This window comes from Nicotiana sylvestris, chromosome 3, assembly GCF_000393655.2.
Source record: "Nicotiana sylvestris chromosome 3, ASM39365v2, whole genome shotgun sequence".
NCBI classification, from domain to species: domain Eukaryota; kingdom Viridiplantae; phylum Streptophyta; class Magnoliopsida; order Solanales; family Solanaceae; genus Nicotiana; species Nicotiana sylvestris.
In genome coordinates, this window is record NC_091059.1 from 196,825,483 (window position 1) to 196,897,571 (window position 72,089).

At 39.6% G+C, this 72,089-nt stretch overlaps 1 long non-coding RNA gene across 2 annotated transcripts; it reads right to left on the bottom strand.

Moving 5' to 3' along the window:
* Window positions 1-10,522: 10,522 nt before the first annotated feature.
* Window positions 10,523-32,193, bottom strand: LOC138886958 (uncharacterized). Of its 2 annotated transcripts, XR_011405925.1 has the most exons (4): window positions 31,840-32,193; window positions 28,113-28,180; window positions 17,441-17,504; window positions 10,523-10,593 (listed from the first exon to the last, which is right to left on the bottom strand). It is a non-coding gene; the product is annotated as an uncharacterized lncRNA (long non-coding RNA). The 2 variants fall into 2 exon arrangements; XR_011405924.1 differs by lacking the exon at window positions 10,523-10,593 and having other exon boundaries at window positions 17,283-17,504.
* Between the last annotated feature and the right edge of the window lie 39,896 nt (window positions 32,194-72,089).

Here is a 72,089-nt window from a genome sequence, read left to right on the forward strand (position 1 = left end):
GAGTAAGAACTGCTTGATCAACCGGTTTGATTCCCGAAGTGGAGGCAATATCGGTTGGTCCCTTGTTAGTACTCATCTTCTTTATTAAAGCAGTCAAATCATCCAATTTTTTATCAAGAGAACCTATATGTTCTCCTAAATTTTTTACATATAAACCCAAATAATTGTTTTGAGAAATCAATTTATTAATTTCTGCGATACTAACAACTGCAACATTATCGTCAACCAATTTTTGAAAAGCAGTGGAGGCAATACCAAAATTATTAGGTAAAATAAAGGGGGCTTGAGGAGGGTAAATGGCTTTAGTAATATTATCACTCCCATCTTTATAAGATTTTTCTAACACCTTTATATAAAAGACAAATAAGTTGTTATAAACCAAGGAACAAAATACATAATTTGATTATGCAAAGCACAATTTTCGTAAAATTATTGAGAAATACTATTTAAATCTTCTTTGCTATAAGCATCAAAAAACCAAGTTTTAAACTGGCTCCATTTATCACTAAAAAATTCCTTCTGAATATATTTTCTTGTTTGTGAACCTGGGCTAAAATCAATTTGGTGTGGAATCATTAAGTATCATTGGGGTCGGAATCCATTTCGGATACAAAAGGAATATCCTTATCAGAAATATTGTCATTGTCTTGAACAATATTTCACCTGTTGACAATTGAGAAATCAAGCTACGAATCCAACTATATCTTTCTTCATCCACCGCCACCAATAGTGCTATCTCAAAACCTGATACATCTTCGCGACACCCGGATGAATGGAATACCGCGAGCTATGGGCCTCCTCTAGAATCAACTCTCGAAGCCTATCGACATTGGGTATACAAATCCGACCCTGCATCCTCAATACCCCATCATCACCAATAGTCACATCCCTAGCATCACTGTGCTGAACCTTGTCCTTGAGGACAAGGAAATGAGGGTCATCATACTACCGCTCCCTGATACGATCAAATAAGGAAAACCGAGAAACCACGCAAGCTAGAACCCGATTGGGCTCCGAAAGATCCAATCTCACAAACTGTCTGGCTAAGGCCTGAACATCCATTGCGAGAGGCCTCTCTGATGCTGGTAAATAAGCCAAACTTCCCAAACTCTCTGCCCGGCAAATCAAAGAATCGGCCACCAAATTGGCCTTGCCCGGGTGATACAAAATAGTGATATCATAGTCCTTTAGCAACTCCAACCACCTCTTCTGGCACAAATTTAGATCCTTTTGCTTGAACCAAGTGCTTCAAGCTCTGATGGTCAGTATAAATCTCACTAGGAACCCCGTATAAATAATGGCGCCAAATCTTTAGGGCGTGAACAATGGCAGCTAACTTAAGGTCATGAACATGGTAGTTCTTCTCATGTATCTTCAATTGTCTAGATGCGTAGGCAATCACCCTTCCGTCCTGCATCAACACCGCTCCGAGGCCAACCCTCGAGGCATCACAATAGACCGTATAAGACCCCGAACTTGTAGGCAGCATCAAAATTGGGGTTGTGGTTGCTCGCCTCATACTCCTCCATCCAATAAAACGGAGAACCCTTCTGGGTCAACCTGGTCATAGGGGCTGCAATCGATGAAAACCCCTCTATAAAACGACGGTAGTAGCCAGCCAAACCAAGGAAACTGCGAATCTTAGTAGCTGATGATGGTATGGGCTAACTTTGCACGCCCTCTATCTTCTTCGGATCCACCTAAATGCCCTCACTCGATACCATGTGGCCTAAGAATGCCACTGAATCCAACCAAAACTCACATTTTGAGAATTTAGCATGTAACTTCTTCTCTCTCTGAGTCTGAAGCACACTCCTCGGGTACTGCTCATGATCTTCCTGACTCCGGGAATACACCAGAATATCATTAATAAAGACAATGACAAACGAGTCAAGATACGGTCGAAACACACTGTGCATCAAATGCATAAAGGCTGTTGGGGCATTGGTCAGCCCAAATGACATAACAAGGAACTGGTAATGACCATACCGAGTCCTGAAAGCAGTCTTCAGGATATCTGGCTCCCGAATCTTCAACTAATGATAACCTGAGGGCAAGTCAATCTTAGAAAACACCCGTGCACCCTAAAGCTGGTCAAACAGATCATTAATATGAGGCAAAGGATAACGGTTCTTCACTGTAACCTTGTTCAACTGGCGATAATCAATACACATATGCATAGAACCATCCTTTTTCTTCACCAACAAAACAGGAGCACCCCAAAGTGATACACTGAGTCGTATAAAACCCTTATCAAGAAATTCCTATCACTGATCATTCAACTCCTTCAATTCATAAGGAGCCATACGATACGGAGGAATAGAAATGGGCTAAGTGCTCGGCAACAGATCAATGCCAAAATCAATATCTCTATTAGGCGGCATGCCTAGAAGATTAGCTGGAAACACATCGGAAAAATCCTGTACTACTGGAACTGAATCAACTGAAGGGGTGTCAATACTGACGTCTCTCACATAAGCTAAATATGCGTCATACCCTTCTCAACAATACGCTGAGCTTTAAGAAAAGAAATAACTCTACTGGGAGTGTAGTCTAAAACACTCCTCCACTCAACACACGGTAAACTTGGCATAGCCAGCATCATAGTTTTGGCGTGACAATCAAGAATAGCATAATGGGAAGACAACCAGTCCATGCCCAAAATAATATCGAAATCAACCATTCTGAGTAATAATAGGTCGGCTCTGGTCTCAAAACAACTAACAGCAACCAAACACGACCGATAGATGTAATCCACAACTAGAGAATCTCCCACAGGAGTAGAAACATAAATAGGGGAACTCAAAGAATCTAGAGATACACCCAAATGCGGAGAGAAATAAGAAGACACGTAAGAGTAAGTAGAGCCTGGATCGAATAGAACCGATGCATCTCTGTGGCAAACCAATATAATACCTGTGATGACAGAATCGGAGGCAACAACCTCGGTATGGGAAGGAAGGGCATAATATCTGGATTGGCCTCCCCCTCTAGGACGACATCTACCTCCCCGACCTCCACCTCTAGCTAGCTGAGCAGGTGGGGTAGCAACTAGAGTTGTAACCATAGCTTGAGAACTCTGCGGGACATGCTGTGGCTGAGAAGTCTGTTGAGGTGCACCCCTTCAATGTCTGGGGCAATCCCTCACCATATGACGTGTGTCACCACACTCAAAACAAGCTCTGGGAGGATGTGGTAGCTGTGACTGGCTTGGTCCAGGTTTGCTGGAATGACCTCTAAAAGCACCCTGCGCAGGAGGCACGTTAGAAATCGGAGGTGCATAATAAGGCTCCTGAGATCTGGGAGGAACTGGAGCACTACTAGTTGCTGGAAGGGCTGAATGAATAGGGCGGCTCATATAACCCCTACAATGATGACCTGCAGCTGGAGCACAAGCGCCGGAATAATGGCCTGACTCTCGAGAACTCTTGGCCTCCCTCTCCTCTCTTTCCCTAGCATGCATACCCTCAATCCTCCTAGCAATGCTCACCACCTGTTGATAAGAAATCTCCATCTCCAACTCACGAGCCATGCCAGATCTGATGTTGGGAATAAAGCCCTCAATAAACCGGCAAACCCTTTTGCGAACAGTAGAAACCAAGGCTGGTGCATGCCTAGATAAACTAGTGTAACGGAGAGCATACTCTAAAACAGTCATAGCATCCTGGTGCAAATGCTCAAACTCTGTGTGCCAAGCGTCCCTGAGGCTCTGAGGACCAAACGTCCCTAAGGCTCTAAGGAATATACGCGCTCAGGAACATATCTGAAAACTGAGCCCAAGTTAGTGAAGTAGCCTCACCTGGACTGTCTAACTCATAGGTGTGCCACCACTCATAGGCAGCCCCTCGAATCTAGAAAGTAGTGAAAGAAACCCCTCTCGATCCTGAGATACCCATGGTACGGAGAATGCGGTGACACTCATCGAGAAATCCCAGAGCATCCTCTGATGCTAGTCCACTGAATACAAGAGGTTTGTACCTCTTGAACCTCTCAAGTCTCAGCTTCTCCTCCTCGGAAGCTACCGCCCTGACTTGGGGCTGAACTGGCACTGCAGGCGGTACAGGAAAAATCTCAAGGACCTGCTCCACATGCACTCGCTGCTCGGGAGTGCAGGCGACAGGAGTCTGTGCTCCTCCCCAGGCCTAGGATGTGGCTACAGCAAGGGGAAGCAACCCTGCCTAAGCCAAAGTGGTGTACATGTTCATAAATTGTGCCAGAGTCTCCTGAAGTGCTGGAATAGTAGGAGGAGGAGGAGGAGGAGTATTAGGAACCTGGACTCCGGCTGGAACTGCTGGTGGTACCTCGGTGGCAGCTCGCGCAGGTGCTCTGGCTACACCATGTACATGTCCTCGGCCTCTACCCCGGCCCCAGCCTCTGACGGCTACAGTAGGGGGCACGGGTGCCTGATCATCTCGGGTAGCACGTGTCCTCACCAACTGTGAGAGAATAGAAGACAAAATTTTAGAATTTTAATGTCAAAATATCGCACAACAAGGAAATCAAATGAAGTGGAAATTTTCCTAATAGTTACATAGCCTCTCGGATATAAGTACAGACGTCTCCGTACCGATCAGCGAGCTATTAAACCGGCTTGTGATCCATGACTCCTATGAATCTAGAGCTCTGATACCAACTTGTCACGACCCCGGTTCGCCCTCCGTGAACCTTCGTGATGGCACCTAGTCTCTACGACTAGGTAAGCCTAATTTGCGGAAGAAAAACCAAAATTTTGCGGAAGTAAATAATTTAAAATAGAAATAAAGTAGTAACAGTGTTTAAATGTGCCGCTCGGCATACACCATATATAAATTTCAAAACAAATATCCAAATCCAAGACCCGAAAACCCATGAATCACAAGCTCAGAAGTACTACATAGCTCTAACTCCGGAATGTCTAAATAGAACAGAAAATGCATAAGGGCTAAAAACTAAAGTAGGAAAAGAAAGGGATTCCTCGCTCTACGGACGCGATAGATGTACCTCGAAGTCTATATAGCAGTCGCCTCCCTCAATAATGGTAGGCCTGATTAGCGGTACCTGGATGTGCACATGAAAAACATCCGCAGAAAATGGCATGAGTACACCACATCGGTACTCAGTAAGTGCCAAGCCTAACCTCGGTTGGGTAGTGACGAGGAAGGTCAGGGCCCTATTGAGGATAAATAAAATAAAAAGATCAACAGTATAGAATAGAACGGTATAAATGAGTATAGCAGTAAAAATTAACATAGGATGCACCGAGCAACAACAACTATGTAGCAGCAAGGTAAACACGGGAAAGGAAATACAACTTAGCACCAATAATAACAATCGAGGATCTCCTAGGATACCGTCCTGTAGTCCCATATGTACATATCCGATGGATCTCCCGGGATCCCGTCCCATAGTCCAACTCATAGTGCGCGGGGATCTATAGGGAATCTAACCCGTAGTTCCAAAGTAAATGTGTAGGGGGATCTCCCAGGAATCTAACCAGTAGTCCCAAAGTAAACACACAAAAACAACACTAAGGGTACACAATTAAATACAAATTCCATATCAAGGTAAAGCATGTATTTCTAACCTAGCATGTTGCATATAATCCAAATAAGACATCTTGAGCAAGTAAATCAATTAAGTCAATTAGACATGCTTCTCTAGACTAACATCAGGCTTAAATTCCAAGTAGTGTAAACAAGAAAGGAAAAATACAATTAAGGCTATTTTTAATAAAAATAGGATTTTCAATAATTAGCACAAGTACGCGCTCGTCACCTCACGTACAAGGCATTTCTTACCACAATATCAATCCTAAGGGGAGAGTCCCCCACACAAGGTTAGACAAGCCACTTATCTCAAACCGGTTCAAAATCAACCCAACACACGTCTTTACCACGAGTACTCGACTCCAAATGGCCCAAATCTATTCAATTCAATTGCATAATGTAAATAACACTTCAAGTAACTGATTCTACAATTAAATTTCAAGCTAATACGCAAAATTATGTAAAACAACCAAAACGCCCCTCGGGCCCACGTCTCGGAATCGGGTAAAATTTACATTTTTAGAATCCTCATACCCTCATGAGTCTAGCCATACCAAAATTATCCAATTCCGATACCATTGGTCCTTCAAATCATCATTTTATATTATTGAAAAAATTCACAAGTTTCTTTCCAAATTCCATCCCAAATTATGAATTAAATGATGAATTCAATGATGGATTCATGTACTCTAGACAAATCTGAGTTAGATCACTTAACCCGATGAATTTCTTGAAAAACCTTCGAAAAATCGCCAAAATCCGAGCTCTCTAGGTCAAAATATGAAATAAAATCCAAAACCTCGTATTTATAGAGCACCCCCCCCCGGATTTTCACCTCTGCGGACCGCACAAAAACGAATGTGGTCCACACAAAACCAGTGCGGTCCGCACAAAAACAACTGCGGCCGCTCAGTTTTTGATTGCAGTGATAGGCTTTAGTATTTTCGCCATAACGTTTGCTGCAGATGTCCAAATTGTGATTTCTAAACCTTTCTGGAAACTAGATACGAAGGGCTACAAATTATGTTTTTGAATCATTCCAAAATTCCTTTTAGATCAAAAGATATGAGCTTCCGAAGTAGGACCAGTGAAATTTTCCTCACCAGAGACCGCACTGCATTTTGTGCGGCCGTACAGCCCACACCGCGGATGCACTGGACTTTGTGCGGACCGCATTGGTGGGTTCTGAGGCCTGCAACTCTTCTAGACCTGCAAAAGCTATGATGTTTGGCCTAAAACATCCCAGAACCTACTCGGAACTCACCTGAGTCCCCGGGACTTCAAACTAGTTATACCAATACATCCCATGACATCATTAAAGCTTGTTCAAAACATTGGAACGCTCACAACAACATCAAACCACCAATTTAACATAGGATTCAAGCCTAAGAATTCCAAGAACTCTTAACTTATGCTTTCGATCAAAAAGTCTATCAAATCTTGTCCAAATGACCTGAAATTTTGCAAGCACGTCACATTCAACACTACGGAGCTGCTCCAATTTTTGGAATTCCATTCCGACCGTTAGATCAAAATCTCACTATCGGACTGGAAACGTCAAAAATTCGGCTCTCGCCATTTCAAGCCTAAATTAGCTACGGACCTCCAAAACACAATCTGATCATGCTCCTAAGCCCGAAATCACCCAACAGAGCTAATGAAATAGTCGGATTTCCATTCCGAGGCCGTCTTCACGCTGTTCTGACTACGGTCAACTTTCCAACACCTAACCTCTCATCTAGGGACTAAGTGTCCCAAAACTCTCTGAACTAAAAATCGAACATCCCGGCAATCAAAATAGCATAATTAAACTTGGGAAAAGCAGTTAATAAGGGACCGAGACATTAATTCTTAGGAAGATCGGCCGGGTCGTCACAGTTCGCATGGTAATAAAAGGTAATGTAATAAGATAACCAATCACACCTATAAGCAAGTAAAAATTAACAAGGTCAAGTACAATTTGGCCAGATAGGGTATCCTTTCTCTCAATTTGAATCTGATAAGCTTAATACAAATTTTCAACTGTACAAGATTCTTACATAAAAGTGGCAACTATTAATGGATCTCATAATATCTCTAAATATTTTTGATTTTTAGATCTTCAACTCATATTAAAATTCATACTAAAAGATATTCTAATCTCAATCTTCTTATGTGAGTTCTCGCACGCCTATCATGTCCATATTTTCAATCTTTCTAGTAAATGCAACTGCTAAAGAATAGATTCAAGTCATCACATATGCAGTTACTATCTTATTTAAACAATTAACCAACCTTTCAACAAGCCTCTAAACATAAGATGTTGCTTGGGTATCCAGCTGAGCAAATTTGGTGTTATATGTAAGTATATCCAACGGCTAAATCAATTTCTTAAATGATCTAGCAGGCAACTTCTCATCACAAACTGTCAAGAAGGAAGTGATCCATAAACACTTTAGTGAAATTATTCCTAAATTAGTTGTTTTACTCTTGTTAGCATCTCTAAGAGTATAGTAGCATTTCATGTATTCGCCATGTTTTCTAGTCTAAAAGTTGCCTATTCTATAGACATCTTTATGAAATATACTATAGCTTATAACGTGGTAAGTATTCTACTAAAACCTTTAAGGATCTTTGAACTATCAGAAATAGTAAACTTAGTAGTTTCAACTTAGGAACTTTAATAAGAATATTTTGTTGTTCCCCATAATCTTCTAGGTGCATGAGGACTTTAGAGCCCCTATTCTGTTGCTCATTCTTCTCATGTTTATCTATTATATCCATAAACATCTCTTTCTTTTTGTGATAGCACTCCTTTATCGCTGTAGTAGTGGACTGGTATAAATTTTCGAAATGAACCCTATTATGCATCTTATCATAAAGCACCTCATACGGTACAATGAACCTTTCACTGGTCTTGTATACTACTTATATAGTATTTCTTTTCTTGGAGATGGCTGCATGTCCATTGGCAAAGTTTGACGTCTTTGAAGTTTGAACCTCTAGACAAATTCTATTATAGGGTAATTGGTCCGAGCCATACACGAATATGATAAGTAATGATAGATTCAGTTATCTGACCCTAATCGCCACACACGTACGGAGGAATAAGAAAGAAAGACAAGACACATCCTATCACGCCCTCACAGAATAACGATTATGGGAATTGCCGGCTACATAACCATAATTGAGATTCTACTACTGATGTGTGCTCCATTAGTCACAAGAATAACCTAGTGCTCTGATACCAACTTTGTCACGACCCAATTTAGGATCATGACCGGCGCTTAGGAGCAAGTGCCCCCAAGTAAGCCTCATTGATATTTTACAAAAAAACGGACATTGTTTCCCCTATTTTTTGGACTATCCAAAAATAATTCTTGTCGCAAAATCAACAACCAAACATCCTAATATCAATCCAACCAACAATACCTTTTATCCATTAACCAAAACAAGTCTCAACCATTATAATCCACCCACTAAAAGACACAAATACTGATTTATCTCCGAATTTGATAAGAAAGTGCAATACTCATCATATATCTATAATAACAAAAGGATAGTCATGATACTAAAAGAATGACCATAGAGAGACCCTATTAGTTAATAAAAAAAGACGATAACAAATAAATAAACTCTTCGCTCACGTGAACAAGTGCAGGGCTTACTAGGAACTATCAACTTGTATACTCTAATTAACGAAATCCTCGTTCGCATCAACTGCTGTCTCTGTAAAAAAAAATGGGGAGTGAGTTGCTAGCTCAGTGAGTAATAACACTTAACCACAACCATTTTTAATTGGGGACAAGTCAGAAAACATGCTTCTATATTAATGACAAAATAAAATGCCCTTTTTAATATTGTAATAATAATCAGTCTCATCATGTATTTCATGTAATAAAATCAATTTAATAATTTAGTAATAAACTCGGTAAATACTGTGTCATAGCAAATCTTTATATTTGGGAGGTTTCCAAGAAAGGATAATGTAATCTATATCACTGTGTGGACCCTTCATAAAAGGAGTCAAATATAATTGTAGGTCCCTGCTCGAGGGAAAACTGTAATTGTATGCTAGTTCTACCTTCTCACTAGCGAGGGCTATAACTGTAATCGGTATTCTGTAAATACGAGGTGCACCAGGTCTAATGAACCCGCCGTTAGTTACGGGATCCTTCAAAGTCTCCTCCCATTTGTATTCTTTCTTGTAAACAGTAAATACACGTACATAAGCATTTTCAAAATAATAAAGGGCATATCATTTCCTATCAAATCTTGTAATTTTATTTCGGTAACAGTAATCATGTCTCAAGTAATAGTAAAACATGTCTAGTAACAGCGAGAATAATTCAAATAACTATAACATCTCAAGTAACGGTAAAACATGTCTAGTAACGGTAAAAACGTTTAGATTAACTGGTAAATATCTCAAGTAAAATGTTCGCTACCATATCAAGTAAAGGACTTGTCCCACATGCAATTTCGAAGCTTTGGTAACACATTTTTTTTCAAAATCATATATAAATCATGCAGGTTATGAAAACACAAATTGTGGTAAGATTACAACTCACAGTACTCGTGCCGAAACACCAACTGCATCACCTCGTGCAATCCGTACGATTTCCTTCAATCAATCTATAATCACATCATATCGATCCCGTATCAATTTTGTTGTTTAGGCTAATCCGTAACTAATTTACAATTGTCACGACGCAATTCCCGAACCTGGTCGTAATGGCGCCTCTCATGAAGACAAAGCCAGCCATTCAACCCAATTCATCCTTTTAAGATAATTAATTAACATAATTATAGTATAAACATGGTTTAATAATATCCAATAGTGGAAAGTATAGATAAAATACGGAAATCCAACCCAACTCAGCCCTAACCGGGGTGTCACAAGTCATGAGCTACTACATAGTTTACAAAAATTCTACAAAGTATGGAATTACGAACAAAGTCTGAAGATATCATAAATAACAGAAGATAAGGGAGAAAACGGGTCTGTGAACGCCATGCAGCTACCTCGATAACTCCGATGAAAACTGAACAACAGAAAACTCGCTCTATGCCTCAGGAATACTTGTACCTGCACACATGGTGCAGAGAGTAATGTGAGTACTCCGACCCAGTGAGTAATAAATATAAATAATTACTGAAGGTAAGAAAACACGTTAAGGCACACAACATTCTATACAGAAGCAATGAAATCATTTAAAACAACAATTCAATGAAACATCATGTGAAATTTCTTTTAAACCAGTAAAACAGGTAATTTGGCAGTAAAATGACGAGTAGAAATCTGCCCCTCAGGCTCAATATCAAAACAACAAGTAGAAATCTGCCTCTCGGGCTCAGTATCAAAATAATAACTAGAAATCTGCCCCTCGAGCTCAGTATCAAAATAATATGTAGAAATCTGCCCCTCGGGCTCAGTATCAAAATAATAATTAGAAATCTGCCCCTCGGGCTCAGTATCAAAATAATAAATAGAAATATGCCCCTCGGGCTCAGTATCTCAGAACAGTATCAGCCCATCAGGCTCAGAACAGTATAAAGCAACCAGTCAATGAAATAAGAGCACATAATTATTATGGCAGATAATGCAAATAAAGAATAAATGCATGAGTGCAATGCAATACATATGACGGTACCCTCTGGTATCCATTGCGGCGTGCAGCCCGAGCCATCTATATTTATTTATCGTTGACGGCACTCACTGGGGGTGTGTACAGACTCCGGAGGGGCTCCTACAGCCCAAGAACAATATCAAGCCATCTCGTAGCATCAAATCTAGGCCCTCGGCCTCATATCAATCTCAGTATAATCACCCAGGCTCTCAGCCTCAATATCAATGTAATCAACCAAGCTCTCGGCCTCAATATCAATGTAATCAACTAGGCTCTCGGCCTCAATATCAATATAACACTGTTGCGGCGCGCAACCCGATCCATGCTCAGTCCAGAAATCATCATAAGCCCCTTGGGCATTTGTAAAACAGTAGTTCTCAGCCCAAAATATCCTTTAGAAATATCCTTTAAGTTTTCAAATCTTAGAAAGATGGCTGAGTTTGCAAAACAGTATTTAAAACCTTGGACTGAGGTCAAATGATATGCAAAATATGCGAAAACAGTGATATCAATCCCTGAAGGATTCAAATAATTGGCAAGAAGCCTACAATTGGAAACATGACTGAGGATATAAATTCTTTAACAAAATAAGTGAGGAAAACCAGTCAAAAATCCCCTAAGGGTTCTACAGGTCGGCACAAGGCCCCAAGCATGGCAACAAGCCCAATTCACAATAATAAAGTATACGTCTCAACCAAAAATGTAGTAAAATATCTCTCGGGACGGACCAAGTCACAATCCCCAACGGCGTTCTACCCCAAGCCCGTTATCCGGCGTGCAAGTCACCTCAATATAGTGTTACGATGTGAATTTCCGTGGTTTCAAACCCTCAGGACATCATTTACATCTATTACTCACCTCTAGCCGGCCAAATACTACTCCGTGATGCCCTTTCCTTTCGTATCGACCTCCTCGCGCGTCAAATATGGCCAAAACCACAACGAATACATCACAATAGGCTAAGGGAATATAACCCAATCGAAAAGACTCGAAAAATATAAAAAATCACGAAATTTGCAAAGCCCGAGCCCCGGGCCCACATCTTGAAATCTAGAAATGTTTACATCAAAATGTTCCTTATCACGCCACGAGTCTATATATACCAAATTCACATGAATCGGAGTCCATTTAACCCCTCAAATCCCAAATTTAGAATTTCAATCTCAAGCCCTAATTTCTTATAATTTGGCTATGTTTTCATGGATTTCTAGGATGATTCTTCAATAAAATCATGTATTTAACTCATAAAACTTACCTCCAATCGATCTTAGTTGAAACTCTCTTCAATCCCCGTCCAAAAGCTCTCAAAATGACTAAAACTGGTGGAGAATTGGGGTGTTTTTCGCGAATGAAAGGTAAACATTCTGCCCAGAATTTTTCTAAAATACTGTTCACCCCGTGTTACTGTTCTCCTGTGTACTGTTCACGGGTACTGTTACGGGTACTGTTCACGGATATTGTTACGGGACTGTTCATGGCACTATTCACGGATACTGTTTACGGGGTACTGTTCACGACACTATTCACGGATACTGTTATGGGGGCACTGTTCATGGGTATTGTTCATAACTACTGTTCATAGTGCTGTAAAAAATGTCGCAACTTTATTTTTTTCCTGCCTAAATCGATCCGTTAACCTTCCGAAATACACCCGAGGCCCCCGAGACCTCAACTAAAAGCACCAACATGTCTTAAAACATTATCCGAACTTGCTTCAATCGTCAAAACACCTCAACTAATGCCAAAATCATCAAATTATATTGAATTCAAGCCTAAGTTCTTTTAAAACTTCTAAAACACACATTCGATCAAAAACCTGACCAAACAATGTCTGAATGACCTGAAATTTTGCACACATATCCCAAATGACACAATGAAGCTACAGCAACTCTCGGAATTTCATTCTGACACCTGGATCAAAATCTCACCTATCAACCGGAATTCGCCGAAATACTAACTTTGCCAATTGAAGCCTAATTCAACACCGGACCTCCAAAATTACTTTCGGTCCTACTCCTAAGTCACAAATCACCTCCCGAAACTAACCGAACCGTCGAAATTCACATCCAAGCCCTCTTACTCATAAGTCAACGTCCGGTTAACTTTTCCAACTTAAACCTTATTAAAAGAGACTAAATGTCTCATTTCTTATCAAAATTGCTCCAAATAAATTCTAATGCACCCAATACCGATAATGAAACATGAGGAAGCAGAAAATGGGACGAACAAGACAGTAACTCATGAGACGACGGGCCGGGTCGTCACATTCTCCCCAACTTAAACAAACGCTCATCCTCGAGCGTACCAAGAGTTGTCCTGGAAGCCAACCAAAAGTTGAATGACCTTATCAAGCATAAACCCGGGATGATCCCACGTCACCCTATCACACATGGGTCCGATAACACGTTGTAACTAAGATCACACAATCTAGTCTAGCCCATAAATCATAGAGCCACATTTCACCTTTTCGGAATCATACACAAGATCAGAACCTTTTCGGAATCATACCTACATTCAGAATAAGTTTGAACCAGCTGTAATAGACCATGCCTGCAACCTTAGGTGCAATTGTATGATACCAATAACTCAAACAAATGCAACAATAACTTCCATTCACAACAGCTGGCCACAACAACCAAATACCGATAGAAATCTCTTATTAGCCAATGTCTCATTCCAACACTCTCATATACTGCCAATGATAATTGAAACACGCAATAAATCATAACCATTGCTCAAATCAACCATTCATGAGGCCATTTCTCCTCTACCAATTATAGTAACATTTTTTTTTAAAACCGAACCTCGATATTTACCCATCAAACATGCTGAAATCAAATCCGTTCGTATTCATCAATGACCCCAATGATCATCTCGAATCCAACACACCACTCTGGTGATATGACACCTCAATACAGGCCTAAGACACAACTTTCATAATACGCGCACCAATAAGAAACGACCTAAACATACTCAAGTCATGAAAAATGACTCAAACGAAAGAGTTGTACCTCAAGCTCATCAGTACCATCAGCGGACCCAACAAGAACATGCCGCAATACTACCGAAATATCATTATTTTAATAACATTACCTTTTTATGAGACATATACTTTCGCCAAGTCACTTTCAATTAGCAATACTATTTCCCCAATCATCCGAAGATCATTCACCCTAATCATGTGAAGCTTTTTTCTCTAATCACCTAGAAGAAAATCGCTACACATCTCATGTTCTACATGATGTACATAGGTATTGTTATAACTCTTACAATATTGACATGACGGATGAGGTATGCATAAATTCATGACCACTGTCGAGACAACGATTCATTGGTTCTATACTCCTGGCAAGAACTATCACCTCATTTTGAGCAAAATCATAGTCTTAGCTCCTTAATTTACTTCATATACTCAGATTGCACTAATCTCAATTTCAATGATCTCGTCTCACCCAGTACGAACTGCTCAGGCAATAAGCCACCCCAGACATAATCAAAAGTCGCATATGATGCCTCAATATGCCAATAAGCTACCAATTCGAACGCGGTACAAAAGGAAAACAAACTCTGGAAGGAATTACCAATCTCACACACTAATACAGACTTTCCTTAGAAAACAGGAAGCAAGGCATACAAAATAGCATATAGAAAACTATACTCAACATCACACTGTTGCGGCGTGCAACCCGATCCAGATAACATACCCATGGCGGCGTGCCACCCGATCCACACATAGATCTCACATAAGGAGATGCACATCGAGCCAAATTTACTCATTACAACAAAATACCGAGTATCGGTCGTAAGCATGCTAAGTGCATAATAATATCTCTGAGGGACATATAGCGTTATAAGCTACAAAACTCAAGCACAACTGAGGTGCGATGTACAATCTGAATTTCAAGAGCCAAGATGCTCATATAACGTCATTCCTACACAGATTCTCAACACATAGCAATTTCTCAAGTCGTCTCACAACTCACACGGCGCAATGTATCACTACGCAAAATATCTGACAATGAAACATCAACCTAACTACTCCTCCATGAGGACCGCGTTACTAAAATGCACACATCTGGCCTGATATAGAGCCATTATTCACATTAAATCTATCCATCGACTTCAAGCCGATTCTGATTCACACTGAACTAGTTTGATAACCTTTCAAAGGTCCATAATAACTCCCATTTTTCTCATAACACACAAGAACAACCATCACAATCGGGGTAATCCTCCCCAGTTCACAACCCAATATGCCAAGTGCCCTCCAGGCATGAATCTTTAATTTAACGACACCATCACAAACTTCATACTTGGTTTACATCTTTAATCAATCAAGTGATCACATGCCACACTTATATAATCTTCCCGTGGGACACACTCCCACAACCTACCACAACAATATCTGGAGCGTACCTCCAAACCATCGATCGCACTAACGCTGAAGAGCGATCAAGAGTCATTAACCGGGACGCAAAACCCTTTTTACAAAACACTGATCTTAGGTGACGCTGAAGACAATTCCAACTTACCATAAACATCGAAACTTATCTCCTGCTCATCCGAGCTCATGACATCTTGTCAAAAAAAATTCCTTCACTCGTGCCATTCTCGGCCTAATTTCCACAACCAGAACTGATTCACCAGTATGCATCAAATCTGAACTAACATAGTACATAACCGTACAATCCTTTAACAAATAGCAAGCTCCCCAACTTGTCTCGAAGACATAGATCACAACACATATACTCTATTGCTCCTTCATAAGCTTGTGGAAACACGAATCATCAGAAATTTTAATTCTTCTGCAATTTTTGCATTCACTCACACAACAATTAAGCCCACTCTTTAGGCGACAAATTTTTTTACTAAGTCCCAAATTTTTCAAAAATTTCGGCAGAGTTTCCTTTGTAAGTGGGCCTATCTACCTGCCAGAGAATCACCAAGACCATCCTAACAACATGTCCACAACTTGACAAAGCATCACAATGTATATCAACAACATTAATCTCAATATTACATGTATTATATTATCAAATTGATACATGGACATGCGTTGCACCTATTTGAATCATAACACATAGAAAATACCTTTCAATCCTTCATTATTGGGCTATTCAACCGAGTAAGAACATATTCTTTCTTTAATGTTTTCGACCCTCAAGGTGGTCTCCTTGACTCAACGATTTCATCATAATACATTTACAAAAGTGATCTCAGCTCCCAGACTTATCTAACTAGTATGACAAATAGATTCCCCTTATAAGCCAATTACCCACTAGCTTTACCTTTAGTTAATATTTTTTGTATAGCTTCCACTGCCATACACATTACACAATCACTTAATCTTCCTGAGTCTAAACTCATACTGTAACATGAAATTTACTTCACTCCAAATAGGAGACATAAAAAGATTCTTCACGCACCCATAACTTGGGACTACACATCCTATCACAATGGAAATCATACACTCAATAGTTCATCTATCATCCAGTAGACCTTCCTCGTCACTTCCAAGTCATATAGATACATCTCGCAGTACTATCATACTCCTCACGTAGCTATCCAGCCATGATTCCCACTAATACGGACAATACCGAACATAAAAGTTCAAAACACTTGCTCGCACAATCAGCACCTTAGTGCTCAAGCCATAGGCAAGATCCGGTCTCAAGTCCTCCAGACTGGCCTAACATCAAACTCACCGAGATCACGTCTCGCCCTTCTATCGGGGAATTACAAGCCATCAAGGTAAATCAAATACTGAGTGCTCGTTCGCGCATACGAACATATGGAAGGAATCGTAAGAGTTACTTTTCAAGCTGAATCAAGGATGCACGATAAGAATTCAAGAATGTGAAGTTTTCCTAAAGGTTCTGCAGCCTCTCGAGGATAAATACAGACGTCTCCGTACCGATCCGCGAGACTCTACTAAACCGGCTCATGACTCGCGAGACCAATTAACCTAGGCTCTGATACCAACTTGTCACGACCCAATTCCCGAACCTGGTCGTGATGGTGCCTCTCATGAAGACAAAGCCAACCATTCAACCCAATTCATCCTTTTAAGACAATTAATTAACACAATTATAGTATAAACATGGTTTAATAATATCCAATAGCGGAAAGTATAGATAAAATACGGAAATCCAACCCAACTCAGCCCTAACCGGGGTGTCACAAGTCATGAGCTACTACAGAGTTTACTAAAATTCTACAAAGTATGGAATTAGGAACAAAGTCTGAAGATATCATAAGTAATAGAAGATAAGGGAGAAAATGAGCCTTCGAACGCCATGCAGCTACCTCGATAACTCCGATGAAAACTGAACAGCAAAAAACTTGCTCTATGCCTCAAGAATACCTGTACCTGCACATATGGTTCAGGGAGTAATGTGAGTACTCCGACCTAGTGAGTAATAAATATAAATAATGACTGAAGGTAAGAAAACATCTTAAGGCACACAACATTCTATACAGAAGCAGTGAAATCATTTAAAATAACAATTCAGTGAAACATCATGTGAAATTTCTTTTAAACCAGTAAAACAGGTAATTTGGCAGTAATATGACGAGTAGAAATCTGCCCCTCGGGCTCAATATCAAAACAACAAGTAGAAATCTTCCCCTCGGGCTCAGTATCAAAATAATAACTAGAAATTTTCCCCTCGAGCTCAGTATCAAAATAATAAGTAGAAATCTGCCCCTCGGGCTCAGTATCAAAATAATAATTAGAAATCTGCCCCTCGGGCTCAATATCAAAATAATAAGTAGAAATTTGCCCCTCGGGCTCAGTATCTCAGAACACTATCAACCCCTCAGGCTCAGAACAGTATAAAGCGACCAGTCAATGAAATAAGAGCACATAATTATTATGGCAGATAATGCAGATAAAGAATAAATACATGAGTGTAATGCAATGCATATGACGGTACCCTCTGGTATCCATTGCGGTGTGCAGCCCAAGCCATCTATATTTATTTATCGTCGACGGCGCTCACTAGGGGTGTGTACAGACTCCGGAGGGGCTCCTACAGCCCAAGCATAATATCAAGCCATCTCGTGGCATCAAATCTAGGCCCTCGGCCTCATATCAATCTCAGTATAATCACCCAGGCTCTCAGCCTCAATATCAATGTAATCAACCAGGCTCTCGGCCTCAATATCAATGTAATCAACCAGGCTCTCAGCCTCAATATCAATATAACACTACTGCGGCGCGCAGCCGATCCATGCTCAGTCCAAAAATCATCATAAGCCCCTTGGGCATTTGTAAAATAGTAGTTCTCAGCCCGAAATATCATTTGGAAATATCATTTAAGTTTTCAAATATTAGAAAGATGGCTGAGTTTGCAAAACGCTATTTAAAACCTTGGACTAGGTTCAAATGATATGCAAAATATGCGAAAGCAGTGATATCAATCCCTGAAGGATTCAAATAATTGGCAAGAAGCCTACAATTGGAAACATGACTGAGGATTAAATTCTTTAACAAAATAAGTGAGGAAAACCAGTCAAAAATCCCCTAAGAGTTCTACAGGTCGGCACAAGGCCCCAAGCATGGCAACAAGCCCAATTCACTACAATAAAGTATACGTGTCAACCAAAAATGTAGTAAAATATCTCTCGGGACAGACCAAGTCACAATCTCCAATGGTTCTCTACCTCACGCCCATTATCCGGCGTGCAAGTCACCTCAATATAGCGTTACGATGTGAATTTCCGGGGTTTCAAACCCTCAGGACATCATTTACATCTATTACTCACCTCTAGCCGGCCAAATACTACTCTGTGATGCCCTTTCCTTTCGTATCGACCTCCTCGCGCGTCGAATCTAGCCAAAACTACAACGAATACATCACAATAGGCTAAGGGAATATAACCCAATCGAAAAGACTCGAAAAATATCAAAAATCACGAAATTTGCAAAACCCGAGCCCCGTGCCCACGTATTGAAATCCAGAAATTTTTACATCAAAATGTTCCTTATCTTGCCACGAGTCTATACATACCAAATTCACAAAAATCGGAGTCCATTTGACCCCTCAAATCCCAAATTTAGAATTTCAATCTCAAGCCCTAATTTCTTATAATTTGGCTATGTTTTCATGGATTTCTAGGATTGATTCTTCAATAAAATCATGTATTTAACTCATAAAACTTACCTCCAATCGATCTTAGTTGAAACTCCCTTCAATCCCCGTCCAAAAGCTCTCAAAATGACTAAAAATGGTGGAGAAATGGGGTGTTTTTCGCGAATGAAATGTAAACATTCTGCCCAATTTTTTTCGGAATTACTGCACACCCGCGTGTACTGTTCACCAGTGTTACTATTCACGGGGGTACTGTTCACCGATACTGTTACGGGGTAGTGTTCATGACACTATTCACGGATACTGTTACGGGGTACTGTTCATAACTACTGTTCACAGTGCTGTAAAAAAATGCAATAGCTTTATTTTTTTCGTGCCTAGATCGATCTGTTAACCTTCCGAAATACACCCGAGGCCCCCGAGACCTCAACTAAAAGCACCAACATGTCTTAAAACATTATCCAAACTTGCTCCAATCGTCAAAACACCTCAACTAACGCCAAAATCATCAAATTATATCGAATTCAAGCCTAAGTTCTTTTAAAACTTCTAAAACACACATTCGATCAAAAACCCGACCAAACGATGTCCGAATGACCTGAAATTTTGTACACATATCCCAAATGACACAATTAAGCTATAATAACTCTCGGAATTTCATTCCGACACCCGGATCAAAATCTCACCTATCAACCGGAATTCGCCAAAATACTAACTTCGCCAATTCAAGCCTAATTCAACACCGGACCTCCAAAATTACTTCCGGTCCTGCTCCTAAGTCACAAATCACCTCCCGGAACTAACCGAACCGTCGAAATTCACATCCGAGCCCTCTAACTCATAAGTCAACGTCCGGTTGACTTTTCCAACTTAAACCTTCTTAAAAGAGACTAAATGTCTCATTTCTTATCAAAATCGCTCCAAATAAATTCTAATGCACCCAATACCGATAATGAAATATGAGGAAGCAGAAAATGGGACGAACGAGACAATAACTCATGAGACGACGGGTCGGATCGTCACAACAATATCCAACTCTTAGAGTTTCACGTTGATTCTCAATTATTTTTCTTAAGTTGGATTTGTCCAGACCATGGAATAATTATTTTATATCTTAATCATGCTCGTTAAGCCGTATGTAAACTTGTGAGATTTTACTATAGAAAACGTAATTCCATATTGCTTTTAAAAACTTCTAAACTTGCTTAAGTTAAATAATTGCACTATGTCATCATTGAAGCAACTTTCTGTAAGGAGTTGTTCACTCAAATTCATCTATAATCTATCAATTCCAATCGTTTCATAGAATATATTAAATCTGATTCTGAACCCGATAGGCGCATAACTCTAAACCAAATAGAACTACTATCCGTAGAAAAAACAATTCCCAGCACCCTATAAAGTTTCATAAATCAAAGAATATGGGAAACAAAACTATAGAGAAGAACTTACCATTATTTAGTTGAAAGAGACCTGCCACAATTTACTTAATCTTGAAAACTTTTTTGTTATTTGGTTTCGATTATTTGATGAATCTAAGACCTTTGCCGATAGGTTTAGTTGCGGCAGAAGCTTTGACTTCATTCCTTAATCCCCTTTTCTTTTTTTGTTTAATCTTTTCTATTGGGCTTTTATCCTTATTATTATTTTGTTTAAACAATTAAATTACTAATATGCCCTAACATAAATGTGGGGTATTACATCGGTTCCGCTTCTGCGGTCCTTGATCCACATTTGCGACCCACTGTCTTATGCCTCAGACAGCATCTGCGGTTGCCTAACCGCTTCTGCGGCGTCGCACCTGCGGTCCAAATTCTGCAAGTGTGAAACCAATAGGTTCAGCAAAGTTCAGCAATTCCTAAGTCCATTTCAACTTCTGTTAAGCATCCAAAACTCACTTGAGGCCCCGAGGACCTCAACCAAACATGCTAACCAATCCTAAAACATCATACGAACTTAATCCAACCCTCGGATCACATCAAACAACTCTAAAACCACGATTCACCGTCCAATCCAAGCCTAATGAACTTGAAATCTCAAGAATTCTACAACCACTACCGAAACCAACCAAACCATGTTCGATTGATCCCAAATTTTGCACACAAGTCATATTCAACACTATGGGGCTATCCAACTTTCGGAATCGGATTCCGACCCCGATATCAAAATCTCACTATCGATCCAGAAACTTCAAAAATTCAACTTTCGGAATTTCAAGCCTAAATAAGCTAGGGACTTCCAAAACACAATTCGAACACGCCCCTAAGCCCGAAATCATTCAACAAAGCTAACAGATTCGATGAAATTCCATTTCGAAGTTGTCTTCACACTGTTCCGACTACGGTCCAAATTCTAAAGCTTAAGCTCTAATTTAGGGACTAAGCGTGCCAAAACACTCCGAACTCAAAACGAATCTTCCCAGCAACTCAAAATAGTAGAAACAAATATGGGAAAGCAGTTAATAGGGGATCGGGGCATTAATTCTCAAAACTACTGGCCGCATCGTTACATCCTCCCCCTCTTAAAACATTCGTTCCTCCTCAAACGAGCATAGAGACATACCTGAAGTGGTGAAAAGTTAAGGGTAACGGCTGCACATATCCTACTTGTTCCCCCACGTCGCCTCCTCGACCGGCTGACCCCGCCACTGAACCTTCACTAATGCAATGTTCTTTGACCTCAGGTTTTGAACCTGCTTGTCCAATATCACCATTGGCTCCTAAACATAAGATAGATCCTTGTCCAAATAGACTGAACTGAAATCTAACATATATGATGCATCACCATGGTACTTACGAAGCATCGAAACATGAAATACCGGATAAAATCCTGCCAAGTTGGGAGGTAAGGCAAGCTCATAAGCAACCTCCCCAACACGTCGCAATACCTTAAAAGGACCAATAAACCTCAGACTCAATTTTCCTTCTTCTCAAATCTCATAACGCCCTTCATAGGCGAAACCCAAAGCAAGATCTGCTCTCCAACCATATAGGAAACATCACGAACCTTCTGGTCCGCATAACTCTTCTGTCTGGACTGGGCTATGCGGCGTCTATCTTGAATCACCTTAACCCTCTCCAAGGCATCCTGAACCAAGTCTGTGTCCAATAATCTAGTTTCGCCCAGCTCGAACCAACCCACTAGGGATCTACACCGCCTACCATACAAAGCCTCATACGGTGCCATCTAAATGCTGGACTGATAATTGTTGTTGTAGGCAAACTCCACAGTGGCAAGAATTGATCCCAAGAACCTCCAAACTCCATCACACACGCACGGAGCATATCCTCAAGAATTTGAATAGTGCGCTCGGACTTTCCGTCCGTCTGGGGGTGAAATGTTGTGCTCAACTCCACCTGAGTACCCAACTCATGTTGTACGGCCCTCCAAAACCGTGATGTGAACTGGGTACCTCTATATGAAATGATAGAAACTAGAATACAATGCAGACGAACAATCTCCCGGATATAAATCCCAGCCAACCGCTCTGAATAGTAGGTAGTACACACAGGAATGAAGTGCGTAGACTTGGTCAGCCGATCCACAATCACCCAAATGGCATCGAACTTCCTCAAATTCCATAGGAGTCCAACTACAAAGTCCATGGTGATCCGCTCCCACTTCTACTCCGGAATCTCTATCTGCTGAAGCAACCCACCCGGTCTCTGGTGCTCATACTTTACTTGCTGACAATTGAGGCACCGAGCTACAAACCTAACTATATCTTTCTTCATCCGCCTCCACCAATAGTGCTGCCTCAAATCTTGGTACATCTTCGAGGCACCCGGATGGATGGAGTACCGTGAACTATGGGCCTCCTCTAGAATCAACTCTCGAAGCCCATCAACTTGGGTACACATATCCGACCCTGCGCATCCTCAATAACCCGTCATCATCAATGGTCACATCTCTGGCATCACCATGCAGAACCTTGTCCTTGAGGACGAGCAAATGAGGTTCATTATACGAACGCTCTCTAAATACGATCAAACAAGGAAGATTGAGAAATCACACAAGCTAGAACCCGACTGGGCTCCGAAAGATCCAATCTCACAAACTGGTTGGCTAAGGCCTGAACATCCATCGCCATGGGACTCTCCGCTGCTTGTAGATAAGCCAAACTCCCCAAATTCTTTGCCCGGCAACTCAAAGCATCAGCCACCACATTGGTCTTGCTCGAGTGATACAAGATAGTGATGTCATAGTCCTTCAGCAGCTCTAACCACCTCCTTTAGTGCAAATTAAGGTCCTTCTGCTTGAATAGATGCTGCAAACTCCGGTGATTAGTATAAATCTCACAAGGAACACCATACAAATAATGACGCCAGATCTTCAAGGAGTGAACAATAGCAGCTAACTCGAGATCATGGACATGATAATTCTTTTCATATACCTTGCAACTGTCTGGACGCGTAGACAATCACCCTACCGTCCTGTATTAATACCACTCCAAAGTCAATCCTCGAGGAATCACAATAGACAGTATAAGACCCCAAACCTGTAGGCAATATCAATACTGGGGCTGTAGTCAAAGCTATTTTGAGCTTCTGGAAGCTCTCCCCACACTCTTCCGTCCAATTGAACGAAGCACCCTTCTAGGTCAGCCTGGTCATATGTGATGCAATAGAAGAAAATCCCTCAACAAATCGACGGTAATAACCTGCCAAGCTAAGAAAACTACGGATCTCTGTAGATTAGGATAGTCTGGGCCAACTCTACACTGCTTCCACTTTCTTCTGATCCACCTTGATCTCTTCATTCGATACCACGTTACCCAAGAAGGCCATGGAATCCAACCAAAACTCACATTTCGAGAACTTCGCATATAATTTCTTTTCTCTCAAAGTTTGAAGCACTGTCCTCAGGTGTTGCTCATGATCTTCCCAACTCCGGGAGTATACCAGAATGTCATCAATAAAGACAATGATGAACGAGTCAAGATAGGGTCGGAACACACTGTGCATCAAATGCATAAATGTTGCTGGGGCATTGTCAACCCAAATGACATAACAAGGAACTCGTAATGACCATAACGAGTCTTGAAAGCAGTCTTCGGGATATCTGGCTCCCGAACCATCAACTGATGATAACCTGAACGCAAGTCAATCTTAGAAAACACTCGAGCACCCTGTAACTGGTCAAACAGATCATCAATACGAGGCAAAGGATACCGGTTCTTCATTGTAACTTTGTTCAACTGACAATAATCAATGCACATACGCATAGAACCGTCTTTTTTCTTCACAAACAAGACAAGAGCACCCCAATGTGACACACTAGGCCGAATAAAGCCCTTATCAAGAAATTCATGTAACTGATCCTTCAACTCCTTCAACTCAGGAGGATCCATACAATAAGGAGGAATAGAAATGGGCTGAGTTCCCGACAACAAATCAATGCCGAAATCAATATATTTGTCGGGTGGCATACCCGGAAGATCAGCTGAAAACAAATCAGGGAAATCTTGTACTATTGGAACTGAATCAATTGTAGGGGTATCAATACTGACATCTCTCACATAGGCTAGATATGTGTCACACCTTTTCTCAACCATTCGTTGAGCCTTAAGGAATGAAATAACTCTACTAGGAGTGTAATGTAAAGAACCCCGCCACTCTACTCGCAGTACACCTGGAATAGCCAGTGTCATGGTTTTGTCGTGACAATCAAGAATAGCATAATGGGCCGACGACTAGTCCATGCCCAAGAGAACATCAAAATCTACCATGCTGAGTAATAACAAGTTGGCTCTGATCTCAAAACCACTAAGAGCAATCAAACACGATCGATAAACGTGGTCCACAATAAGAGAATCTTCCACAAGAGTAGAAACAAAAACATGGGAACTCAAAGAATCCTGAGATACACCCAAATGCGGGGCAAAATAAGAGGACACATAAGAATAAGTGAAGCCTGGATCAAATAAAAGTGATGCATCTCTATGATAAACCAGGACAATACATGTGATGATAGAATTGGAGACGAAGCCTTAGTACAGGCAGGAAGGGCATAGTATATGGCATGGCCTCCCCCTATAGGGAGACCTCTACCTCCCCGACCTTCAAATCTAGCTGGCTGGGCAGGTGGGGCAGCAACTGGTGCTGTGATCATAGCCTAGGAACTCTACGGAGCACGCTGTGGTTGAGAAGTCTGTAGAGGTGCACCCCTCCTAAGTCTGGGGCAATCTCTCACCATATGGCGTGTGTCGCCACACTCAAAACAAGCACTGAGAGGACATGGCGGTTGTGATTGGCTCGGGCCAGGTTTGTTGGACTGACCACTGAAAGCACCTCGTGTAGGAGGCACACTATATACTAGAGGTGCATAATAAGGCTCCTTAGGGTCTAGGAGGAGCTGGAATACCACTGATTGCTAGAAGTGTGGGCGACTCACATAACCCCTGCCATGACGAACTGCAGCTGGGGCACGGGCACCAGAGAAATGGCCCGATTCTCGAGACCTCTTGGCCTCCCTCTCCTCTCTATCCCGAGCAAGCATGCCCTCTATTCTCCTAGAAATTCTCACCACCTGCTGATAAGATATATCCATCTCCAACTCCCGGGCCATGCTGGACCTGATGCTGGGAATGAGCCCCTCAATAAACCAGCAAACTCTCTCACGAATTATAGAAACCAAGGCCGGTGAATGCCTAGCTAAGTCAATGAAACAGATATCATACTCCGAAACAGTCATAGTACCTTGGCGCGAATGCTCAAACTCTACGCGTCATGCGTCCCTGAGGCTCTGAGGAACATACTCCCTCAAAAACATATCTGAAAACTGGGTCTATGTAAGGGAGCTGCCTCAACTGGACTATCCAACTCAAAAGTACGCCACCACTGATAGGCTGCTCCTCAAAGCTAGAAGGCAGTGAAAGAAACCCCACTCGATCCTGATATACCCATAGTGCGGAGAGTACGGTAGCACTCCTCCAGAAATCCCAGGGCATCATCTAATGCTAGACCATTGAATGTAGGAGGCTTGTACTTCTTGAACCTCTCAAGTCTCCGCTGCTCATCCTCCGAAGCTGCTGCCCTATCCTCGGGCCGAACTAGGGCTATAGACGGTACAGGTATAACCTCTAGGATCTGATCAACCTAGACTCGCTGCTCTAGGTTGCAGGTAGCGGGAGTCTGTGCTCCTCCCCCAGCCTAGGATGTGGCTGTAGCAAGCGGAACCAACCCTGCCTGAGCTAGAGTGGTGTACATGCTCATGAATTGTGCAAGGGTCTCCTGAAGAGCTGGAGTAGTAGTAGTAGTAGGTGTATTAGGTGCTTGGCCTTCGGCTGGAGCTGCTGGTGGATGCTCTGTGGTAGCTCGCGCGGGTGCTCTGGCTACACCACGTGCGCGTCCTCGACTTCTCCCCCGACCGCGACCTCTGGCGGCTCTAGAAGGGGGCACGGGTGCCTGGTCATCTCCAGTAGCACGTGTCCTCACCATCTATGAAAGAATAGAAGATAGAGGTTTAGAATTTTGATATAGAAAAATCTCGCATGACAAGGAAATCAATTGAAGTGGAATTTTCCTAACAGTTACATAGCCCCTCGAAGATAAGTACAGACGTCTCCATACCGATCCACGAGACTCTAATAAACCGGCTTGAGATTCATGAATCTTATGAACCTAGAGCTCTGATACCAACTTGTCACGACCCAAGTTCTCCCTCCGTGAACTGTCGTGACGGCACCTAGTCTCTACAACTAGGTAAGCCTAACCAGTTGCGGAAAATAGGAATTTAAAAGTACAACTAGCCATCTAACAGGTAAATATAGATAAAATATTTAAAATATCACTCGGCATATACAATAATAACACTCTCAGCTAATAATAAAACTCTCAAAACCCGAAATCTTATGAATCACAAACTAGAGAAAATACATAGTGTTCTAACTCCAGTAGTCTAAACAAAAGTAACTACAGAAGTTTTATAACTAAAAGGGAGAATAGATAGGGACTTCTCGATCTGGGAACGCGGCAGATATACCTCGAAGTCTCTGTAATCACCTCACCTCACTAATAGTATGGCTGAGCAGAAGAACCTAGATCTGCACACGAAAAACATGTGCAGGAAAGGGCATGAGTACACCACAGTGGTACCTAGAAAGTGCCAAGCCTAACCTTGATCGAGTATTGACGAGGAAGGTCAGGGCTCTACTGGTTATATACATATAACAAGGTAAAATAGTATAAAATGTGACAACATAATTAAAATACCAATAGTCGATAAAGAATAAAAATCACAGAAGAATAAAACTCAGTACACAGAGATAGCAACAGGGGATCTCCCAAGATAGCGTCCCGTAGTCCCAAATGTAAATGTGCAGAGGATCTCCCGGGATATCATCCCGTAGTCCAAATAATAAATATGCAGGGAAATCTCCCAGAATACCAATCCGTAGTCCCAAAGTAAATATCTAGTACAGGGGGATCTCCCGGGATCTCGTCCCGTAATCCCAATTATAAATGTGCAGGGGGATCTCCCGGAATACTGATCCGTAGTCCAAAAGTAAACATGCAAGGGGATCTCCTGGAATATCCATCCGTAGTCCCAAAGTAAACACAACAGTCTTAAGAAGGAAATCTACAGTTCTATTCGAGAATAAATAGGAGTTTCTACTCTAAACATGCTGCACATAATCCAAATAAGCAGTTAAAGCAGATACGATGATTAAATCATATAGTCATGCTTTCCTAAGTTAAACAGAAACTTGAAATACAAGTATTGCTCAATTAGAAGAAAACACAGATATTTACTTAATGAAAACGAGGTTTTTCAGCAATTAACATGTGTATGCACTCGTCACTTCACGTGCACGACACTCATATAATAACAATACCAAAATACTAAGGGGAGTTCCTCCACACAAGGTTAGGCAAGCTACTTACCTCGAACCAGCTCAATCAATACGAAATCATGCTCTTACCACGAGTATCCAACTCCGAGTGTCCCAAATCTAATCAAATAAATTTCATAATGTAAATATAACTACAAATAATGAATATAGCTAAAGGAATTGAAGCTAAGGTAAGAAAATAGAAAAATGCTCAAAAATCCTCCCCGGTCCCACGTCTGAGAATCGGATAAAAGTTATCAATTTAGAACACACATTCACTCACGAGAACGCTCGTCCAAAAATCACTCAATTTCGACAACTAAAACCGATTCAAAACCCAAAAACTTGATTGGGGAACTTTTCTCAATTCTTCCCAATATTTCACCCCAAATCTGAAATTAAATGATAAAACTAAGCTTAGATTAATGGGATATAATCATAAAAGAGTTAGGAAACAATACCCATTGATCTTCTCTTCAATAACCCCACAAAATCGCCTTCCACCGAGCTCGAATTTGATTTTTTTGAAGTTATGAATTTCAAACCCTCGATTTTTTCTTCTCTGCCTAGCGAAATCTGCTTCTGCGAGGGGTTAACTGCACTTGCGGCCCCGCTTCTGTGGCCAATAATCCGCACCTGCAAAATTTCATTATATCTCCAGACCCGCACCTGCGCCCCTCTTCACACAGATGTGGTTCCGCTTCTGCGGTCCTTGAGCCGCATCTCCGACCCACTACCTTATGCCTCAGACCACATCTACGGTTGCCTAACTACTTTTGCGGCGCCGCACCTGCGGTCCAAACTCCGCAGGTGCGAAACCAGCAGGTTCAGCAATTCCTAAGTCCATTTCAACTTCCGCTAAGCGTCTGAAACTCACTAGAGGCCCCTAGTACCTTAACCAAACATGCCAACCAATCCTAAAACATCATACAAATTTAATCCAACCCTCGGATCACATCAAACAACTCTAAAACCACGATTCACCCTCCAATCTAAGCCTAATGAACTTGAAATTTCAAGAATTCTACAACCGATGCCGAAACCAACCAAACCATGTCCGATTGATCCTAAATTTTGCACACAAGTCGCATTCAACACTATGGAGCTATTCTAACTTTCGGAATCCGATTCCGACCCCGATATCAAAATCTCACTATCGATCCGGAAACTTCAAAAATTTAACTTTCGGCATTTCAAGCCTAAATAAGCTACGGACCTCCAAAACACAATTCGAACACACCCCTAAGCCCGAAATTACTCAATGGAGCAAACAGAATAGACCGAATTCCATTCCGAAGTCGTCTTCACACTATTCCGACTACTGTCCAAATTCTAAAGCTTAAGCTCTCATTTAGGGACTAAGTATCCCAAAACACTCCGAAACTCAAAATAAATCTTCCCGGCAATTCACAATAGCAGAAACAAACACGGAAAAATTACTTAATAGGGGATCAGGGCGTTAATTCTCAAAACGACCGGCTGAGTCGTTACAATTGATATCAAAATACTTTATTTTCCAAATAAAAATTTTCAGTTAGAAAATATTAGTACAGTAGTTGAGCTTTATTTTTAAATAAAGAATTCTTATTTTAATTTAATTTCAATAAATAAGATTCCATATATAGTTCTTATGTGATATTTTCTTTTTTGACTATCTCTCACAAACTCTCCTTAAGATTGCCAAATGTCTTTATTATAGTTTCTCGGTTGGCTTAACCACAATCCAAACTTTATTCTTTATATATATATATATTAGAAGAGATGGTTTTCGACATGGCTGCTTACCTGTGTTTTAATTTTTGTTTAAGGGCAGTTTGGACTTTTAACAGAATCTAATAAGCTATGTCCTTTAAATCAAAAACTGAACGGCGGGTCCGAACTCGGTCGGAAAGTTTGAATTTTTTGTTTCCCTCCCAAGACAAAAAATTATATATATTTAATTATCCAATAAAAATAATTATAATTCAATATCATACATTTTGGCAATTAAGGACATTTATGATGGGGCAAAGACTCGGGTTAGGACAGTAGGAGCCGACTCTGAGGATTTTCCGGTTGTTATGGGGTTACACCAAGGTTCTGCGCTCAATCCGTTCCTATTCGCCCTGGTGATGGACGCGTTGACACATCACATTTAAGGAGATGTGCCATGGCGCATGCTATTCGCCGATGATATAGTTCTAATTGATGAGTCGCGAACCGGTGTTAACGAGAGGCTGGAGGTTTGGAGACAAGCTCTTGAATCTATGGGTTTCAAGCTTAGCAGGTCAAAGACGGAATACGTGGAGTGTAATATCAGCACTGAGCAAAGGGAAGTGGGCGTGGATGTGAGGCTTGAATCACAAGTCATCCCGAGTAGAGACAGCTTCAAGTACCTTGGGTCGGTTATCCAAGAGGGGAGATCGACGAGGATGTTACACACCGTATCGGGGTAGGATGGATGAAATGGAGGTTAGCATCTGGAGTATTGTGTGATAAGAGAGTGTCACTAATACTCAAAGGTAAGTTCTATAAAGCGGTAGTTAGGTCGGCCATGATGTATGGGGTGAGTGTTGGCCGGTTAAGAAATCACATATCCAGAAGATGAAGGTAGCAGAAATGAGGATGTTGAGGTGGATGTGTGGGCACACTAGGATGGATAAGATTAGGAATGATGTTATTCGGGAGAAGGTGTGTGTGGCTCCCATTGATGACAAGATGCGGGAAGCAAGGCTCAGGTGGTTCGGGCACGTTCAGCGGAGAAGCCTAGAAGCTCCGGTAAGGAGCTACGAACGACTGGTTGTGGAGGGCCGAGAAGAGGTAGAGGGCGGTGTAAGAAGTATTGGGGGGAGGTGATTAGGCAGGATATGGCGATGCTTCATCTTACCGAGGACATGGCACTCGATAGGAACATGTGGAGGTCGAGTATAAGGGTTGTAGGTTAGGAGGTAGTTGAGTCTTGTCTTATGCCATAACTTTGCGAGACTAGTTTGGTAGGGACATTATTTTGCTTTTGCTTTGTATCATTCTTCTTGATTTCATGTTGTTCTTATTTTTCATATATATATATTCTTTCATATTATTTCTGTGGTGTTATTAATATTGTCTTCTTTTGTCTTTTTGTCTTTTTGAGCCGAGGGTCTTTCGGAAACAGCCTCTCGACTCCTTTGGGGTAGGGGTAAGGTCAGCGTACACACTACCCTCCCCAGACCCCACTAGTGAGATTTCACTGGGTTGTTGTTGTTGTCGTCGTCGTCTGCCCGGGCAAAAAAAATGTTAGGAAATTTTATTATGTTAAGACGAAATATATGGCTTATAAAAGTATAGCTTAATATACTTTACATGAAAATAATCATGTTCCTGTCTTTGTATCAAACCAAGTAGAAGCAGCACGTCTTTTTATCCACTTAGAAATTTAAAGACATACATAACAATAATTATCTACAACCCTTTGAAGAAAAAGCTCCAAATAACAGACAATTAAGTACGTTAAGGAAAAAACTTAATTATAAGCTCTCGTTTGCACAAATCCAAATAATACAAGATATATGTCTTCTATATACAAAATTAATATATCTTTAAATCATGGTTAAATTAAATTACTTAATTTGATTTAAATATAGAGACTAGAGTGCAAGTAATTAATTATTTTTCTCATGAGTAAGTCCTCTAAATCCACATATACTTAGCAAACAATAGCTGAATATGTTGATAATCATATTTTGCCCAGGATAAATTTCTATGTGAAATGTAACCAAATATGCGCGCACACACACAAAATTATGTATGTAGAGACTTACATAGGTATTGAGTTGGCGTATGAAACTGGAGAAATTGTTGTGCTTAAAATATTTTGGTAACATGCTCAGAAAACTCAGCTGGACACCACACAACAAAACCACTTCCTTCACCATTCCATGAAACTACCTTATTATTCTCTTCTTCTTGCTCCTCCAAAAGATCATAAGTTTTCAACAAGAACGGCGCCGGGCACTTCGTTCTCAATGACCGTCCAATTTTCCGGCTGATATTCCGACCATCTGCCGGTGCCGGAATAGCATGTGTAGCCATGGCTATGTATATTAATGGAGATTCTTTTTTTTGTTGAGTAACCAAAAGGAATTCTGGTGCGGTGGTTCTTACTTATATTGGTGTTTTTGGAGGGGGCACGTTTCTTTCTATTTTCTCTCTTTTTGTGAGATTTCTTTGTCAAGTGCATGCAACTTTTTCTATCTAGACTACCAAAAGTGACACATTCGACTGTGGATATTTTTATTGATTTTTTTTTTGGGCATTGAGACGATAGTGATATTAGAGGCTTGGTCAGGATTTTAAATTTATAGATTTGGAATCTTAATTTTTTTAAGTTATTTAATTTTAAATTCTAATAATTTATATATATTTAATTAAAAATTTAAGATAAATATATAATTTGAACCAAAATTATTGAGTTCGACCAAACGTGTATCCGACGTATGGCGGATGAGTGATATGATTATCTTGATTAGAAGATGTGTAGAAGTTTCACGATTCTTGGATATAATAAGCCAAATATACGTGGAATTTGGACACATGTGCCTCTTGGAATTTCTTTTAACTAATAAAAGACCATACTCATTCTTCTAACATGGCATACAACTATCATATTGCTGTCGTGTGCTGTGTAATGTTTTGAAGTATTTAAGTTTTGTACTCCTATAGTAGTAAAATAAATTTTGTATATACTTATATAATTTAAGTTAAAATAATGAATGCAAGTGTAATGAGAATGAGCCGCGAATGCTGACTCGGCTTCAGAAGTGTCTAGAAAAGTAATGTCACTTCTCATATTATTTAATTTAATTCTTCAATTTAATTTTCATACGTTATTCCGCGACCATACTCATGAGACATACTTTATCCATTTCATTAAGTAAGAATGTTCGATTAAAAACGATATTTTAAAATTATTTTTAAAATTTGTTATGTGAAGTAACTTGTAATATTTCTCCGACTAGAAAATTGTGATATTTTAAGCAAATAAGAATTTTAAATTAATTTATTTTAAAATATAAAAATGTGGCATTTACAAATTCAAAAAAAGAGATACCACATGTCACGACCCAAAATCCACTAAGGGTCGTGATGGCGCCGGACACCGTTGTCAGGCAAGCCAACCAAAATACTTAATTAAATTATCGTTTTAATAATTTTGAAAACTATGGTTTTCCTCCAATTTTACCAGTAAAGATAATCGTTTCAAATCGAATATGAATATTAAGCAGTTAATACAAGATACCTCATAATCATCTCAGAACCCGGTGTTGTGAGCACGTGATTTTTGTTTCGCGCGACAATCACTCCAAAAGAAATAAAAAAATAATAATAATTGGTCCTGCTGTACAATTTTTGGATTTTTACATGGCACTTTGTTAATTATTTATGATTTTTTGCCCATTTTATTTTATTAAAACAAAATACAAAAAATGTATGTGTCATGCATAATTTGAACCGTAATCCGGTTGTTAAATAGAAAATCATAAATAGGCATCTTTGTCCGTGATTTTGTTCTTGCTTGATTTTACCTGTTTTAAAATATTTTAAGGTGTGTGCAAACAATTGTATTAAGTGTTTATTTAATTTTAATTTGATTTACTTAGGTTTTGTTTTTAAAATAAAGAAGAAAATAAAATAATAATAATAAAAAAAATCTTTTCGGACTTGGGCCAATTTTAAACAAATTGGCCCAAACAAACTCAGCCCAAAACCCCTGTGCAACCCAGTCCAGTCCAGCTGACACCAAAGACGTCCAAACGACGTCGTAATGGTTAAGTCTGATCTGAGCCGTTGATCTCTAAATGATCAACGGCCAAGATCACCTCCCCATAACCCACTGATGACCCCGACCCGTTTCCACCCGGACCGACCCAAACCCTCTAAAGATGAAACGACACCGTCCCCTATCAGCCAAGAGATCCTGACCCTTCATCGCACCCCATCCAACGGTTAGGAATCAACCCCTCACTAACTATATAAACCCATAACCTTACCCTGCCCCCCTATCCGAACCCCAGCTTTAGGTCACCTTCGTCCTCATCCCCTTTCCCCTTCCAAAAACCCTAGCCGCCCCTGTATCCTTCACCATGAAAACCGGCGGCACGGACGCCGGTGACCCCACCCTTAACACCATAGAACCCCCTTGCCATCCGGAACACGGATCTGTTAACCACGTAGTTCGAATCCCTTCCCACCTTCTCGAATCTTCATTTGAAGATTCGAGTCGGAACCCGATTTACACCAATCGACCTCAACTTCACACCAGACAGTCCCCAGACCCCCTCGTGACCAAACCATGCTTGGTTTGGTCCGAATCTAACCAGGGAAACACGAATCCCAGATCTAATTTTTGAACCCTAGTTTTCTCCGTGCATGTTCCGTGTCTGTTCAAGCCGAAGAGATTAAGGTCTAATAGACCTTAATCGAAGTGTTTCCGAGAAACACTTCGATTAAAGTCCGTTCAGCCTTAAGAAAGGTTTGTCCGAGTCCAAGTTAAGGTTTTTGATTTTTCGAGATTTAAGGTGAGTTTTGCTTTTTCTTTTCTTATTTCTGTTAGTCCATGTGATTGATTAAAGGTCTGTTCATGTTTTGTTTTAATTTGTGTCTTTGAATTTTTATCAACTGTTGTTTGTCCACTTTACCTGAACCTCTGTGTTTGTTTGAATCCCTCTCCTATTCTGATAATGCGTATGTATGTATGTGCTGTGCGAATAATTGAGCTTCAAATTTTGACTGATCAACTGATTCCTCGAGTACCACTTTGTTTAGTCAGTATAATTCAAATCATGTGTCGATACTGTTAAATGTCTGATTTTTGGCTACGATTGTGCATGTTATGATTAATATAATCGAGTCGACATGTGTCGTCAATTAGTTTCAATTGCCTGAACAATAACAAATCGATTTGCTTCTGGACACATTTGTTTGAATCAATTAGGAACTGAGTTTGTTTACTTATAGTTGTTAATTTGAATCAGAAATGTAAAAGGAATGTTTGTTTAACTTCTGAAATTGGAGGGCATGTGCACTTTCTGCACAACATGTGCATTTGTGCACCACAGGTGCATTTGTGCACAGCCTGTGCCCTGCATAAGGGCTTTTGAATAAAATAATCGACAGCACATGCTGTCAGATATATATTCTGCTGCCCATTACCCTGCTTTAGTTAAGAAGTATTAAACCTCTTTCAAAAGGGTAAGTCTGCCAGGGAATATGATGGGTTTCTAATACTAAATAGCTAAGTGGAACTGAAAAGGGACAGCACATGGGAGGGGTATCTGATTAATCTAACAGGCTATTAAAGGGCAGACTTTAGGCTTATAAAAGAGGAGGACTTCCATCAGTTTTAAAGATGACATCTGATAATAGAGAGAGACAGAGGGAAATTTTTAAGGAAAAGATAGAGGAGATCAAGAGAAATCTGAGAAGAGAGGTTTAGAGACATACATAGATACACATATATACAGAAATAGAAAGAGAGCAAGAAAGAGATAAAACAGATTAGGAAATCAGAAACTTGGTTTTGTTTGTCTGAAGTTCATCTGTTGTCAATTTGTTAGGTAGTGTTGCTTCTTCTAAGTTTCAATCGAGATTACTGTTAGTGTTTTGTTGCATTTGGTATATCTCGGAATTGGATTGTCTGGAGTTTTGTTTCCACCACACTGTGTGCTGCTTCATTTGGCTACTTTCTCTTCAACTATAGTTCCACCTCTTGCAATAGAATTTGCTCTGCTGTGTTGTTTTGATTCGCTGCTGTTACTCTGATTCCTGCTGCTGCTGATCTTCCCTGTTATTCTCTTCTTCCTCTTTGCATTTCAGCATTCCAGGTACACATTTCAAGTCCCATATTGATGTAACTGAAACAGTTTGAAAGCATGAAATGAAAAGGTTGAAGAAGTTCAAGTATTTGTTGTAATATTCATGGTACATTAACGGGTCTGTAAAAATTGATTAGTTTATAATTCAATAGTGTGAAAGTATGTACTGACACTCGATTGAATTTAGCCTTTTGTGTTAGTTCGTCAGTTGTTGTTAGTACGGGGTACGTATACTCCGACCTTGTACAATGCTGTTTCTGTTTCATTTAGTTTTTTTTTTTGGGTTCCATTAGGCAGTACATAGGGTCACATTCAAAGTCCCATTGGTAACAATATCTAGTAGCTAAATCCTTTAATCTAGCCTAAATAAGTTTAGTTAAGTTCAACCCAAGAAATGTTCGGATTAAGTGTTATATTTCGTTAGCTCGTATGTGATTTCTTGTCAGATTAAAGCATTTTTCCATTAAAGTATAATGTTTTCTTAACTTTGTAAACAATTAATCATAAGAATCTGGATCAGGCCAAAGCATATAATTAAATTAGCATGTACCTTTTCTTCTAATTTTAGGGACAAATGTATTAGAAATGTAGCCACTTTAGGATATCCTTTCTAAAATAGAGACGAGTCTCGCCAAATAAAAAATGCAAAATTGCGGGGCCCTCGATAAATAATCATAATAAACATTTAGAATTCAGGCTAGGCCGTTTAGTGAATCTCATGGCCTTCTCAAAAATAATAACGCGTTAGGCTCTTTAGGCGCGACTTAATTAAATCATATTCTTAAATTCGGGTGCACATTGATGTGACCCAAATCCAAATCTCAATAAAGTCAAAATGTGTTGACAATCACGGGCGCATTGATTGTGACGTGGTTCGAGATGCATTTTCACGACGTTGCAATTCTATAAAATAAGTGATAATGATAAAAGCGGTTTAAACTTAATAAAAGCATGTAAGTCATAACATTGTATTTAAATCAGATATTTAGCCATTATAACAATTTAAGCGACCGTGCTAGAACCACGGGATTCGAGGGTGCCTAACACCTTCCCTCGGGTCAACAGAATTCCTTACTTAGAATTTCTGGTTCGCAGACTTCATTTGGAAAAGTCGAAAATTTCCTCGATTTGGGATTCAAGATAAACCGGTGACTTGGGACACCAAAAGCCAAACCTTTCCCAAGTGGCGACTCTGAATTAAATAAATAATCTCATTTCGAATATTGTCACTTAAATTGGAAAAACTCCCCTCGCGCATTTTAACCCTTCGGGGCGGGCGCGCAAAAAGGAGGTATGACAGCTCTGGCGACTCCGCTGGGGATGTAACCCAGAACCACTGGTTCAGGGTTCAAGAATTCGAGCTTAGAATAATTGTTATATTTGGCTTTATTATCTGATCTTTATTACATGTTTTTGCATAACGTGCTAAATGTTGTCTTTTACCGCTTTGATATTATCTGAACTGTATATAAACTGTGCCGAAACCCTTCTTTTCTTACCTCCGGGGAGAAGCTCGCTGGTCGAGACTCCCTATTCTGTTAGTGTCAATACCTGAAATAAGAAAGAGGTCGGACAAGTTACAAAGCCGGACGATCTCGCGGGTCCCCGGTACGTAGCCCCCTCCTCGACTCGAGTTGTCCGCTCGGGTACACAGTCTAGAACAAATACCCAGGGTATAAACCTAGTATAACGAAACTTCATGCCGGATCCCTAGTAGGAACGTTTATTTGCATCATGTTGCATTTGACTTAGGGGGCTCAACACAGGGGTTGGGTCCGTCTAGGACAGGCAACCTGAAATGAAAAGACCACCCTGCTGCATCCTATTTGTTTTGCGCATTTATTTGCTTCGGTTCCGCATGCTGACCGGTTTTTCTTTTTTCTTTTTTAAAACAAAAAGAAAATAGCAGCGTAGGGAGATAATTACTGATTGTGGAAAAATAGAACCAATGTCCAAGTAGTGTCGAAACCTCGCCGGAATTTCTTCTAAAATATATATAAAAAAAAAGATTGTCTTCTAGTTTGATTTTTATTTTTTTAAAAAAAATAAAATTTTTCTTTTTTATCATTTTCAAAATCAAAAAAAAGAGAAGGTATTTATTTAAAAGTAAAAAAAAAACGGAAAATTCATAATTCAAAAAAAATGTTGTCTCTTTCGCAGTACCACTTTTATAAATTCAGACTAATAGTCTAAATATTTCCTAAAAAAAATTTAACTAATATTTTCTTTAGTCCTTATCTCTTTGCAAAAAAAAATAATAAAAATACGTATTCTTGATTTCTAGATTTATTTGATTTTTTCTATTTACGATATTCCCGAACTACGCCGGTTTGATTCTCACCGGATGTGAGATACGTAGGCAACCCTCGTCGGGTTCAACCCCCATTTTTGCTAAAATAGCCAAAATCAATGAATAAAAAAAATGTGTTTCAAACTTTAAAAAGAGTCGTAAATAAATCGGGTGATGCTGTTTTATCATAAATAGCCGAATGTTCCCGAAAGGGACGCCGGAAGGCTGACTTTGCATAAATAGCCACCTTTGGGTCTTGTTTAGTATTTTGTCCAGTCGACCCACACGGCCTTAAAATCTTCGTCCTCAAGGTGTTTAAAGGCCGTGTTCAAAACTTAATCCCTTTTGTAAAATATTTTTGAGTCAAAATCATTTTTGTTGAAATCACCTTAATAAATGTGCAGGATGAGCACGATGCAAAATGAACATTTTTCAATAATGACCAAAATCCCTGTCAAGTTACGGCTATGGTGGAATGATCTAGGTGTTGAAGGACAAAATGAGGTCAAGAAATATCTGAAAGGTCTCGTGGGTTTGTTGGAAATCCAGCCTCGGGGAGATATCATAAGAGCTTTGGTTACCTACTGGGACCCGGCGCACAATGTTTTCCATTTCTCTGATTTTGAACTCACCCCGACTTTGGAAGAAATGGCCGGGTACATCGGGAATGCTGAACTTCCGTTGAGGCAAAAATACTTGGTCGCCCCAAGAGTTGTCACGGTACACCGGTTCCTAGATTCATTGAAAATACCCAGAACGGTCCACAACCCGGATCTGGCAGCCGGATTTTGTACTCCATGCTTCATATATGATAGGTACGGTCATGAGGGGGATTCAATAATCCAATCAACAAACTGTGCAGCAAAGGTGTTCGTCAGAAGTGGGACAAACACAGACGGATAGCGTTCATGATGATGTTCCTGGGTCTTCTGGTATTTCCAAGGAAAGACGGAAACATTGATTTGAAGATATCCGGGGTCGTCAGCACTTTACTCATGCAAAGTGACAGTACTCTCGCGCCTATGGTGGTATCTGACATCTTTCGAGCTCTTACAGCTTGTAAAGCTGGGGGAAATTTCTTCGAAGGTTGTAACTTGCTCCTACAGATATGGATGACCGAGCACCTCTGCCATCATTCCGAGATTTTGAGCCATGGTTCCCCGGAAAAGACCTGCATAGAAGAATCTTACACGAGAACCAAAGAGATCAGTTTGCCCAAAGGAGTCCTGGCATGGACCTCGTTCTTTCAAGCTCTTACTGCCAGCCAAATACAATGGACGTTGGGATGGTTGCCTGTTGATGAGATCCTATATATGTCTGCAGCTAAAACTCATTTCTTACTGATGGGGCTTAAGAGCATTCAACCTTACGCACCCTGCCGAGTTTTGAGACAGTTCGGAAGATGCCAGACAGTACCTCATGAGGAAGATCTTAGCACTCAAGCAGTTGAGATAAGTCCTAACGGACAATTCCCAGAAGCGAAGATTCGCCAAATCTGGAGTGAGTGTCAATATTTGAAATCAGATACTTGCGTGCGGGATCGAGCCAAAGGAGAGACGACGCCAGGTTACCTTGCATGGTATAGAAGGGGATTTGAGCATGAAAGGCCGGCTAAGAGACCCCACATCCGGAATTTCACCGAGTCATCGCAAAGGCAGTGGGATTGGTTAGCAAAAGAAAGAGGCTATTGCACCGAAATCAGCAGGTTAAAGCAACAAGTAGAAGGCTTGAAATATAAGCACAACGTGCAAGCTGCTACCAGTCTGGTAGAGCAGAACATGTTAATTCAGGAAAACGAAGTGCTCAGAGCCCAGATCAAACAGATAAGGGTGGATGCAAATAAACAGCCAAGGCGTCAATCAGACGAGCAGATGATAAAAAGGCTAAAAAGTGAAATCAGGAAATGGCGAGATGGTTTGGAGAAATCTGAAAACGTCATAGCAGAGCTCAGGGCACAGTGGGATACAAGAGTAGATAAGCATCGCCGATACCTAAACCAATTGGAAGGCGACCACGAGAAAATTGTTGCTAAGATAAAGAGAGAGATGACTGCACTTGAGATCAAAGCAGTTAATCAGGCCAAGGATTTCCAAATTGAGAGCAGATACCGGTACGACTCAATGGCCCAGATGAAGTTAGAAGTACGGCGACTGAAGCATCATCATATATAGGATACTCAAGTATTCAAGATATGTAGCGATCAGATAAAACGCCTACTCGTAGAGAAGAAGCAAACCAGAGATAGGATTAAGGCCATTGCCCATGCCATCACCAGACGATGTCTACCATGTGAGAACATGTCCAGCGTTACCGTCCTCTCGGCAGTGATGGGTTATGTCAAGCAGACTATGCATGAGCTGGAGCAACTTGAGAGGGATCTCACGCCTAGGACCGCGGCGAGGCCGAACGATGCCCCGCGGACACCAATTTTCAAAACCATAATGCACTCATAAGTCAAGCCTTTATCTTAGCATCTTCTGCCTGTTTTTCCATCAGGGTGATTTTTAGTCTATTTTGAGTCTAGGTTTATTTTCAAAGTTTGCTCTTTCTTTTGCAAAATGTAGTTTGTAATAGACCATTTCAACAATAAAGAGGTTGCTTCTTTTACGCTCATTTGTGTTTTTCGAACTACGTAATGATCTGATTCACGTAGGCATCGTGATATGTAGGCAATCCTCATCGGATCCGGTCGCATTTCTTTTACTGCAAAATAATAAAATAATAAAAAAAAAGAAAAAGGGGAAAACAAATAAGAGGAAAAATGCCGGAATGACGCATGCTCTCGTAGCAAACATACAGTAATCCACTTAACTGTATAGGTGCATCATGCCCAACGTGAGATTGACTATCTGTTATTTGCTGCAAATTAACCGTGCATTTGTCGTTGAGTATCTTCCAGGGTTTTTGAAAAGACGGTTGGTTTGGTGAAAGTCTGGCCTCGCACTCATACTTCACAAGGTCAAGGAGAAGTGTTCAACTACCTGTTGTTAGGACCAGAAGCAGTACTCACACTTACTTCACCCGGTCAAAAGGAAGTGTGGAAATGTCTTCAGAAATTCCATTGCAAACAATCCCTGTTTCCGAGGAAAGCTCGATCTCGGCCGTCCTCACACCTGAATCCGCAACTGCGGAGGAAAATAGAATCCTACGGCTTCGCATGCTGGAAATGCTGGACGACTGGAATAATGGGAAAGAGCCGCCAAGTGTCGTCCCCGGATTCCCTGAATTATTCTCCAGGTCAAGTGGGACTTCTAATGTTCCCATAAATTATCCTGCTACCCCATTCGGGTACCCAGCCACCTCAGCCTTCTCTGCTGGATCGCCTTCTGAGCCTCATCCCCGAATGTCGGCCACTGATGCAAGCATGAACATCTTTACTGCATCGCCTTGCCCGATCACGGCACAGCCAGCCACGTACAAGCCAAGCTTTGACTCATCCTCTTTTACATTCCAAGCACCATCGTTCTCAATGGAACCAACTAGGTTCGTTACCAGTACTAATCCTCTACCGCCTCAGTGCGAGCTTGCACCTGGGCAGGATCAGAACCCCAGAATTGCAGAACAAAATGAGATTGCCAAGAGAATGAGAAGCCTTGAACAAAGTTTGAAGAATATGCAAGGATTGAGCGGACAAAAGAGCGTCTCTTACGCCGACCTGTGCATGTTCCCTCACGTGCACCTGCCAACGGGTTTCAAGACCCCAAAGTTCGAGAAATACGATGGGCACGGTGACCCCATTGCACATCTTAAGAAATACTGCAACCAATTACGGGGAGCCGGCGGAAAAGAAGAACTGCTGATGGCGTATTTTGGGGAAAGTCTAGTAGGGATAGCTTCGGAATGGTATATGGATCAGGAAATGTCCCGATGGCATATATGGGATGATCTCGCCAGAGATTTTGTAAAACAATTCCAGTATAACATCGACATTGCGCCAGACCGAAACTCTCTGTCGAATTTGAAGAAGAAACCTTCAGAAAACTTCAGAGAATATTCTATTAAGTGGCGTGAACAGGTGTCAAGAATGAAGCCTCCCATGGATGAAGTGGAGATGGTCACTACCTTTCTCCAGGCTCAAGAGTCTGATTATTTCCAAAACATGATGTCAGCCATGGGTAAGCCATTCGCGGAAGCGATCAAGATTGGAGAGATGGTGGAAAATGGCTTGAAGATAGGCAGGATTCTAAGTCAAGCAGCCATAAGGGCGACTTCCCAGGCCATCCAAAGCGGGTCCGGAGGAACGACAAGAGGGATAAAGAAGGAAGAAACGACTATGGCAGCCTCGGAAGCAAGGGAGTATCGTCATCCCAGGCCCCATTTTCCGGAAAGAACCCCACAACACTACTACCCCCACTCAAATTTGGCATATGCTCATCAACCTTATATGGTCATGAATGCCCAACCTTATACCCATCCGCCACAACAAGCCAACCGAGGCCCAGCTCCACCTCCCAGAAATCAGCCTCCTTACCGCAACCACTATAACCCACAACCCCCGCAGAATAACTTCCGCCCTCAGGAGCCACCCAGAAGGCGGACTTTCACGCCCATCGGTGAGCCATACTCAACTTTGTTCCCAAAGCTGGTCCAGTTGGGTTTCTTGCAACCAATCCCTCAAACAAGGCAAAACCCGACGTCACCATCTTACAAAGCTGGAGTCAGATGCGCCTATCATTCAGGGGCCGAGGGACATGATACAAATGACTGCTGGTCGTTGAAAAGAGTGGTCGAAAACTTGATAGAGCAAGGGAAAATAGTGCTAAGGGACGAGGAGATCCCGAATGTAACTAACAATCCATTACCTGCTCACAATAATGGGCCGCTGATCGGAATGATTTGTGAAGACAAAGAGTTCGACCCTGCTCTGAAAGCCATAATTGCCATTGTCGACACGGGAAAGAGGCCCGAAACGGACCAAAAACCAGAAAAGGGGGAAGAGGCCAAAGCTATAAAGAAAGTGCCTGAAAAGAAGGTGGAGAAGAAAGTGGTACCGGTAAAGGATGGAGTTCTTTACATACCACGAGGTCAAGCTGAGAAGACGCAGAACTTCGGAATCAAAAAGACAAAACCTATGTACGTGCCAAAAGGGGCCTATGTGGTCCGGGGGACGATTCAACCACCTCGGCCGAATGAGCCAGTGGTTATCGGACGCGTGCCACAAAAGCCAATGACCAACCCGTCCACAGTGCCGTGGAATTATCAAAAGACTTTGGTAATGTACAAAGGTAAAGAGGTCATGGGAGAACTTCCAGAAAATACTTTCATTGGAAGGTATTCAAATACCCAAGAACTGAACAACGCCACACAAAGGCGCTTCCCGCCAAAGAAGCCCGTGAGTGATGAAGAAGCGAAAATGTTCTTCCAACAAATGAAAATGCCGGATTACGAAGTGATAGATCAACTGCGCAAGTACCCCGAGCAAGTGTCCATGCTGTCATTGTTAATGAGGTCGACCGAGCATCAAGAGATCTTACTGAAGACCCTGAATGAAACATATGTGCCAGTTGAAACCTCGGTAGAACAATTAGAGCGGATGACAGAAAGATTCTTCGCCGTCAACCAAATCTCTTTCAGCAAGAACGATCTACCCCCGGAAGGAGCGGCACACAACAAGGCTTTGCATCTAACAGTTAAATGCGAAGACTATTATGTCAAGCGGGTAATGTTGGATGGGGGCTCAGGCGTTGACATTTGCCCGCTCTCCACGCTACAAAGAATGGAAATTGGGACCGGAAGAATCCGACCCAACAATGTCTGCGTAAGGGCTTTCGACGGCATCAAGAGGGATACCATGGGAGAAATAGACCTGTTGTTGGTCATAGGACCGGTCAAATTTCAAGTAACCTTCCAGGTGATCGACATGGATACATCCTACAATTTTCTCCTTGGCAGACCTTGGATCCATGCGGCAGGAGCTGTGCCTTCCACTCTTCACCAGATGGTGAAGTTCGAGTACGAAGACCGAGAGATCGTGGTCCATGGGGAAGATGAGCATGCTATCTATCGGGACCCATCGATCCCATATCTGGAACCAACAGAAGGGAGCGAACATACGGTCTATCAAGCTTTTGAGATTGTACTGGCAGAGCAGCACGAAGAGGGATTACCCTACCCCCAGCCTTTCTTGTCTAACACCTCGGTTATGGTGGCCAAAGAGATGATCCGGCACGGATTTAGGCCAGGGAAGGGGCTTGGACGAACCCTTCAGGGAATAACAGAACCCATTACCTTGCCAGTCACCAAGAAACCTTTTGGACTAGGTTTCAAGCCTACTCCAGCAGACGAAGAGTGGGCAAAGAAAAGGAAAAATGAGGGTTGGAAGTTACCTCGACCACTGCCAGATTTATATGCAACTTTCATCAGGCCAAGGTACGCCGAAGAAGAAGATGATGAGGTCTTCACAGCTGAGGAAATTGAGGAGATATGTGGGGCAATGAGAGAGATGCTCTACGAGATCCACATGGTTCAACCAGGTGAAGGCACAAGCGCTGCTGAGATGATGTACGTGGGGCCGAACGCCCAACTTCAAAACTGGGAGGCCACGCCATTCCCGACTAGACGGAAGTCCGGGTAGACCTGTCCTGCCACCTTTCCTGTGTCACAAGTTATCTCCAGGACATAACTTGAACGTTTTCTTCCTTTCCGTTGTTGTTTTGTATTCCTGAGTTGTAAACATTGTTGTCCTCCAACTTTCCAAAGAAAATAAAAAAAATCATCAATGCTTTCCCATTCTTTCTTTTGTTCTGATTTTTGTTATTTTTCCCTTTATCTTTCTTTTCAGTTATAATAATGCGGCTTTAAAAATGACATGCTTGCGGACTTCACGCCCAGATCACAATGAGCTATTTAACTGCGAATTAATGAACCCAGAATCAGAGTATGATGCGGAAGAGGCTTTTAGGGAAATAAACCGAGAGTTGGAATATTTTGAGAATAAACCTAAGCCAAATCTGAATGACACCGAACCGGTTAATTTAGGAACTCCTGAAGAAATCCGGGAGACCAAAATAAGCATTCACACGGACAAGAAAACGCGAGAGGCGATAATTCAACTTCTTTTTGAATTTAAAGACGTGTTTGCTTGGTCATATGATGACATGCCGGGTCTAGGGGTTGATCTAGTGGTTCATAAATTGCCGATTCATCCTGACTGTCCTCCAGTTCAACAAAAGCAACGAAAGTTCAAAACTGAGGTCAGTGACAAGATCAAGGAAGAGATCACCAAACAACTGAAAACGGGAGTGATTCGGGTAGTCCAGTATACAACCTGGTTGGCAAATGTGGTTCCAGTACCGAAAAAGGACGGTAAAACTCGAGTATGTGTAGATTACCGAGATCTGAATAGAGCAAGTCCTAAAGACAATTTCCCACTACCCAACATCCACATCCTCGTTGATAATTGCGCCAAACACGAGATACAGTCCTTCGTGGATTGTTACGCCGGGTATCATCAGGTATTGATGGATGAAGAGGACGCCGAGAAAACTGCCTTCACCACGCCTTGGGGCACCTACTGTTATAGGGTTATGCCATTCGGTTTGAAGAATGCTGGGGCTACTTACATGAGGGCCATGACTGCCATTTTTCATGACATGATGTATCAGGAAATAGAGGTGTACGTGGATGACGTGATAGTCAAGTCCAGGACGCAGGATAATCACATCCAAGACTTGAGGAAATTCTTCGAGAGACTAAGTAAATATGACTTGAAGCTAAACCCAGCCAAGTGTGCTTTCGGAGTTCCGTCGGGCAAACTTTTGGGCTTCATCGTAAGCAGGAGAGGTATCGAGCTAGATCGAACTAAGATAAAATCCATCAGAGATCTGCCTCCCCGAGAACAAAGAAAGACGTGATGAGTCTGTTGGGCAGGTTGAACTACATTAGTCGGTTTATTGCCCAGTTGACAAGCACGTGTGAGCCCATATTCAAGATTCTAAGGAAAGATGCGGCGATTAAATGGACAACTGAGTGTCAAGAAGCTTTCGATAAAGTCAAAGAATACCTTTTGAATCCCCCGGTCTTGGTCCCTCCAGAACCAGGGAGGCCACTTTTCTTGTATCTAACAGTCTTGGAGAACTCTTTCGGTCGCGTCCTTGGGCAACACGACATAACCGGGAAAAAGGAGCAAGCAATCTACTACTTGAGCAAGAAATTCACCGGCTACGAGGCCAAATACACTCTGCTGGAAAGGACATGCTGCGCTCTCACATGGGTTGCTCAAAAGCTGAGACATTATCTCCAAGCCCACACTACTTTCCTCATAAGCAGGTTGGATCCTTTAAAATATATATTTCAGAAACCGATGCCTACTGGAAGACTGGCCAAGTGGCAGATCTTGCTTACTGAATTCGACATAGTCTATGTCACTCGCACGGCAATGAAAGCCCAGGCGCTAGCAGATCATTGGCCGAAAATCTGATCGATGAGGAATACCAGCCATTGCGTACCTACTTTCCAGATGAAGAGGTAAAGACTGTAGAAGTGGTCTCGGAGGACGCTCATGTTTGGAAGATGTTCTTTGATGGAGCCGTGAATGCCAAAGGTGTAGGAATTGGGGCAATTTTGATCTCGCCTTTCGGTCAGCATTATCCCGCCACAGCTAGATTGCGTTTCTTCTGCACAAATAATACAGCTGAGTATGAAGCCTGCATCATGGGCATGCATATGGCAATCGATCAGGATGTCGAAGACTTACTGATTATGGGAGATTCTGACCTGATTATCCGGCAAGCTCAAGGCGAATGGGAAACTCGGGATGTCAAACTTATCCCTTACCGACAGCATGTGGAGGACCTCAGCAAGCGCTTTACATCAATAGAGTTCAGGTATATCCCGAGGTGTCACAATGAACTGGCAGATGCACTTGCTACTTTGGCTTCAATGCTACCCTACCCGGGCAACGCCCACGTCGATCCTTTGGAAATCCAAATCAAGGAAAGACACGGTTACTGCAGTGTAATCGAGGCGGGATCAAATACGCAGCCTTGGTACCATGACATCAAGAGGTTCCTGAAGACGCAAGAATACCCCGAGCACGCTACTGGAGATCAAAAGAGGACCATTAGGCGACATGCAAGTGGTTTCTTTCTGAGCGGTGAATTGTTATATAAGAGGACCCCGGACCTCAATCTCCTAAGATGTGTCGATATCGAGGAAGCGAGGAAGATCATGCACGAAGTACACGCAGGTGTGTGCGGACCTCACATGAACGGGTATGTCTTAGCGAAGAAAATCCTTCGAGCAGGTTATTACTGGATAACCATGGAAAAGGATTGCTTTAGCTTCGTTCGGAAGTGTCATCAGTGTCAGGTGCACGGTGATCTGATTCATGCACCTCCCACAGAACTGCATCCCATGTCTGCGCCTTGGCCATTTGTCGCCTGGGGCATGGACGTCATTGGACCAATCGAACCAAAGGACTCGAATGGACACAGGTTTATACTGGTTGCCATAGACTACTTCACAAAATGGGTAGAGGCTGTCACTCTCAAGTCGGTCACTAAGAAAGCTGTGGTGGATTTTGTACACTCAAATCTTATCTGTCGTTTCGGTATTCCTGCGACTATCATTACAGATAACGCAGCAAACTTGAACAGTCACTTGATGGGAGATGTATGCGAGCAATTCAAGATAACGCATAGGAATTCTACTCCTTATCGGCCAAAGGCCAATGGTGCTGTGGAAGCGGCAAACAAAAACATCAAGAAGATTTTGAGGAAGACCATCCAAAGTTCCCGACAGTGGCATGAGCAGTTACCATTTGCATTGTTGGGGTACCGCACTACGGTACACACATCAGTAGGAGCGACTCCTTATCTTTTGGTTTATGGGACCGAGGCTGTAATACCAGCAGAGGTAGAAATTCCTTCGCTTCGAACCATTGTCGAAGCGGAAATCGAAGACAGCGAGTGGGTCAAGACTCGGCTAGAGCAATTGACTTTGTTTGATGAAAAGCGAATGGCCGCGGTTTGTCACGGACAGTTGTACCAACGAAGAATGGCCCGTGCTTACAACAAGAAAGTCCGGCCCAGGAATTTCGAAGTAGGTCAGCTGGTACTGAGGCGTATTCTGCCGCATCATGAGGAAGCAAAAGGGAAGTTTGCTCCAAATTGGAAAGGCCCATACATCATAAGGAAGATATTGCCAAGAGGAGCATTGTATTTAGGTGATATCGAAGGGAATGACCCCGACACAGCAGTAAATGCAGATGTAGTCAAGAGATACTACGTCTAAATCATACTCCAGTGGTCCTGACACATTTGAAAATGACGAAGGTTTTATTCCCCACTACTCCCAAACACTACCCAATCCTCTCTACAAAACAAAAAAAAATAAAAATTGATAGAGGCCTGAACTACGTTTGACTTGATTCCGAAAGGATACATAGGCAGCCTCTCCCTGGGGTTCAGTCACACCAACAATAAAATCTCATTCGCCCTGAAATTGAAACCGGGGCACGTCGAGCAGTTGATAAGTTAGTATCATCTACCTCTCTTTACCAAGCACAAGCTTTCAGATCAATTACCAAAGATAGTGGGAAACCAATAAGCATCACAAATGGAGACCGGCACACGCTGAATTGAGAGAGATAAAAAGAGAGAGTCTCGTCGGTGAAAACCTTCGGGCACCACGAGGCGACGGGAGCAGAGAAACAAAAATGAGAGAGCTTGTTTAGTAAAAACTCACAAAGAGTGCTATCAAGCGATGACAGGAAGAGAAATGAGAGAGGTCAGCCAGCGAAAACCCGCAAAGGGCGCTGTTGGCCGAAAGAATGTCCAAGGAGGTTTCGGCAAAGTTCCACCGGTTTGGAATCACAGATCCGTTTTGGTTCAGGGAAACGCAAGTTCATGGAAGGTTAGGCGTCCAGTCCAAAGAGCATGTCATGTCATTTAAAGCCAGCGTTATCTTCCTCAGATAAGTCTTTCTCGTCCCAAAAGGGACACTCCCTTCTTGAAATTTGTTTTCTCCTTTCTTTGTTTCTCTTCGAATCCCTTTTGTGTTTTAACCCCGAGTTCAAGATACACCGGAAAGGGCAGGTGGCAGGTTTGGTTGCACGGAATTCCGTTTCATGAAGGAAAAACACCTCGTTTCGTTGGTACGTTTGTCCAAGCCTGATAAATCATGATGTTTGATGGCGTTCTAAGTAAAGAAAAAAAAAGAAGAAATTTCCCACAGCAAGTCCGCCTTCGGACGAATCCCCACAGAGTCTCCCCTTGTACAATCCCCCACAGAGTCTCCCCAATATATATATATAAATATATATAAAAATCCCCGTTGGAATTTCCCCAGCGAGTCCCTTTGTAAAAATTCCCCAACAAGCTTACCCCAACAAATCCTAGAAAACCCGCTTCGAAACAAATCCCCAGCATGCCCCATTGTACAAAAATCCACATAAAGAATCCACTTTGTAAATATTCCCCCGCAGGGCTTCCTTTTGTACAAATCCCCACAGAATACCTCCAATAAAATCCCCATTGAGAACCTCCAAGCAAAACGGGACAAAAAAGAGAGAGAAAAAGAAAAAAGAGCCTTACGAGGCAAATCATCACAGAATCTGCAAATACAAGCCTGAGCAGTCTAAATGGTTTTGACATATGAACCAAATCAATGGCGGGATTTCGCAACAGAAATGAAGACGCAACAAAGCAACCGGGAACGATCAAGGTCACCAGACCGACCGTCATTTCCGAACTAACAATTGTTCTTTGTCTGAAAAGTTGAAACAGGTTTAATCCAAGACAACCGTGCAAGAAGCAGGTGTCGCCCAAAGAAGAAGGTACATGGGTACAAGAAATGTTTTGGCAATAAGGAATTCACTCGAAAGGTAAATTTCCACGAAACTCCCTTTTTTATCTTCTACTAAAACAAGAAAATTCAAAAAAAAAAGAGGTCAGTTGTTATTCTCGAATTTTGTCCCCAACCAGTCAGCATTAGGGTTTTAAACCCTAAACTGAACTTTTCCAGCCAGTCAGCATTAGGGTTTTAAACCCTAAACTGAACTTTTTCCTTCCAGTCAGCATTAGGGTTTTAAACCCTAAACTGAACTTTTCCTTTAATCAGCATTAGGGTTTTAAACCCTAAATTGAATTTTTTCTTTAGTCAGCATTAGGGTTTTAAACCCTAAACTGAACTTTTTCCATCAGCCAGCATTAGGGCTTTAAACCCTGAACTGAGCTTTTTCCATGCAATCAGCATTAGGGTTTTAAACCCTAAACTGAATTTTTCCTTTAGTCAGCATTAGGGTTTTAAACCCTAAATTGAACTTTTTCCATTCAGCCAGCATTAAGGTTTTAAACCCTAAACTGAGCTTTTCCATGCAATCAGCATTAGGGTTTTAAACCCTAAACTGAAATTTTCCTTTAGTCAGCATTAGGGTTTTAAACCCTAAACTGAACTTTTTCCATTCAACCAACATTAGGGTTTTAAACCCTGAATTGAGCTTTTCCCTGCAATCAGCATTAGGGTTTTAAACCCTAAACTGAATTTTTCCTTTAGTCAGCATTAGGGTTTTAAACCCTAAACTGAACTTTTTCCATTCAGCCAGCATTAGGGTTTTAAACCCTGAACTGAGCTTTTCCATGCAATCAGCATTAGGGTTTTAAACCCTAAACTGAATTTTTCCTTTAGTCAGCATTAGGGTTTTAAACCCTAAACTGAACTTTTTCCATTCAGCCAGCATTAGGGTTTTAAACCCTAAACTGAGCTTTTCCATGCAGTCAGCATTAGGGTTTTAAGCCCTAAACTGAAATTTTCCTTTTAGTCAGCATTAGGGTTTTAAAACCCTAACACTGAACTTTTTCCTTCAGCCAGCATTAGGGTTTTAAACCCTAAACTGAGCTTTTCCATGCAGTCAGCATTAGGGTTTTAAACCTTAAACTGAACTTTTCCAGCCAGTCAGCATTAGGATTTAAACCCTAAACTAAATTTTTCCTTCAGTCAGCATTAGGGTTTTAAACCCTAAACTTAACTTTTCCAGCCAGTCAGCATTAGGGTTTTAAACCCTAAACTGAACTTTTTCCTTCCAGTCAGCATTAGGGTTTTAAACCCTAAACTGAACTTTTCCTTTAATCAGCATTAGGGTTTTAAACCCTAAACTGAATTTTTTCTTTAGTCAGCATTAGGGTTTTAAACCCTAAACTGAACTTTTTCCATTCAGCTAGCATTAGGGTTTTAAACCCTGAACTGAGCTTTTTCCATGCAATCAGCATTAGGGTTTTAAACCCTAAACTGAATTTTTCCTTTAGTCAACATTAGGGTTTTAAACCCTAAATTGAACTTTTTCCATTCAGCCAGCATTAGGGTTTTAAACCCTGAACTGAGCTTTTCCATGCAATCAACATTAGGGTTTTAAACCCTAAACTGAATTTTTCATTTAGTCAGCATAAGGGTTTTAAACCCTAAACTGAACTTTTTCCATTCAACCAGCATTAGGGTTTTAAACCCTGAACTGAGCTTTTCCCTTCAATCAGCATTAGGGTTTTAAACCCTAAACTGAATTTTTCCTTTAGTCAGCATTAGGGTTTTAAACCCTAAACTGAACTTTTTCCATTCAGCCAGCATTAGGGTTTTAAACCCTGAACTGAGCTTTTCCATGCAATCAGCATTAGGGTTTTAAACCCTAAACTGAATTTTTCCTTTAGTCAGCATTAGGGTTTTAAACCCTAAACTGAACTTTTTCCATTCAGCCAGCATTAGGGTTTTAAACCCTGAACTGAGCTTTTCCATGCAATCAGCATTAGGGTTTTAAACCCTAAACTGAATTTTTCCTTTAGTCAGCATTAGGGTTTTAAACCCTAAACTGAACTTTTTCCATTCAGCCAGCATTAGGGTTTTAAACCCTGAACTGAGCTTTTCCATGCAATCAGCATTAGGGTTTTAAACCCTAAACTGAATTTTTCCTTTAGTCAGCATTAGGGTTTTAAACCCTAAACTGAACTTTTTCCATTCAGCCAGCATTAGGGTTTTAAACCCTGAACTGAGCTTTTCCATGCAATCAGCATTAGGGTTTTAAACCCTAAACTGAATTTTTCCTTTAGTCAGCATTAGGGTTTTAAACCCTAAACTGAACTTTTTCCATTCAGCCAGCATTAGGGTTTTAAACCCTGAACTGAGCTTTTCCATGCAATCAGCATTAGGGTTTTAAACCCTAAACTGAACTTTTTCCTTCCAGTCAGCATTAGGGTTTTAAACCCTAAACTGAACTTTTCCTTTAATCAGCATTAGGGTTTTAAACCCTAAACTGAATTTTTTCTTTAGTCAGCATTAGGGTTTTAAACCCTAAACTGAACTTTTTCCATTCAGCTAGCATTAGGGTTTTAAACCCTGAACTGAGCTTTTTCCATGCAATCAGCATTAGTGTTTTAAACCCTAAACTGAATTTTTCCTTTAGTCAACATTAGGGTTTTAAACCCTAAATTGAACTTTTTCCATTCAGCCAGCATTAGGGTTTTAAACCCTGAACTGAGCTTTTCCATGCAATCAACATTAGGGTTTTAAACCCTAAACTGAATTTTTCATTTAGTCAGCATAAGGGTTTTAAACCCTAAACTGAACTTTTTCCATTCAACCAGCATTAGGGTTTTAAACCCTGAACTGAGCTTTTCCCTTCAATCAGCATTAGGGTTTTAAACCCTAAACTGAATTTTTCCTTTAGTCAGCATTAGGGTTTTAAACCCTAAACTGAACTTTTTCCATTCAGCCAGCATTAGGGTTTTAAACCCTTAACTGAGCTTTTCCATGCAATCAGCATTAGGGTTTTAAACCCTAAACTGAATTTTTCCTTTAGTCAGCATTAGGGTTTTAAACCCTAAACTAAATTTTTCCTTCAGCCAGCATTAGGGTTTTAAACCCTAAACTGAGCTTTTCCATGCAGTCAGCATTAGGGTTTTAAACCCTAAACTCAACTCTTTCCTTTCAGTCAGCATTAGGGTTTTATACCCTAAACTCAATTTTTCCTTCAGCCAGCATTAGGGTTTTAAACCCTAAACTGAGCTTTTTCATGCAGTCAGCATTAGGGTTTTAAGCCCTAAACTGAAATTTTCCTTTTAGTCAGCATTAGGGTTTTAAAACCCTAAAACTGAACTTTTTCCATTTAGCCAGCATTAGGGTTTTAAACCCTAAACTGAGCTTTTCCATGCAGTCAGCATTAGGGTTTTAAACCTTAAACTGAACTTTTCCAGTCAGTCAGCATTAGGGTTTTAAACCCTAAACTGAATTTTTCCTTCAGTTAGCATTAGGGTTTTAAACCCTAAACTGAACTTTTCCAGCTAGTCAGCATTAGGGTTTTAAACCCTAAATTGAACTTTTTCCTTCCAGTCAGCATTAGGGTTTTGAACCCTAAACTAATCTTTTCCTTTAATCAGCATTAGGGTTTTAAACCCTAAACTGAACTTTTCGTTTCAGTCAGCATTAGGGTTTTAAACCCTAAACTGAACTTTTCCAGCCAGTCAGCATTAGGGTTTTAAACCATAAACTGAACTTTTTCCTTCTAGTCAGTATTAGGGTTTTAAACCCTAAACTGAACTTTTCCTTTAATCAGCATTAGGGTTTTAAACCCTAAACTGAACTTTTCCTTTCAGTCAGCATTAGGGTTATAAACCCTAAACTGAATTTTTCCTTCCAGTCAGCATTAGGGTTTTAAACCCTAAACTGAACTATTCCTTTAATCAGCATTAGGGTTTTAACCCCTAAACTGAATTTTTCCATTCGGTCAGCATTAGGGTTTTAAACCCTAAACTGAATTTTTCCTTTCAGTCAGCATTAGGGTTTTAAACCCTAAACTGAACTTTTCCTTTCAGTCAGCATTAGGGTTTTAAACCCTAAACTGAATTTTTCCATTCAGTCAGCATTAGGGTTTTAAACCCTAAACTGAACTTTTCCTTTCAGTCAGCATTAGGGTTTTAAACCCTAAACTGAACTTTTCCTTTCAGTCAGCATTAGGGTTTTAAACCCTAAACTGAATTTTTCCTTCCAGTCAGCATTAGGGTTTTAAACCCTAAACTGCATTTTTCCTTCCAGTCAGCATTAAGGGTTTTAAAACCCTAAACTAAACTTTTCCTTTCAGTCAGCATTAGGGTTTTAAACCCTAAACTGAACTTTTCCTTTCAGTCAGCATTAGGGTTTTAAACCCTAAACTGAATTTTTCCTTCCAGTCAGCATTAGTGTTTTAAACCCTAAACTGAACTTTTCCTTTAATCAGCATTAGGGTTTTAACCCCTAAACTGAATTTTTCCATTCGGTTAGCATTAGGGTTTTAAACCCTAAACTGAACTTTTCCTTTCAGTCAGCATTAGGGTTTTAAACCCTAAACTGAATTTTCCCTTTAGTCAGCATTAGGGTTTTAAACCCTAAACTGAACTTTTTCCATTCAGCCAGCATTAGGGTTTTAAACCCTAAACTGAGCTTTTCCATGCAATCAGCATTAGGGTTTTAAACCCTAAACTGAATTTTCCCTTTAGTCAGCATTAGGGTTTTAAACCCTAAACTGAACTTTTTCCATTCAGCCAGCATTAGGGTTTTAAACCCTAAACTGAGCTTTTCCATGCAGTCAGCATTAGGGTTTTAAACCCTAAACTGAATTTTTTCCATTCAGCCAGCATTAGGGTTTTAAACCCTAAACTGAACTTTTCCCCAGTTGGTCAGTAATTAGAGTTTCGACTCTAAACTGAACCTTTCCCCAGCTAGTCGGTTTAGGGCCTCAACCCTGAATTAAGCATGCATATCCTCTTTCATCAATCTTATGAACTTCCTGGCGAATAATTCACGAAATTTTCCTAGTGAAACTAGGGCAGAAATTTTCGTTCGTTTGTTTGTTTTCTCCCGCAGGTCTAACCTCGAGCCCCACGGATCAAAATGACCCACGAGATGAGTCTCAACTCAGAATCTAAGAAGAAAAAGACAAAAAGAAGATGTCCCAAGATATTCGGAAAGGCGAGAGGCGGATCGTTCAAAGGTTTGATCAAGGTCCCGAGTTCTACCAATCGCGTCTCACTGAGTATCCCAGAGGTTAAACAAGCGCTTACAACTCGCAAGCATCAAGATTCGGATCGGAGTCTACAAGCGGAATCAGCTAAGACCGAAGATCAAGTCGCAAATGAATCATAGATAGGAATCTTGTAACTAGCAGTTGACATGCATATAAGTGTTTAGTTCAGTTTCAATTTTCTTGGGTTGTAATAAGGCGGTCAGTAAAGCAGCGGTCAAAACAGCAACAACAGTAACAGCAAGCATTGCAATCCCATGGTAGTCCCAGCTACCAGAACTTCCCGAACTACATTGACCTGATTCCTGTTTAGCCCAGGATATGTAGGAAATCTTTGAAGCAAGATTCGGTCAGATCTTTCAAAAAAAAAAACATTCTTCACACGGAGCAGTCCATAGGCAAAAATCGCTCATACACGCTCACTTTATCTTTGCACGAAAACTATTCGTGTTTCCGAACAAAGAGGGGAAGCTGTGAGCACGTGATTTTTGTTTCGCGCGACAATCGCTCCAAAAGAAATAAAAAAATAATAACAATTGGTCCTGCTGTACAATTTTTGGATTTTTACATGGCACTTTGTTAATTATTTATGATTTTTTGCCCATTTTATTTTATTAAAACAAAATACAAAAAATGTATGTGTCATGCATAATTTGAACCGTAATCCGGTTGTTAAATAGAAAATCATAAATAGGCATCTTTGTCCGTGATTTTGTTCTTGCTTGGTTTTACCTGTTTTAAAATATTTTAAGGTGTGTGCAAACAATTGTATTAAGTGTTTATTTAATTTTAATTTGATTTACTTAGGTTTTGTTTTTAAAATAAAGAAGAAAATAAAATAATAATAATAAAAAAAATCTTTTCGGACTTGGGCCAATTTTAAACAAATTGGCCCAAACAAACTCAGCCCAAAACCCCTGTGCAACCCAGTCCAGTCCAGCTGACACCAAAGACGTCCAAACGACGTCATAATGGTTAAGTCTAATCTGAGCCGTTGATCTCTAAATGATCAACGACCAAGATCACCTCCCCATAACCCACTGATGACCCCGACCCGTTTCCACCCGGACCGACCCAAACCCTCTAAAGATGAAACGACACCATCCCCTATCAGCCAAGAGATCCTGACCCTTCATCGCACCCCATCCAACGGTTAGGAATCAACCCCTCACTAACTATATAAACCCATAACCTTACCCTGCCCCCCTATCCGAACCCCAGCTTTAGGTCACCTTCGTCCTCATCCCCCTTCCCCCTCCAAAAACCCTAGCCGCCCCTGTATCCTTCACCATGAAAACCAGCGGCACTGACGCCGGTGACCCCACCCTTAACACCATAGAACCCCCTTGCCATCCGGAACACGGATCTGTTAACCACGTAGTTCGAATCCCTTCCCACCTTCTCGAATCTTCATTTGAAGATTCGAGTCGGAACCCGATTTACACCAATCGACCTCAACTTCACACCAGACAGTCCCCAGACCCCCTCGTGACCAAACCATGCTTGGTTTGGTCCGAATCTAACCAGGGAAACACGAATCCCAGATCTAATTTTTGAACCCTAGTTTTCTCCATGCATGTTCCGTGTCTGTTCAAGCCGAAGAGATTAAGGTCTAATGGACCTTAATGAGAAACACTTCGATTAAAGTCCGTTTAGCCTTAAGAAAGGTCTGTCCGAGTCCAAGTTAAGGTTTTTGATTTTTCGAGATTTAAGGTGAGTTTTGCTTTTTCTTTTCTTATTTCTGTTAGTCCATGTGATTGATTAAAGGTATGTTAATGTTTTGTTTTAATTTGTGTCTTTGAATTTTTATCAACTATTGTTTGTCCACTTTACCTGAACCTCTGTGTTTGTTTGAATCCCTCTCCTATTCTGATAATGCGTATGTATGTATGTGCTGTGCAAATAATTGAGATTCAAATTTTGACTGATCAACTGATCACTCGAGTACCACTTTGTTTAGTCAGTATAATTCAAATCATGTGTCGATATTGTTAAATGTCTGATTTTTGGCTACGATTGTGCATGTTATGATTAATATAATCGAGTCGACATGTGTCGTCAATTAGTTTCAATTGCCTGAACAATAACAAATCGATTTGCTTCTGGACACATTTGTTTGAATCAATTAGGAACTGAGTTTGTTTACTTATAGTTGTTAATTTGAATCAGAAATGTAAAAGGAAATGTTTGTTTAACTTCTGAATTGGAGGGCATGTGCACTTTCTGCACAACATGTGCATTTGTGCACCACAGGTGCATTTGTGCACAGCCTGTGCCCTGCATAAGGGCTTTTGAATAAAATAATCGACAGCACATGCTGTCAGATATATATTCTGCTGCCCATTACCCTGCTTTAGTTAAGAAGTATTAAACCTCTTTCAAAAGGGTAAGTCTGCCAGGGAATGTGATGGGTTTCTAATATTAAATAGCTAAGTGGAACTGAAAAGGGACAGCACATGGGAGGGGTATCTGATTAATCTAACAGGCTGTTAAAGGGCAGACTTTAGGCTTATAAAAGAGGAGGACTTCCATCAGTTTTAAAGATGACATCTGATAATAGAGAGAGACAGAGGGAAATTGTTAAGGAAAAGATAGAGGAGATCAAGAGAAATCTGAGAAGAGAGGTTTGGAGACATACATAGATACACATATATACAGAAATAGAAAGAGAGCAAGAAAGAGATAAAACAGATTAGGAAATCAGAAACTTGGTTTTGTTTGTCTGAAGTTCATCTGTTGTCAATTTGTTAGGTAGTGTTGCTTCTTCTAAGTTTCAATCGAGATTACTGTTAGTGTTTTGTTGCATTTGGTATATCTCGGAATTGGATTGTCTGGAGTTTTGTTTCCACCACACTGTGTGCTGCTTCATTTGGCTACTTTCTCTTCAACTATAGTTCCACCTCTTGCAATAGAATCTGCTCTGCTGTGTTGTTTTGATTCGCTGCTGTTACTCTGATTCCTGCTGCTGCTGATCTTCCCTGTTATTCTCTTCTTCCTCTTTGCATTTCAGCATTCCAGGTACACATTTCAAGTCCCATATTGATGTAACTGAAACAGTTTGAAAGCATGAAATGAAAAGGTTGAAGAAGTTCAAGTATTTGTTGTAATATTCATGGTACATTAACGGGTCTGTAAAAATTGATTAGTTTATAATTCAATAGTGTGAAAGTATGTACTGATACTCGATTGAATTTAGCCTTTTGTGTTAGTTTGTCAGTTGTTTGTTAGTACGGGGTACGTATACTCCGACATTGTACAATGCTGTTTCTGTTTCATTTTAGTTTTTTTTTGGGTTCCATTAGGCAGTACATAGGGTCACATTCAAAGTCCCATTGGTAACAATATCTAGTAGCTAAATCCTTTAATCTAGCCTAAATAAGTTTAGTTAAGTTCAACTCAAGAAATGTTCGGATTAAGTGTTATATTTCGTTAGCTCGTATGTGATTTCTTGTCAGATTAAAGCATTTTTCCATTAAAGTATAACGTTTTCTTAACTTTGTAAATAATTAATCATAAGAATCCGGATCAGGCCAAAGCATATAATTAAATTAGCATGTACCTTTTCTTCTAATTTTAGGGACAAATGTATTAGAAATGTAGCCACTTTAGGATATCCTTTCTAAAATAGAGACGAGCCTCGCCAAATAAAAAATGCAAAATTGCGGGGCCCTCGATAAATAATCATAATAAACATTTAGAATTCAGGCTAGGCCGTTTAGTGAATCTCATGGCCTTCTCAAAAATAATAACACGTTAGGCTCTTTAGGCGCGACTTAATTAAATCATATTCTTAAATTCGGGTGCACATTGATGTGACCCAAATCCAAATCTCAACGAAGTCAAAATGTGGTGACAATCACGGGCGCATTGATTGTGACGTGGTTCGAGATACATTTTCACGACGTTGCAATTCTATAAAAATAAGTGATAATGATAAAAGCGGTTTAAACTTAATAAAAGCACGTAAGTCATAACATGTATTTAAATCAGATATTTAGCCATTATAACAATTTAAGCGACCGTGCTAGAACCACGGGATTCGAGGGTGCCTAACACCTTCCCTCGGGTCAACAGAATTCCTTACTTAGAATTTCTGGTTCGCAGACTTCATTTGGAAAAGTCGAAAATTTCCTCGATTTGGGATTCAAGATAAACCGGTGACTTGGGACACCAAAAGCCAAACCTTTCCCAAGTGGCGACTCTGAATTAAATAAATAATCTCATTTCGAATATTGTCACTTAAATTGGAAAAACTCCCCTCGCGCATTTTAACCCTTCGGGGCGGGCGCGCAAAAAGGAGGTGTGACAGGTGTCACAAGTGCATAAGCATTTACTAGGGAATGAAATAAAATACAGTAACTGTCCGGAATACAGAGTGGACAGAAATGAAAACACTGTAAAATACTCTGGAGGGGACTCTGCTGGCTGCGGGTCGTCCCTATAAATGCAGCTCGCCTAAGTCTCCGTGTCAACCCTGCCGCTATGCCATTAAGCCACTAGCCACATATGAACCTGTGCAATAAAAATGCACAGCAAGTGTAGTATGAGTACGAAAACAACGTGTACCCAATGGGTATCCCGTCTAATCTCGAAGAAGTAGAGACGAGAGATCGACTCCGACACTTACTAGTGGTCCATTAGTAATATATTAATAATGCGAATAATCATGAATTTATTAAGAATAACAGAAATTTCAAATAAGTCACGAACAGGTAAAAGTTCCTCTTTATATTAAAAGTCTCCGGATTCATAATTTATAAATTTCCAATTATCTCAAGCCCGGGGAGAGCAAATATCAGTATCAATAAATCTCAAGGTAAGCAATACAAGCATGCACAAATCATGCCGAGGACGTACGGCCCGATCCAACATAAATGTAAAATGTGCACTGCCGAGGATCGAACGGCGCAAACCATAGATGCATCTATTACCCTATTCGCGAATCATACATGCGACGCGGTCAACATAAATAAACAAACACCCTGCTCGCGAATCATACATGCGATGCAGGTATACATAGAAAAACATGCTCAAACAGCAAATTAAGAATTTATCGGGGAACGTTTATCCAAAAAAAAGCCAATTCTCTTTTAACGATTTAAGAAAAAGAAGTTTAATCCTTTTAGAAATTCATTTACCAATTCGATAAGATTTAAGCAATTCAACTGCCAACAAGATTACAGATATTCCAAGTATAGCATGCTTTGGGGTCCTAGACTACCCGGACTTACACATAATAGTAGTTACGCACGGACTCTCGTCACCTCGTGCGTACGTAGCCCCCACAAATAAGAGCACATAACTAATTATATCACCTACGTGGACAATTCCCTCGTACAAGGTTAGAAAGGAGACTCACCTCGCTCCGAGGTTCCATAACCGGCTTCCAAGCCCTTCCGATGACTCAAATCAATGCGCAACGCTCCAAAACTAGCCAAGAAATGATAAAATCCATAAATATAGGCTCTAATATTCACAACAATTCAATTTAGATAAATTCCTAACTCCGCTCAAAGAGTTGACAAAATCTCCCTCGGGCCCACATGATAGAATTCCAAAAAAACTCACAAAATTCGACAACCCATTCCGATACGAGTTCAACCATACTAATTTTATCAAATTCCGATAACGAATCGACCTCCAAATCTAGAATTTTCAGTTTTGAAAAGTTTACAAATATTCTCCAATCTTCCATTTGATTCACTAATACTTAATGAAAATAACCATGGAATCATTAAATATAATCACTTTTGGATATAGAACACTTATCCCAATCCATATGGTGAAAATCGTCTCAAAAATCGCTTTAATTCGAGCTTCATAGCTCCAAAAATGAGTAAAAACCTCGGACTGCTCGATTTATACACTTTCCAACATTTTCTCACCTATGGTTACTATTAACACACCTGTGGTTACTGTTCACGCAGGTGCGGTACTGTTCACGCACCTGCGAAAAACACAACAAGTGCCCAAAAATTTCAGCAGCTTTTAAATTCATTAAAAATGCTCTAACTCCATCATATGAACTCGGAATTCGATGATTCTTGTTCCTATGAGTCACAAATAATAATACGAACCTATTACTTCAATCGAAACTTAATTCAGAGTTCATTTACTCAATGCGATACCAATTTCGCTCGTTAAATAATTAACTCTTGTTTTGCGCTAAAAACTCAATCGCGACTTGATGAAATTATATCAAACTTTTCAGATCACTCCTATAATTCATTATCAAAATCCCAAAAGTCTCGAAATCGAGTTTCGATCTCTATAACTAAAAATGGACATTTGGATCATTACATGCTTATGCTCAAAACGCCAAACTCTTCCAAAAACTCCTCCAAAACTCATCCGAGCCCCATGGGATCCCAACCAAGTATACTAACAAGTCCCATAACATGACACGAACTTAGTCGATGCCTCAAATTATATTGAACAACACTAAAACATGATTCGCACTCCAATTCAAGCTTAATGAACTTTAGAACTTCGAACTTCTTCATTCGATGCTGAAACCTACCAAATCACGTCTGATTGATCTCAAATTTTGCACACAAGTCACATTTGACATTACAGACCTATTCCAACTACCAGAATTGGATTCTGACCCCGATATCAAAAAGTCCACTTCCAGTTAAACTTCTCAAAAACCTTCAAATTTCTATCTTTAGCCAAATGACCCCAAAATGACCCACGGACCTCCGAATTCACTTTCGATCGTGCTCCCAATACCAGAATCACCATATGGAACTATTTCCACACTTGGAATCCCAAACAGACATTGATAACATTGAAATGCACTTCAACCCAAACTTATGAGATTTTTCCAAAATGCTAACTTCCACAATAGGTGCCAAATGTTCCTGGGTCTTCCAAAACCCTGTCCGGACATACGCCCAAATCCAAAATCATCATACGAACCTTCTAAAACCTTTGAATCCCGATTCCGAGGTCGTTTACTCAAAAATCCAACCTTAGTTAATTCTTTCAACTTAAATCTCCCGAAATGAGAATTCTCTTTCCAAATCAACTTTGAACTTCCCTGTAATTCAATTCCGACTGTGCGTACAAGTCATAATGCTTGAAGTGAAGCTGCTCATGGCCCCAAATTGCTGACCAACGCCCTAGAGCTCAAAACAACCGGTCAGGTCATTACACCCATAAAATAAAATAGATGGAGTACACATGTTAGGGGCTATTTTTGGTGTAGTTTATAGATATTCTCGTTAATTTTCTTTTCCTTCCTTTAATATTATGGATTACAATATAAATTTGTCACATATGGTTCTTTTATTCTTTTAAAACTAGTATTAGTACCCGCACGGATACGCGAACACTAATCATGTCAAATATTTAAGTTATTTGGATTGTATGTAAAAAATCTTAAAATTTACATTTTTTCAGTAAATATAGATAATCATTGGATATTAATGTAACGACTCAACTGGTTATTTTGAGCTCTAGCGCATCGTTCAGCAGTTTGAGGCCATGAGCAGTTTCACTTCATGTATTATGACTTGTGCGCATGATCGGAATTGAATTCCCGGAAGTTCTGAGTTGATTTGGAAAGAGAATTCTCATTTCGGAAGCTTTAAGTTGAGAGAATTGACTAAGGTTGGATTTTTGAGTAAACGACCTCGAAATCTGGATTCAAAGGTTCTAGCAGGTTTGTATGATGATTTCGGACTTGGGCGTATGTTAGGATCAGGTTTTGGAAGAGTCGGGAACGTTTTGGCGCCTATTGTGGAAGTTAGCATTTTGGAAGAAATTTCATAAGTTTGGGTTGAAGTGCATTTTGGTGTTATCGATATCAGTTTCGAATTCCGAGTCTGGGAGTAGCGTCGTATGGTGATTCTAGAGTTGGGAGTACGATCGGAAGTGAATTCGGAGGTCCGTAGGTCATTTTGGAGTCATTTGGCTAAAGATAGAAATTTTAAGGTTTTTGAGAAGTTTGACCAGAATTGACTTTTTGATATCGGGGTCGGATTCCGATTCCAGAAGTTGGAATAGGTCCATAATGGCAAATATGACTTGCATGCAAAATTTGAGGTCAATCGGATGTGATTTGTTAGGTTTAAACATTGAAAGTAGAAGTTTGAAATTCTAAAGTTCATAAAGCTCGAATTGGAGGTCGATTCGTGGTTATAGCGTTGTTTGATATGATTTGAGGCCTCGAACAAGTCTGTAATGTATTTTGGGACTGGTTGGTATGATTGGTTGGGGTCCTAGGGGCCTCGATAGATTACGGGTGGTTAACGGATCGAAAACAGAATTTTGGAGAAGGCTGAAGTTGTTGGTTGCTGGTGTAACCGCACCTGTGAAAGTAGGGCCGCAGGTGTAGAACCGCAGAAGAGGAAATGGATGGCTAGGCTGGGACCACAGATGCAGTCATTTTTCTGTAGATGCGGTACCGCACATGCGAAAGGAGACGCGGTGATGCGGAAGTTGAAGGCTTGGGGGAAGACCGCAAAAGCGGCAATTGGTCCGGACCTGCGGGACCGCAGAAACGGTCAATAGACTGCAGGTGCGAAAGGACTGGAGGCAGTGAGTATTTTTAAAATCGGGATTTGTCCATTTTCTCTCATTTTTCTCTTGGCTTGGGCGATTCTTGGAGGGTTTCAAGATGGAGTTTTCATCATCAACGATAAGGTAAGCTATCCCCATCTATCTTGAGTTAAATACATTGATTATGTACGGATTTGAGCATGAAATTTGTGAAAACTTGGGGTTTGAGGGAAAAAATAGAGTAGAACTACAATGAAAGAAACCATAGTAGTCAAAAGCACCAACACCACTTGACAATAAGGTCTTATCTTTTCATTTCTTTACAACTTTCAGTTTTCTAAGATAGTAACACTAGCTTCAAGCCACAAAGTATAAATATTAGAGAATTGATTTTTTACCTCAGTTACCCACATTTGAACACATAAAACAAACTTATACAAATCATATTTATCACAATTCAAAAGATTAGTAGGACTCTTTGACTTGATTATATCAAAAACAACAAAAGAATTCACGATAGGAATATGAATCTTAGTCATATTCTAAACTCAAGAAATAAACTGCAAAAAAGTAGTTGGAGCTTTCTTTTGGCTGCCTTTGAATAAATTTTCTGATACATGACAACACTAAAATAACCTATATGAATCCAAAAAAAAAGAGGCTTACTAAAGTGATGCTGCTGTGAAGGCATAACTATAAGATATTTCCTAGCACCATACGTTTAGGCCGAATGTCTTCAGGTAGAACGTGTTTGCATTGTATCCTCTCCACCGGACAAAAGAAAAATCCGTGACTACCAAATTAATTCAATAACATAACTATAAACACTACTTGGTGCTCGACATTAATGAAGTCTTCTAATAATTCATCTACTATTTTGGGACAAAGAGTTCTAATTTTGATTCTTTCCAACTCAAGACTTCACTACTTTAAATTTAAACCACCTTGCCTTAGATAAGCGCCATTTGATTCTCCAATCTCATAACAGGCTGGTAATCATTGAGATGCATTCTCTACCCAATCTGAAGATTTAAGAGTTCGATTGCTGGGAACCTAGACGATATGTTAGAGGAAAAAACAAACATGTAATGCTAAGTATGACACTTACATGCAAACATATTTTTATTTAAGTTGATTGGAACAACAAGTCATAGAAAATGCTTTTGGCAGGATCCAACATGCAAGTCTCAAGATCCTTTCAACAGATTTAGTCTCTTGGTCAAAAATCTTGTAGTCTTTCACTCCAATGAGAAAGCCAGTCACTTGAGCATTCAAGACCCTTCAAATAATAGAAATTTTTTTAACTGATAATATTAAATATATGCTTTTTCTGAGCCGAAGGTATATCAGAAACATTCTTTCTAACTTCATAAGGTAGAGGTAAGGATGTATGCGCACTATCCTCCCTAGACCCCATTTGTGGGAGCACACTGGGTTTGTTGTTGTATAATACTTTAAACTTGGAAATTATGTTAATTCTTTTTTTTTTTTAATTTTAATCTTTAGGGATACTTAAGTAATGTTGTTGTATTTCTTTCTAATAAATATTGGTGGTCGTAATATTATGGACTAATATTGGTGCATCGTATACTTAAATAATTCAACAGGAGTTGAACAAACACTACAAACCTGACAAGAATGTTCTACAGGAGTTGAACAAACACTATAAACCTGAAAAATATTACATTCTCACATTCGCATCTGCTAAATGATTTTCATGTTAACCATTTAAACTCATATAAAATTCAATAGATATAAAGATACTAAAACAATAGATAACTGTATCTCATTAGTAATACATTGATAATTTATTTGTAAGACTAATTTATAAAAGTTTATTGCTCCTCAAAATGTTACCACCAGCAAATGGCAAAATGAATATATTGCAAGCTCAGACACCTCAATTTTCAGAGCTGAATGTCAAAGGTTAGTAGAAAAAAGAACAAAAGAATTTTATCTTCGGAGAAAGATAGAAGTAGTCTAGCATGCTGTAAACCTACAACCAACAAGAACCAGATCGGAGACAGTTCTTACATTCTGTTATACACCTCTCTTCTTAATTGCTCCATTAATGAGGTTTCACATGAAAAAAGTCAAAAAAGGTTCATAGGAGTAAGTTGTTCAGAGATGCTATCCTGTAAAGCAAAAAAGTCAAAAAAGGTTCATAGGAGTAAGTTGTTCAGAGATGCTATCCTGTAAAGCACAACAACTTCCTCCAGATGGAGAAGAATTTATTTTTTCTTACAACTAAAAATCATCATCAAATTATCATCTTGGCCGAAAAATGGTATCCAGCAAAGCATAATCCACAGAGTGCAAAATAATACATGTCAAAAGTTACTATTTATATAGTCAATTTTATAATACAATAATTTCCATAAAGACCACTGTAGATTGTGAAAGGAACCAGTAGGCCAGAGAAGACTTAAGATGCTGGTAAATACTATTTGAAAAGCATCATCTATATCAAAATAAACAACATTGCAAAATTATTTGAAGTTGTTAAGGTGAAGAATTTTCGCAGATGAATTAATTTTTTTTGAAACTGGTACCAATCAAAGAAGAATTAACTAACTATATATGTTTCATACAGAAGGATCATATTTTAAGGTGAATTATCTTGAGATTTTTTAGTCATAGCTTGTAAGACAAATTAAGATTTCCTTAAAAGATATCAAATGTTGGCTTGCTCCTTAAAGTTCTACTACAGAAATTGCTCCTAAAACTTTTAATACAAGTACAGTGCTATATTAGCTTATCCACTCTTATCTCATTTTTTTTAGATTGATAACATTTATCCACTGTTATCTCTACTTATGCCATCCTTTAAAAAAGTTTGAAACCTTAGCTCATAGAATTTCTATTAAGTCTTCTAGTTAAAGTTCTATAAGCAGTCGCCACACCAGAAGGACCCTCATAGCTTCATTGTTGGGTCTAAAATAGCATAGAAAGGGGCGGGCTTCCAAAGTAATTTGAAGTGGACTATGCATTCTATAATATTGATCTTATTAGTAGATTTGTAATCAAGAACACTAACCTCGTGTCGCCGTGACATATTCCGAGTAGAGGAACATCCAGAAAGCAGTCGCAAAAGTGAACTTAACTGCATTCAAAAGCAACAGCAAGTTGTGGCTTTACTTGCATCCCAAAATAGTAGCAAAAGATGTTTCACTGGAAAAAATGCTAACAAACGATAGTCGTTTAAGTTGTTTTTTTTTACAAAGTTGAATCTCATATTAAATTTAGAAGGAGCAGAAATTTCAAATACCTCTCAGCAGTTTTTCAGAGGGGAAATTTTTATTTCCGCCTTAGATTTGCTGTAGGAACCATTACCTTTGGTTGTTATGTGTGGGTGCTCTTGCTTCTCTAGGGCAACATGTTCAATTTTTTGTTTACTTCCTTTCGAACATCCTTGATAGTGGCTGGCATTTGTGAGATAGCCGAATTACTTTTGTCCATGAAAGACAAAATAACTAACTTTTCAGCCTCATTGTTTCTTGTAAACAGCTTTTTTATTTGAATCTTGAAGTTCTTGCCAGTCAGTAGCTTTTGCGCGTTCACAAGAAGCAACATTTCTTTCTGTAAAGATAAAATCTGTTATTTATGTGTGAGAGGAGGCTCACCTTGTAGAAAATAGTTGTTTTTGGTTTTTCGAAATTAATAATGTACCTTGACATTGCAAATATCATAAATCTCTTCCGAAGTGAGAAGCAATATTTTTTCTGCATGCTCATCGGCAATAGTTGCTGTTGTAGAACCGCTCTGATCTATGAGCGTCACTTCAAATTGGCACCTAGTTGTAAGATAAAATGATTGGTTAATTAAAAGATGGTGAATATATAATGTTAAATATAAACAGTTATGTGGAAGTTGCATGTATACCTAGGGACCAACTGGGTAGCTCGATGGTAGTTAATGCAATAGAACTTTCTTCGTGAGATAGCTCGTGTGAAGTTTTGCTTGCAGTCTGAACAAGCTAGGATACAAAATCGTTGGTTCTCATTTTGTAGTGCGACTTCAGCCTGTATGTAAAATATTTGGCCCTGGAAAACACAAGGATGTTGCATACTAATTTTTTGTTATTAGAGAATAAAGGTAAAAATTTGTAATAGTGCATATATGAATATTTAGTGTACTTACTGGATCTTGTTGTCGGATTTTTGCAATTTGTACTATCTCTTCTTCGAAAGGAACAAATAAAAGAAAGGTTGTTGGACTTGTGCTCTTCATTATGTACGCAATAAGCATTTGTTCATTTTGTTGGGCTCTTCAAGTATGTTAACATTTCAAAATTAGTTCTTGTATACGTTCAAACACATATACAACCAATAATGTATTGATTACAATACCATGTTCTCAGCGCATTTGGTTGTGGGTATGGAGGATTGATTTCGATTGTTATACTGAATCTATTAGTCAATCTTGCATGCATTTGAACATTCTGTTCTAATTTGGTCGTCTGGTATATGGAAAAATAAAATATAATTGCATATATACTTTACCTGTATTGAATTTGTTACTCCATCTTGCATGCATTTGAGGTGTTTTAACTGACGACGACTTTGGTCTTGCAACTTTTCTAGCAAGGATGATTGGGTATTCTTTTTTAAGCAGTTCGAGTAGTTTGTTCCCATCATGATTAATAAAAATTTCCCAGAGTGTGAATTTCGTTGATTTTTTCCTGTATAAAATAGAACGAAATTGTTAAATCACTATCTTAAATCAATACGGAAATCTCAATGCTTAAGCAACACAAATGAGCATCAATTTCAAAATTTAAATGTTAGACATGATTAAAAAAATGAACACATATTGGTATCTTAATGTGTAAAAATTTCTATAATGTAATCAGTTTCGAAGAAAACAGGTATTCCCTGAGGTCTTGACTATTGATCCCTAAAAAAGCTTCTAAAGCAAAATAGTTTGAAATATCATATATTCTCGAAGAGCCAATAAGTCTCAAATCTAAAACAGATGGTAGAATTGCTTCATGCTTACTAAAAGATAAAAAGATATAATTCACAACTTACTATAACAATGATCCAATTAATTCCAACATAAAGATATTTTGAATAAGTTCTGATATTACGATGTAACTGTATTATACAAAGCAAGAATATCTAATAGAGATGTTCGTAAAATTGATATGTTGCTTTCTTCTATTAGATCTTTCGGCATTGGCAATATCTGCACATTTGAAATACAATAGTTTGTAAGCACGTTTGTGATATACAAAGTTTTAGTACTTAGGAATCCACAACCGAATGAATACTTTGAATAGAATTTCTGTAATCTACTTATTAGCTTTTCTTCAAAGCCATTCAAATATTTAACTCTAATTTCATTTAATTAAAAGCTAATACATATAAAATCGATCCATTTTATACAATTTGTGCAAAAACTACTATATCTCAGATTCCTAATAAGGGCGAGATTATGTTGGCTATAATTTGAGATAGGTTATCTATTTGTTCGGAAATATATAACATTAGAGGAGACAAATTCGCTCTTCTTTATTCAACTTTCTAATTACATGAATAGTTTGGTCAATCTTCATCCAAAGTATTGAATCAAAAAAACATATTTTTGAAATATACTTTGATATAAAATCCAATAGTTAAACATGACATCAAAAGGAACGAATATTTTAGCAACCCTGGATGAGTCAACAGTAGGTAAAAAAATTAAATATAATAGACACTATCTTTATTAAAGAACAACTACTGATAAATCAGAAAGTCATTGTTAAAGAGAAAAATAAGCAACTACAAATTTAATTATGTTATATTTCTATATTTGAAGGTATTATGTTTTTCTCTGAATAACTCTTAGCAACAATCTAATTTTTTTGCACATATAAAAGTAAATAATTTTTAAGTTAGCTTTTTTCTTCCTAATTTGTGATTTTGCCATAATTAAAATTTTCTTTTTTGGATCATTGATTCTAACTTTATTGAAGAATAATTAAAGATTTTTAAAATCTTAATTGCCAGTGATATGCTTTTTGACTCTTGGATTGGTGTCTGCTTTTAGTCACAAAACATCGTAACTCCGGGCAGCTATCCCAACAATTGTGGTTATATAAATCAAAATAAATTTAAAGTTTGAAGTTAATTCTGAAAAAGCATAAATCAGTTGCAAAAAAGTTGATCAAAATTAAAATATACAAAATCAAAAGAACAATATGATATCAATCCTAATTTTATTTATATTCTTATAGCAAGAGAAACAATAAGATAAGAACTTTGCATTGTTGAGAATATATTTAAAGATATGATCAAATATTATTAGTAGTAAAAAGGTTAAACCATATAATGTGTAGTTGATCTAAGTATGCTTTGCAAGATTATAATTGCAGCAAAACCAAAGGTGAATTGAAGCGTGCAAAACAGACTTTTAAAGGGTACAACCTCAACCTGAATTTCGGTTTCATTTATTGTGTGCTATTGCTAAACAATTTATGTAAAGTGACACATTACATCATACTAGAATCATCAGTTTCTAGTTGGACCCAATAAAACAGGTTTGTGTATACTTACTGATCATCCATGATGATAAAATCTTGAATTATGTTCCCATTTGAAGCATAGGTTGAGGGGCTTGCGTTGAACACGATGGCAAGCACATCTTGCGTTTAAAAAGAACGACGAATAAGCTAATAGACAATAAAAGTTAGTATAGACAATAATCGTAATAATAACAATACTAATATATGTGAATCTTAGGCGAACAAATAACATAAATAATTAAATATTCAATAACAAAATTCCTAAACCATAAACAAAACCAAAACCAAAAAAAAAAGAATACAGAGAGAAGGGAACTTACTTCTTACCGGGAAGCCACGACCGAAGAGGCGACCGGCGACTGACAAGGTGAGGATGAGAAGACGAGCAACAAGCAGCGACAATAGTCAAGAACCAGTGCTCAGCGAATTTTTCAGTTTGAGAGTTTTTTTATATCTTTTGATTTTGAAATTAGGGATTTAATATAAATAAAATAGGGATGCATTCGGTTTTCGGTTTGATTTTATATTTTCTGTTTTCGGTTTTAAAATAGTACAATCCAATCCAAATTTTAATATTTTTTGATTTTTGGTTGGGTTTTTATTTGGTTACGTCATATAAAATAATTTTTATAATAAAATAGTTATATTCCATGGCAAAAAAATAAATATTTCTGAGAATAAGAAGCAATAATATTAAATCTTTTAAATATTATTTTTAATGTTAGTCACGGGTAAAACTTTTAAAACACAATATTTAAAAGTAATATGATCAGACATAAGAATTCAAAATTTAAATCATAATTCAAGTTCAAATGAGATCAATTCTTTGCTTGCAAATATTAAAATACTAAGAAATAGTGAAATATTTATGAAAACTTCACAATCAAAATATTACTTAATGAAGAAGAGGAATAAAGGGATTGAATTATGCTTAGCCGGCATTGAACCTATGACCCTTCAATAAAATTGAACCTTGTTGACCATTAAGCTAATTTTTGACTTGTGCCAGATGGGTTTAACATATATATATATATATATATATATATATATATATATATATATATATATATATATATATATATATATATATATATATATTAAAAAAAAGTTATACAATATAATTTTCCGACAAAGGAGAGTTCATCTGCCCCTACCCGCACAACACCCGCATAGTTTGGAAAAAACTGGAGTGCCAACCCACCTCATCTCGGAAAGCCTTAGACCCCCACAGCCCCCCCTCCCCATTTCCCCATTGCCATCCCCAATTTGGTGCAGATGCAGCTCAAGATTGAATGTCATACAACAAATCCCGTTACACCACGTGGTGATTTCTCAAAAAGAGCTGGTCATATTCACATATTCTAGAATTGTGAGTAAGATAAATATATTTTTTTTAAAAAGGGGGAGAACCAAAATAATAGCCTGTTTGGCCAGCTTCTAAAATCAGCTTATTTTGAGAAGTGCTTTTCTCAAAAGTACTTTTTTAAAAAGTGTTTTTGGTGAGAAGCAGTTTGCATTTGGCTAATCTATATTATATTAAAAGCACGAAAGCCCTTAGCGAAATATCGTTCGCTTTTTTACCCTTTAAAAATAAAGTTCACATTGGACAAAATAGTAATTCAACTTATTTTCCTAATATTTAGAATTTAGTTCCTTATTTGAATTATATATGAAGTCCTAATATTTAGGAGTTCAAAATCAATTAAGATTTTATCTTATTTAAATTATCTATAATCATTGTATATTAAGTTCTTAATATGTAAGATTTTAACATCAACTTAAATTCTATTAATTAAACGCTTTAACAAACTCATCTAAGAACTTAATATAGAATGATTATAGATAATTTAAATATGGTAAAATCTTAATTGATTTTGAACTCCTAAATTTCACATGCACGTACAATGATAGTA